Below are 70848 nucleotides of genomic sequence, written 5' to 3'. Positions count from 1 at the left end.
TAGTGTCTTTGTCTCCAGTAGCGAACATTCAGAATGAAAAGGCAGCACTGGCTCCTGCTAAAGATCTGCTTCTGTCTCATATACACAATGGCTGCACACTGTAAATGTGCAATAGACTGGTACAATAGTCTGACAGATCACCTTAAAATAGACTGCAGAGGTGTCAGTACAGGTTACATGAGATTATTGTAGGTTCCTGTGAGGACTCATTTCAGCCACTCTCGTTCGGAGTGTGTAGACGGTTGAAGGTTGATTTTCAAGAGCACAGAATTGTTCATTGTTCTGTCCTTGTGCATTAGGAATAATTTCATACCAGTGAGGGAGAATAATTACTCCACTCCACCCAGCTCATATTATAGAGTCGCTGCTAAATTTAAGGGTATTTAGGGAATGATATTTTCACTATGTAAATAATCTGTAGAATTAATTCTTAAAGAAAATGTAAGAGTTTAACCTTAAAGCTGCATCGTGTTATGTTGTTACCTGTAGTTGAATCAGTGCATTATTTTCTACCTTTGTAAGTGAAACAAATTCCTTCATTAAAGTCATTCTCTATTTAAAACCAGGGAACCACAGAACCCCAAGGCCAATAGTAAAAGAAACTGGGTTTATTTTGTATTCCACAGAAACACATCAGGACCACGAGTGCACATGCTAACAACAGAGCTGCACTGTGGCCATTGTGTCCGTCACTCTCTTATGTAACAGGATTTCAGCTTGCATAGGCACAATGGCCTCAAATGTCACAGCTTCTTCCTTTCCAGTTTCCTGCTCCACTGCATCTCTGTGACCTTGAGGTGAAAATGAACTGTTTCTAAAAGTGTTGACCCAGGATTAAATCATGTTGAACATGTTGACAGTTGTGAGGTCAGCCATCATTACTCACCTCTGCTGATGTTGTTTCGTTGCACAGGGCAGCTTGGACAACATCAGCATCATCCTGCTGTGCTTCCCTGGAGCCCCCCAGTTCTCAGCAGAGGCATTACACCAGGAGGCCGAGCTGGATGACATGCTGGAGTCCAGAGTAGCAGGTATGTGGGTATCACCAGTACGTATATGGGATACTGTGACTGATAGACTGTCAAAACAGGCATTTAAAGATTATGTTTGTGTCATGGTTAAATGTTTAAACTGTCTTTTTTTTCAGTTTTCTTGAGTTTTATGGTTTGTGATTATAGCCAACAAGATTAAACCCTTCAATGCCGCTCTTTTGCATATCTGCATTATTCCACAGTGTACGATATTTCCCAACTAATGTAAGATTTACTCCTGTTAGTGTAATGTTTGCTAAAATGCCTGGGAAACTATGTGACAGTTTTTAAAAGTGAAAAAGATGTTTAACCATTTTTAAGAAATGTGGTTGAGGCAGAGGGCCATAGAGAAAGTCAAAAATGATCTGAGGTGTTGGTTTTGGTCTTACCACAGCTGAACATTTGTTTACAATTGAAAAATAAAATAATGTCGGTCTTATGTAAGCTGCATGTAAACCTAAGAAAAATGCTTTTTGTTTTGATATCTGACAGAGATTTATGATGAGCTATCTGCAGGAGGGGATGAACCCGACCTGCTGTCTGTCCTCACGGTCCTTGCATCAAATGTCATCCCTGGATTACCCCCAGGTGGAGGCATACAAAGCAAGTAAGAGACACAAAACATGTGTTCAGATATACACATGTGCACACGCTGTATTGGGAAATTATACCATGTTACTTCTGTGTGTTTCAGAAGGAACTGCATTTTTTCTGCCTACTACCAACAGAGAGAAACGCACAAGCCCACGGTACCAAATGTGAGTAGCAGCTAAGAGGATGTGTTATCTCATTTACTGTGTACAGTAAATTCACCAATTTCCTGCATTTTATGTCTGTCCAGGACCCAGGAGGCTCCTAATATGTCAGCCGGATAATGTGTCCAAGAACCCGGGCAGTGGCTGTAACTAATGTCATATTATTAAAAGTGTTCTCTTTCTATGTGTAATTTGACAAAAAGGGAGATGATGAACAGACATGGACGTTTGTTTACATCATGCTAACAAGCAGCATCTTACAATAACAAATACAATGCAAAAAGAGATCTATTAAAGCTTAAATACATTTTATATTTATACAAGAGAGACATTTTATAAAAACTTACTCAGAGACACTGACCCTGCAACAAACCTCAGCCTCATGTTCAGTGAACAAAAAGTACAGATGACCATTTCGACTGAGAGCCTGTAAAACTGAATAACAACCAACTGTGAAATTGTACATTTTCACTGGCTAAAATACGTGTTAGTACATGTAGGGCCGTGTTCAAGAATAGACACTTTAGGAATAGATATAATAAAAGAATAAGCTGAAGGATTTCAGTTTGAAATGAGAAATTGAGGAATGTGCAGCTGGCATGCTCTGTTATATAGTTTTGTTTCAATAGGAAACGTGCTAACATTTGGACCACTGGTGGGAATGTACAAACATACCTGATTAAACATTTAATTATACTGATTAAGACATCCACTGATTAAGAAAAAATACACTTCACAGATAGTGTGAAATCTTTTTGAAGAGGTGTTTTTTAACATGTAAAATAGATTCACTTGGATTTGAACTGCTTATTTGTTAAAATCCTCTGCTAGATAATTATCATAAGAGTTATACAGTGTTTAGTTTGTGACCTCATCCAACAATTGGACAGCTAACCTAAAATCTATATTTACATACCAATCAAAATATATTTGACATCTATATATATTTTGCATTTCTTTGTATGTATTAGTCCCATTTGTCTGTACATTCATCACTACAGTGTATGTGAAATGTATTTTTTTTCCATAAGTTTGATGACGTGTACTGTGCTGCCTTATTCATCTTTTCCATAGTGAATAAAACAAACAGCACCGGATTTGATGTTTGTTTAAAGGATGGGTCAGTTTATCTTCATCAGCTCTGTTTTATTTCAGTGAGTCATTTTCTGTGTATAGACATCGTTTATTGACTGTTTTGACCCTAAATAAGAACATTTGACTGGCGACTTGTAGTATTTTTACCCACAATTACCCACAAAAACTACTTTGCTTATCATTTGGAAATTAGTAACAGTGAAGACAATTCATCAAACGGGACACTAAAGGAAAATGGGGGATTTTGTCTTATACGGTATCTAAGAAAAGCTATTCTCCTTATTCTTATTATCCAAATGAGCATCTGTTGCACAGATGATGCAGAATGACAGGAATGGATTAAAATGGGTTTTCTTGCATAGTAAAAGACCTCAAATCCTACCCGTGTTTAATGTTAATCGCTCTGTTAATGTGATCCTGCGATTATCTGTGCAGCCACTTAGTGACATAAGGATGTCCTCCACATCCATGTTTGATTAGACGTGCTCTATTGAAAAACCCTGGATCTCAGCAATGTTTCATGAATACTATGAATTTCAATGACATGCACTGATGAAATAGGATGGGCAACTTGTGAATAATCAAATAAATGAAAATGACTCTTTCTAAGTAATACTGTAGCGTGTTTGGGAGGCTCTGTATAAACACAAATCACGCTTTAATTGTTTATATATATATATAGCTAGTTTTCATGGTAGATCCTGCAATTGGTCCTGGTTGTTCACTAATACTGACCTCACCTCACACAGAGCCATATTTGTAGTGCAGGGAAACATGTGCAGCTCTCTTAAATCAGCAGTCCCTGTTTAAGTGGTCCTTCAGGGCTTCTTTCATCTGATTGCTTGTGTATGAGCCAATCACTTCAGGACATCAGACCCCACTTCACAGTGATGTTGAATTCTTTAAATTGGATTTGTCGGTTTGTCATCTTTTCTAGTGAGGGAAGAAAATGAATAATTATTTGTTGTCCAGAATCCGTGCTGCAGGTCTGCCATTATCTGCATAGACTATCACTGAAATTGTTGAGAGAGATACTGAACAGATGTTTAGAGGGAAATTATTCTGGCTGTGTTTGCTTTTGTCATCCCGAAAAGAACCAATTACTGACTGTCTTAAAATCACTTGTTAGCAAATACATTGGGTTTGGGCTTTAAAAAAATCTAAAGCAATATATATATATATATATATGTACAAGAATAACATGTTAGCTTGTTTTATAATGAGGTGCTACCTATCCACGCTGGTTTCTTGTAGGCGGTTATTCATAATTGCCAGAGCTCCCACACCACCCGAGAATCCATTTTGATGACCGTAGCTCTGCCGTGGGCCCTGATGGGCTGTTTCGCTCAATTGTTTTCTGCAGCAGTGCAAGTGAACTTTATTGGACACCATGAACTCATTGACAGAGATCATCTCTCCTGACAAACGACGGCCCACGTATACCCCATCAGCCACAACGCCTCCATCCGTCTCACTGTCACACACTGTTTCCCACCGAGCCGTCCGTGTAACGGTGTCTTCCCGTGGTCGAGATGGGCTTGTACGGTGTTGCGTTTTATACGCTTATGCCTGAGGGCGTGCAGGCAGGCGCCTCTGTTTCTGACTTTTGTTTTGGAGGCAGGGGCAACACAGTCCCCAGCAGCCAGGTGTAGAGCAAGAACAGAGCCGATGCTGCCCTGAGCAGACCAGCTTACCCAGAATCCAGTTGAAGAGTTTGCTTGATGACAATAGAAATAACATTGAAAAGTGAATAGATACAACATACTCCCATTAGGATGAAAAGGCAGTTTCCAAGCCGGTAGGCCTCTTGAGACTCATAATGCTGTCTTTGACTGCTCACCAGGTCCCCGAAGCCGATGGTGCTAAAGGCCACGAAGCAGAAGTAAGGGAGTCCACAATAGCTCCAGTTCTCCATGGAGCTGTACAGAGTGGAGGCACTGCATGCGATCACAATCGATGCCGCTCCTAGGATCAGCATGACATAATAGACCGATGGTTTCCACCCTTCCAGGCTGTCCTCTTCATCTGATCTCTCCTCCCTGCTCGACATCACCCCGACCCCTGCACACCTCAAGCGACGCTCATGACACCAGCGCATGATGTAAGCTAACATTGTGATAATCCTCTCCAGGAAGAGGTTGAAGAAGAGGATGGTGGCAGCACAACCAATGAGACCATAGAAGATTAAGAAATTTTTCCAGCTATAGTCGCTGGTGTGGTCATACCAAAGCCTGAGAGAGAAAGTAAACCAAAGTAAACACAATGGGCCAAAGGTTACAGACAGTGGAGTAGGTAATAACTCCTGAAAAAACATCTGAGAAACTTTAAAATGAAAACTTACCAATTGTGGAGACCACTGTGCCCACAAAGTAGAAAGCTCCAGAAAAGTCCCAGCGGGGCCTCAACGCGTCCACTCTGATCCCAGCTCCGTTCGCCTCCTCGTACTGCCTCAACAGAGTGTGCAGGGCACCCAGGTTGACCCTGTATCTCTGGGTGAAGTTTTCCAGCTGCTGTTTCCAGACATGACGTGCACGCAGCTCAAAAGGATGTTCCAGGGCTGAGAAGATGGCCGCCCCACATAATAAGTAGAGCAGGATGAGCCCAGCCAGCAGGCAGAAACGAGCATTGTCTTCATTCATGGGTGCCCTGGGACAGCAGCAGCCACCAGCAGCCCTCCTCTGAGCCATGAGCACAGCGGCAATGCGGATACACTACTGCAACAACATGCACAGACTGTGCACGTATTAACACAACAGAGGATTGAAAAACATCTCCTGGGGGAAATTAGTAAGCACTGCTTTGATCATATGGGAGAAAAATGATGCATCTGAGGAACAAACAAGACATTAATTACAATCTGTTTTACAACTAAAATTTTTTAACTTTACATGCTTTATGTTCACCTTTAATTAAAATGATTTCATTCACAAATGATAAGACATGCAACATGGAAAGTTTTGGTTAAGAAAATGCAACATGTTCTATATAACAAAACTAATTTTATTTTTAAAAAAGCAGTTTATGATGTGTAATCCACACCTGGTACCTGGGCTCACTGGCAGCAGCGTGTGGTCCCTGAGCGCCGTTGGTCTGCTGTGCTTCTTCCATGGATCTGATGAACAATGACCAGTGAGATAGATCCTCTTGAGTTTTCTCTTTTTTTTTTTGTGCAAACTGAGAGGCTGCCTGATGTTTCATCTGTCAAACACTGACATCATCATTCCCTTTCCCACCCCCTCTGTCTTCGAGCACAGCCTGATTGGTGCAATCACTTCTTTCCTTTAAAAGCACTATCCTTTTCTTCAAGACGTCTTCGAACTTCTGAGGAAAGAGGTTCAAGTAACACAAGGTTTGCTTAAAATAATCGGTCCTGTAATCACTCAGTCACATCAAACAAGGAATTTCAAGTCATCACTGAAATATACAACTAATTGTAACTTGGAAAAACCAGGATGCCAATGATCAAGGCGCTGAACTGAAAACTGCCCCAGTGGATTTTGATCCGTAGCCAGATTATAAGACTGTGGCTATACTGTTCAGCTCCCAGCCCCTCTGTCAGGCCCTTTTCTTGTTGTTGTAGACTGTGTGGGAGGATTTGTTGAGCATGACTTTTCATTTCTGTCTGTTCATTCCTTTAATCTTGTCTGGTGCTGCAGGTAAGGGCATGGGTTCCCTCTGCCTGCTGTCTGATGCCTGAATGATTGGAGCAGGCAGGTGTGGAAGACAGAGGGCACATCTGCCTTCATCTCGCGTGTCAGCCCTGCATCAGGTGTTGAACTTTAGTTTGATTCATATTGTGATCTGTTCAGGTTTGAAGTACTGCTTACCAATCACTTTTACATCATCTCTGAATGGCTGTAAAAGTCTGTGAGTAAGGTGGGTACGGAAAGTATTCAGACCCCTTTAAATGTTTCACTCTTTGTGTCATTGCAGCCATTTGCCAAAATCAAAAAAGTTCATGTTATTTCTCATTAATGTACACTCAGCACCCCATCTTGACAGAAAAAACATAAATGTAGAAATTTTGCAAATTTATTAAAAAAGAAAAACTGAAATATCACATGGTCATAAGTATTCAGACCCTTTGCAGTGACACTCATATTTAACTCACATGCTGTCCATTTCTTCTGATCCTCCTTGAGATGGTTCTGCTCCTTCATTGGAGTCCAGCTGTGTTTAATTAAACTGATTGGACTTGATTAGGAAAGGCACACACCTGTCTATATAAGACCTTACAGCTCACAGTGCATGTCAGAGCAAATGAGAATCATGAGGTCGAAGGAACCGCCCAAGGAGCTCAGAGACAGAATTGTGGCAAGGCACAGATCTGGCCAAGGTTACAAAAGAATTTCTGCAGCACTCAAGGTTCCTAAGAGCACAGTGGCCTCCATAATCCTCAAATGGAAAAAGTTTGGGACGACCAGAACTCTTCCTAGACCTGGCCGTCCAGCCAAACTGAGCAATCGTGGGAGAAGAGCCTTGGTGAGAGAGGTAAAGAAGAACCCAAAGATCACTGTGGCTGAGCTCCAGAGATGCAGTAGGGAGATGGGAGAAAGTTCCACAAAGTCAACTATCACTGCAGCCCTCCACCAGTCGGGGCTTTATGGCAGAGTGGCCCGACGGAAGCCTCTCCTCAGTGCAAGACACATGAAAGCCTGCATAGAGTTTGCCAAAAAACACATGAAGGACTCCCAGACCATGAGAAATAAGATTCTCTGGTCTGATGAGACCAAGATTGAACTTTTTGGCGTTAATTCTAAGCGGTATGTGTGGAGAAAACCAGGCACTGCTCATCACCTGCCCAATACAATCCCTACAGTGAAACATGGTGGTGGGAGCATCATGTTGTGGGGGTGTTTTTCAGCTGCAGGGACAGGACGACTGGTTGCAATTGAAGGAAAGATGAATGCGACCAAGTACAGAGATATCCTGGAAGAAAACCTCTTCCAGAGTGCTCAGGACCTCCAACTGGGCCGAAGGTTCACCTTTCAACAGGACAATGACCCTAAGCACACAGCTAAAATAACAAAGGAGTGGCTTCGGAACAACTCTGTGACTGTTCTTGACTGGCCCAGCCAGAGCCCTGACCTAAACCCAACTGAGCATCTCTGGAGAGACCTGAAAATGGCTGTTCACCAACGTTCACCATCCAACCTGACAGAACTGGAGAGGATCTGCAAGGAAGAATGGCAGAGGATCCCCAAATCCAGGTGTGAAACACTTGTTGCATCATTCCCAAGAAGACTCATGGCTGTACTAGCTCAAAAGGGTGCTTCTACTCAATACTGAGCACAGGGTCTGAATACTTATGACCATGTGATATTTCAGTTTTTCTTTTTTAATAAATTCGCAAAAATGTCTACATTTCTGCTTTTTTCTGTCAAGATGGGGTGCTGAGTGTACATTAATGAGAAATAAAATGAACTTTTTTGATTTTGGCAAATGGCTGCAATGACACAAAGAGTGAAAAATTTAAAGGGGTCTGAATACTTTCCGTACCCACTGTATATGCTGGCATTGAAAGTCATCCTACCTCTGCTCACTGTAGCTGTAGGATGTAGGGTACCAGCACAGGAAGACACTGTTTGATGTGTGGCATCGCAGTGGGGTGGTGGACAGCATGCTGAAGGACAGGCATCAGGAGGAGCTCCACAAGACCAAAGTCAACCATGTGAGTGACATCACACACTACTGACCTTGGGGTGGAATTTAAAGCCATAGTCTGTTTAATTTTACTCCAGACTAGGGCTGTGAAATTGTTTATTTTTTAATATTGTATGTTATGACCAGAGATCTCAGACAGATGATTGGATCACCTCCAACAGCAAATGGGGGAAGAACCTCAAATTTTATCTACCAACACTTTCTTAATGCCAGGTTTGAGCTGTTCTCAGCTGCTGCCAATAAGCCTTATTTTAATTCAATTCAATTTTATTTGTATAGCGCCAAATCACAATACAAATCATCTCAAGGCACTTTACAAAAACTAAAACTAAAAACCCAACAATTCCCTTATGAACAAGCACTTGGTGACAGTGGAGAGGAAAAACTCCCTTTAACGGAAGAAAAAACCTCCAGCAGAACCGGGCTCAGTTTGGGCGGCCATCTGCCTCGACCGGTTGGGGTGAGTGGATAGAGCAGAGAGAAAAGAACAGCAACAATAAACAACAAATAGACACTGCAGGTTGGTGGGACCAGTAACTGCACATCAGCGATATACAGCTCCAGGACCAGGGACACCTGCAGAAGGTACAGAGAGAACAGAGAGAGAGGGAGAGAGCACAAACTAGGGGAGAGAGAGAGCACAAGGTTAGTGACATTCAATGGTGGAATATACATGTGAGGGGGGAGGAGAGGAAGAGAGGGGAGGGGAAGGGAAAGAGGGGGGAGGGGGGTTAGGGTAGGGGAGCTCAGTGCACCGATGGTCCTCGGGCAGTCTAGACCTATAGCAGCATAACTAAGGGATGGTTCAGGGTTGCCTGAAGCCAGCCCTAACTATATGCTTTGTCAAAGAGGAAGGTTTTAAGTCTAGCCTTAAAAGTACAGAGAGTGTCTGCCTCCTGAACCCAGGCTGAGAGCTGGTTCCACAGGAGAGGAGCTTGATAGCTAAAGGCTCTGCCTCCCATTCTGCTTTTGAGAACTCTGGGAACCACAAGTAGGCCTGCACTCTGAGAGCGAAGTGGTCTATTGGGATAATATGGTACTATGAGGTCTTTAAGGTATGAAGGAGCTTGATTATGAAGGGATTTGTATGTGAGAAGAAGGATTTTAAATTCTATTCTATATTTTACAGGGAGCCAATGAAGAGAAGCTAATATAGGAGAAATATGATCTCTCTTGCTAGTTCCTGTCAGGACTCTGGCAGCGGCATTCTGGATTAATTGGAGGCTTTTTATGGAGATATTGGGACATCCAGATAGTAATGAGTTACAGTAATCGAGCCTTGAGGTAACAAATGCATGGACTAGTTTTTCTGTATCATTTTGAGACAGGATGTTCCTAATTTTGGAAATGTTGCACAGGTGAAAGAATGCAGTTCTAGAGATTTGTTTTATGTGTGAGTTAAAGGACATGTCCTGGTCAAAAATAACTCCAAGGTTTTTTACAGTAGTGCTGGAGGCCAGGGCTATGCCATCTAGAGTAGCTATAATTTTAGAAAAGTTATTTCTGAGATTTTTTGGCCCAAATATAATGACTTCTGTTTTCTCCAAGTTTAAAAGTAAAAAGTTACTGGTCATCCAGGCCTTGATGTCAGTTAGACAGGCTTGAAGTCTGGTTAACTGGTTTGTGTTAACAGGTTTAATTGATAGATATAACTGAGTGTCATCTGCATAGCAGTGGTAATTAATAGAGTGCTTCCTAATGACATATCCTAAAGGAAGCATGTACAGGGTGAACAGAATCGGTCCTAGCACGGAGCCTTGTGGAACTCCATAACTAACTTTTGTTCGTGTGGAAGGTTCATCATGAACATGAACAAACTGGAATCTGTCCGATAAATAGGATTGGAACCACTTTAACGCTGTTCCTCTGATACCAATCACATGCTCCAGTCTCTGTAATAAGATGTTGTGGTCAATGGTGTCGAATGCAGCACTAAGGTCTAGGAGGACAAGTATTGAAACAAGTCCATTATCTGAGGCTAAGAGAAGATCGTTGGTAACTTTCAACAGTGCTGTTTCTGTACTATGATGTGCTCTAAATCCTGATTGAAAATCTTCAAATAGTTCATTCCTGTGTAAGTGGTCTGATAGCTGCTTAGCAACAGCTTTATCTAGGATTTTAGAAATAAATGGCAGGTTGGATATTGGTCTATAATTAGCCAAGACTCCTGGATCAAGACTAGGCTTTTTGAGTAATGTTACGTCATTAATGACGGAAACGGAGAGGACCCAAAGGCAGATTCAAAAACAGAGTCAGTTTATTATAACACAAATTCACTGGAGGTTAATCCACACATAAAACTCTCCAGGTGCTCAGGACAGTCTTTCCTGAAAGTACAGGGCGACGAATGCCTGGATCAGACTGCGTGGCTCCCAGGCGACAGGGGAAGGCACACCCCAGGAACTGCTGACATGCAGGGACCTGGAGAAATAGAGAACAGGTAAGTTTTTGGCTGAGCTGATCCTTTCACTGAGTGAAGCTGGCGAGAGGCTACCGCGTGTAGATAACGGGAAGAACTGGCGACGCTGGAGAGGTGAACCGGAGCCTTTATTGACGATGGTGAGTAATTGGGACCAGGTGATGCTCATCAGCAGCAACTGTCTCTTGTGGCACACCTGCAGACAACACACCCTGAGGTAGAAAGGAGACAAGGTAATTAGGAGGACTGGTACTGCCGCCTCATGACAGTACCCCCTCCCTTACGGTCGCCCCTCGGCGACCCCCAGGCTTGTCAGGGTGTCTCCGATGGAAGTTTCTCACCATGGTGGAGTCAAAGATAGCCGAGCGTGACACCCAGGAACGCTCCTCTGGGCCGTAGCCCTCCCAGTCCACCAGATATTGATACCCCCGTCCTCGGCGGCGGACATCCAGTAACCGCCGCACCGTGTATGCGGGGGCATCATCGATGAGCCGGGGCGGCGGTGGTGGGTTGGCCGGGGGGTGCAATGGGCTCACTGATACTGGTTTCAGCTGGGACACATGGAATACTGGATGAATCCTCATGTGGGGCGGGAGGCGAAGCCGGACCGCTACGGGGTTGATGAGACGCTCGACAGGGAAGGGTCCGATATACCTGGGAGAGAGTTTACGAGATTCAGTCTTAAGTGGGATATTTCGAGTGGATAGCCATACCGACTGTCCCGGTTGGTAAGATGGGGCTGGGGACCTCAGACGGTCAGCCACTCGACGATTCTGCTCCGCCGTTCTCCGAAGAGCCATCCGTGTTAGTCTCCACACCCGGCGGCAGCGACGGAGATGGTGCTGGAGTGACGGGACTGCCACGTCCCGTTCCTGGGCATCAAACAACGGGGGCTGATAACCTAAGGAGGCTTCGAAGGGGGTTAGACCAGTAGCAGAACTTAGTTGTGAGTTGTGAGCATATTCCACCCAAGGCAGGTACTTACTCCAGTCGGTGGGACAAGAGGCAGTGACACAACGCAGAGCTGCTCCCAGGTCCTGGTTAACACGCTCAGTCTGTCCATTGGTTTGCGGGTGGAACCCCGAGGATAAGCTCACTGTCGCACCCAAGTCCTCACAAAAAACCCTCCAGACCCGGGAGGTAAACTGGGGACCTCGGTCGGACACTATGTCCCGCGGAATTCCGTGCAGCCGGAACACATGCTGGGTTAATAAGTGGGCAGTTTCTAGTGCAGTGGGGAGCTTGGGAAGGGGAATGAAATGTGCAAACTTAGAAAACCTGTCTATTATGGTTAGGATAATGGTGTTACCTTGAGAGGGGGGGAGCCCCGTAACGAAGTCGAGGGCGATGTGCGACCAAGGCCTCGAAGGTATCGGCAATGGTTGAAGTAGTCCAGGGGCCGGTCGGTGTGAAGCCTTGCCTCGGGCGCATATGGCACAAGCTGACACAAAGGCCCGGATATCCCGGTCTTGGGACGGCCACCAGAACCGTCGCTGTACCAGGTCTTTGGTGCGGGCGATTCCGGGGTGGCAGGCGAGCTTGGTTCCGTGGGCCCACTGGAGAACCTGCGATCGGACAGAGCTGGGTACAAAAAGTCTGTTACTTGGGCCAGTGCCCGGATCCGGCTCATTAATCTGAGCCTGTTGTACCTGGTTCTCGATCTCCCAGGTGACCGCTGCTATCACGCAGTTGGGGGGCAAGATGGAGGCGGGCTCGGGTTCCGACTCTGCGGGAGCAAACTGGCGGGAGAGAGCGTCCGGCTTGGTGTTGCGTGACCCCGGGCGGTAGGTGACCGTAAACTGAAATCGAGTAAAAAACAGAGCCCACCGTGCCTGCCGAGCGTTTAACCGTCTGGCAGACTGTAGGTAAGCTAGATTCTTATGGTCGGTCCACACTACAAAGGGATGTTCTGCACCCTCCAACCAGTGCCTCCACTCTTCTAGGGCTAATTTTATAGCAAGGAGTTCCTTATCGCCCACGTCGTAATTGCGCTCTGCCGGGGATAGCCGCTGGGAAAAGAAAGCACAGGGATGCAACTTGCCATCAGACTCAGCACGCTGGGATAGAACCGCCCCCACTCCTACGTTAGAAGCATCAACCTCTACGATGAACTGCCGCAGAGGGTCTGGTTGCAGGAGGACAGGGGCCGAGGTGAAGCGTGATTTTAGTTCAGAAAACGCTGCCTCTGCCTCTGGGAGCCAGATGAAAGGCACTTTGGGGGATGTGAGCCGGGTAAGGGGCTGGGCCACGCTGCTGAACCCACGGATAAAGCGGCGGTAAAAATTGGCAAACCCGAGGAACTGCTGTAACTTACGCCGAGTTGTGGGGCGTGGCCACTCAGCCACCGCACTGACCTTGCTGGGGTCTGCTAGTATTCTACCGCTCTCAACAATAAGACCGAGAAACGGAACGGATGGGCGGTGAAACTCACACTTCTCGGCCTTGACAAACAGCCGATTCTCCAACAGACGCTGCAGCACCAGTCTCACATGTTCCCGATGCTCATGCAGCGTCCGCGAGAAAATCAGGATGTCGTCAAGATAAACAAAAACTACTTTGTTCAGGAAATCTCGGAGGATGTCATTGATCATTGACTGGAAAACGGCTGGGGCGTTGGTGAGGCCGAATGGCATCACCAAATATTCAAAATGCCCTAAAGGGGTCTTGAAAGCCGTTTTCCATTCATCGCCCTCCCGGATCCGAATTAAATGATACGCACTATGGAGGTCGAGTTTGGTGAAAATAGTCGCTCCTTGCAGCAACTCGAAGGCGGATGACAGCAGGGGAAGCGGATAGCGATTTCGCACGGTGATAGCGTTAATTCCGCGGTAATCTATGCAGGGACGCAAGGTCCGATCCCTCTTTTCAACGAAGAAAAAACCGGACCCCACCGGGGACGACGAGGGCCGAATTATCCCTGACGCGAGGGACTCACCAATATACCGCTCCATCGCCTCCCTCTCCGGGCGCGACAGACTGTACAGCCTGCCAGAAGGAAGCGGAGCACCCGGGAGGAAATCGATGGGGCAATCGTAGGGTCGGTGTGGGGGTAACGATAAGGCCCTTTCCTTACTAAAGACCTGCGACAGGTCGTAGTAACACTCCGGCACGCCGGTTAAATCTATGGCCGTCTCAACAGGGTTACTCTGGGTAATAGTGGGGGTCAACGCCGCCCGGAGGCAAGTACCATGGCAGCGCTGACTCCACTCAGTGATCCTACCGGTAGCCCAGTTAATGTGAGGGTTGTGGTGTTGAAGCCACGGAAGACCTAGTACCAGGGCTGATCGCGGTGCTGGAATAATTTTAAATGTGATCTCCTCGCGGTGATTACCTGAGAGGATCAGGGTCAAGGGAACGGTAACATGTGTGACGTGGGCAAGGAGACGACCGTCTAGGGCGTTGGCTCTCAAAGGGGAGGGCAGGGGGCGTAAGGACACCCCTATCCGCTGCGCCAATTCTGCATCTAAAAAGTTGTCGTCCGCCCCCGAGTCGACCAGGACGGACACGGGAAATGTCCGCCGATCGACCAAGAGGACGGCCGACAAATTTACCCTGGGGCATACCGGGCGATCCGACACCCGACTCACCAGCACCCCCAGGCTTACTGATGAGGCGGCCGGTTTTTTGGCCGTTGTGGGCAATTTCTAAGCACGTGACCTGACTCACCACAGTATAGACACAAACCTCCCTGGAACCGCCTCCGCCGCTCTTCCGGGCTCAGACCAGCATGACCCAGCAGCATGGGTTCCTCCAGGTCCGAGGAGGTGGTAGTGGGGGTCGGAAAAGCCTTGGGAGCTGGCGGTCGTGCCGCGGATTCCTGGGCAGATGGCCCCGCGGGCAACCGTTCCCACTTGGCTCTCTCTCGTCGCCTCTCCCGGATGCGACCATCCAGGAGGATCACCTGGTCTATAAAAGATGGAAAATCGGGAGCTTGGTCCCTGCAAGTTAGTTCATCTTTGAGCTGTTCAGAAAGTCCACGTTTGAACAACTCCCGTAGGACTGGTCCTGCCCACCCCGTGCATGCTGCCACCGTCCTAAACTCGATGGCGTAATCCACCACGCTCCCATTTCCCTGGCGTATGGTGAGGAGCCGTGTAGCGGCGTCCCCGGCATAATCAGGTCGGTCAAACACTTGCCTGAAAGCCTCAAGAAACTGGAGTAGTGTCAGGTTAGTTAATGGCCTGGACGAGGATTCTGCCTCCGCCCAAGTGAGCGCCCTTCCCCGTAGCAGTCCGACTATAAAAGAAATTTTGGACTTATCTGTGGAGTAGGTCCGGGGTCGCGTCTCAAAGATGTTCGCGCACTGAAGAAGGAATCCTCCACAGGTTCCTGGGTTTCCGTGATATGGTTCGGGGTCCGCGACGTGCGGGTCGGGCTGATCCTGCGCCGGGCCAGGTGGCGGGCCCGTCTGTGGCGTGTCAACCGACACCACAGGAGCTGCGGGAGAGAGCTGCGTGGTTAGAATCCGTACCTGATCCATCAGCTGGGTCATGTGCGTAGCCATTTCCTGGTTCATCTTAACCAGGCTGCGTAGAGTATGATCGTGCTCTCCTAGCAAGGCCCCTTGCCGGGAGAGCGCCTCGTGCAGAGCGCTACTGCTCAGGTGTTTGCCGGGCTGGGAATCCGCTGGGTCCATTTGGCCAGTTCTTTCTGTTACGTCACTAATGACGGAAACGGAGAGGACCCAAAGGCAGATTCAAAAACAGAGTCAGTTTATTATAACACAAATTCACTGGAGGTTAATCCACACATAAAACTCTCCAGGTGCTCAGGACAGTCTTTCCTGAAAGTACAGGGCGACGAATGCCTGGATCAGACTGCGTGGCTCCCAGGCGACAGGGGAAGGCACACCCCAGGAACTGCTGACATGCAGGGACCTGGAGAAATAGAGAACAGGTAAGTTTTTGGCTGAGCTGATCCTTTCACTGAGTGAAGCTGGCGAGAGGCTACCGCGTGTAGATAACGGGAAGAACTGGCGACGCTGGAGAGGTGAACCGGAGCCTTTATTGACGATGGTGAGTAATTGGGACCAGGTGATGCTCATCAGCAGCAACTGTCTCTTGTGGCACACCTGCAGACAACACACCCTGAGGTAGAAAGGAGACAAGGTAATTAGGAGGACTGGTACTGCCGCCTCCTGACAAGTAAAGGTTTGATTACTGCAGTCTTAAAGGCCTGTGGTACGTAGCCTGATACTAGAGATAAATTTACCAAGTCTAATAAAGATGAGTTCATTAATGACAGGGTGCCTTTAACCAGTCTAGTCGGGATGGGGTCTAAGAGACACGTTGATGATTTCGATGAAGCAACTACTGATGTAAATTCAGAGAGATCTATGGGAGAGAAGCAGTCTAAACATAACTGAGGTCCTACAGATGATTCAAGAGCTACTGTAGTAGAAGATTCATTTATTGCAGGTATAGGAAGCATCTGCTGAATTTTATCTCTAATAGTTGTGATTTTATTTGTAAATAAACATAAATTCATCACTGCTGAGAGCTAAGGGAACACTGGGCTCAACAGAGCTGTGACTTTTTGGGGGGCCACAGAATCAAGCGTTTCATGCAGTGAGGTTACAGCGCTGTCAACAACATGATCAATTTGGTAGGGAGTGGGATTGAAGCAGCTGCCCTCCACTATGTTTATACTTGGCATAGATGTAAATAAAGATGGAATCATTTTCTTAAATTTATTAACAGCGTTGTCGGATAAACATCTGCTGTAGTGGAATTTTCTTCCAAACGCTGCATGATCCATCATTTTAAATTCGAAAGTTATTAAAGAATGATCTGACAAAACAGGATTTGGGGGAAAAACTATTAGATGTTCAATTTCGACACCATAGGTCAGAACAAGATCAAGGGTGTGATTGAAACAGTGGGTGGGTTTATTAACATTTTGAGTGAAACCAATTGAATCTAATATAGAATTAAATGCAGTGCTGAGGCTTTTATTTTCATCATCTACATGAATGTTAAAATCTCCCACTATAATAACTTTATCTGATCTAAGCACTAGATCAGACAGGAAGTCAGGGAATTCAGTTAAAAACTCTGAGTAAGGGACAGGTGGACGGTACACAATGACAAGTAGAACTGGTTTTTGTGTTTTCCAGTTTGGATGTGAGAGACTAAGAGTGAGGCTCTCAAATGAGTTATAACTGTTCTGAGGATGAAAGTTTAATAATAAGTTTGAGTGGAAGATTGTAGCTACTCCTCCACCTCGACCTGTGCTTCGAGGAACATGATAATTTTTATGACTGAGGGGGGTTGATTCATTCAGACTGACATATTCATCCTGCTGTAACCAGGTTTCAGTAAGATAAAGTAGGTCAATTTGGTGATCAGTTATCAAATCATTTACTAACAGAGATTTAGATGAAAGGGACCTAATATTTAATAATCCACATTTGACAGTTCTGTTTTTCTGTTCAATAAGAGGAGTGGTCTTAATTTTTATTAAGTTTTTATGAATAACTCCTCTTCTGTTAACTTCTAATTTATTTGATTTATATGTTCGAGGGGCAGACACAGTCTCTATGTGGTTTGAGGGGGGCGGCGGCTCTAAGGAAACTGCAGAGAGGCGTTTTAGACTGAGTCTCTGCGTCCCGGTCCCCACCCTGGATTGTCGGGCTTTAGGTCGGCTAATAAACTCGGTCAAATTCCTAGAGATGAGAGCTGCACCATTCAAAGTGGGATGGATGCCGTCTCTCGCTACCAGACCGGGTTTTCCCCAGAAAGTGGCCCAATTGTCTATGAAGCCCACATCGTTTGCTGGACACCACCTAGACAGCCAGCGACAGAACGACGACATGCGGCTAAACATGTCATCGATGGTCAGATTGGGGAGGGGTCCAGAGAAAACTACGGAGTCCGACATTAATTTAGAAAAGTTACACACCAACTCAACATTAATTTTAGTGACCTCCGATTGGCGTAATCGGGTGTCATTGCTGCCGACGTGAATAACAATTTTCCCATATTTCCGATTAGCCTTAGCCAGCAGCTTCAGATTTGACTCGATGTCGCCCGCTCTGGCGCCAGGAATACATTTGACTATGGTTGCTGGTGTCTCTATTTTCACGTTTCTGACTATGGAATCGCCAATTATCAGAGTCGGTTTCTCAGCGGGTGTGTCGCTGAGCGGGGAAAATCTATTAGAAACGTGAACAGGCAGGTGATGAGCCGTGGGCTTCTGCTTAGGAGTACGTTTCCGTCGGACCGTCGCCCAGGCTAATTCTCCGGGCTGCTCCGGAGCTGCCCTTGGACCGCTAACAGACCCTGAGCTCGGTGGCTCCACACCAGCTAACGGGGCTGGGCTAGCTGGCTTTTGTTCGAAGGTGCGGAGCCGCGCTTCCAAATCAGTGATCCTCGCCTCCAAGGCTAACAGAACCTTACACTTATTACAGGTATCATTATCGCTAAAGGAGGCAGAGGAATAACTAAACATGTGGCACACCGAGCAAGAAAGAGAGGGAGAGGGAGAGGCCATGTTAGCTAAGCTAACTAGCTAGCTAAGCTAACCGGTAGGCTAACGAGCGCTAAGTCAGGAAATAGCAATAAATACCGGTCAAAATAGAAAGGTACTTGACTAGTGTGGGAATGCAGACACACTTTGTGTGACTAGTATGCAGCTTACTGTGTAAAGTGTACTCCTGTATGTGTTGGACACGTGATAGGGTCACCGCTCTTTTAGTGTCTTTACTATGAGGGGAGACAAAAGGGAATAACAACACCATATAAGGTAATGGTCTAAATTCCTTTTGTGGAAAAGTACTGGTATGTGGGGCGGGGGCCACCAGCTATATCTATCCTATAGTTTTCCCCTATAGTCCAGATCTCTTCGTGTGTCCCATGAGGGTTGATCTCCAGAGCGCACTGTATAGTTAAAATAAAACCTTTAATCAGCTGAACCACTCCAGACGTCTTTGTGTACTTCCTCATCAAACGGACCTGGGTAAGTTATATGCGGACTTAACAATTTGGTGGCCCGTACGGGGATGAGGAAAATTGGACTGACTGCCTGAGGAACGCATTGACAATATACGTGGCGCCACAGACAGGTGAGCAGAAGCCTTTTCATGAATTCTGCATAATTGGCATATTCTAAAGTTATAATTGTCAATGTGTGAATCGGGATAGTTATAAATTTGGACGGTTTGGGGTGGTAGGTCGTCATTTCGTGTTGGATCGATTGACGAAAAAATAAAATAAAACCGTGTTGGATCGGTAATAATAGAAAAACCGTGTAGGATCGGTTAACTTTGAGTGTTTATTTCCCGGCCGTGGCGGACCCACTAGTTCTCGACGGGGAACTGGTAGAGCTGGGTTGCAAGACCCGGGGAACTGGGAAACCCCGAAATAATAAGTCATGTCGGATTGACTCATAAACAAAGGATGCTGTGTTACATAGGTTGTGTAGAATTTTTGTGCAATTGTGTGGATGTCGAGGAAGTCTGAGTGAAACTATGACCGTGTGAATCAAAGAGTGGGGGGTGTGGACAGTAAGTGTGTGTGTATGTGTGGAAAGCGCCAGAGATAGAGAGAGACAGGAAGTGTAGGGGCGCAAGGTTTGTGAAGACTGAGAGAGAAAGGCGGAAGTGAGAGAAGGTAAGGTAAGTAAGTCTCCGCCTACATTGGGTTCCCTCTACTGGAGGAAGAGGGAATTGTATTACAATTTATTTGGCTCCCTCTGCTGAAATAACTAGGGATTGCAAGAACAATTATACATAGAATATATAGGAATAACTATAGATAAAATAAAATATATAAATAAATAATAATAAGAATAAGAATAGATAAGGAAAATAAAATAAATACGTAATGAGAATAAACGATAATAAATAAATATAAAAGAACAATAAATAATAATAATAGTAAAAACATATAAAATAAAAATAGACATAGAAATTTGGAACACAGATTCGAATACAACAATGGAGAGATATCTAGACCAGCAGGTAAGTGATGAGGAATGGGGTCCACCTGAAAAATGGGTGAGCCTGGAAATTCAGGTGGCATCAACCCTGGCGGCAGGTCGGCTGAAGCAGGGGCAGAAGAATACAAAAGATGGAATGGAAGAACAATATAGGAAGAAGTTAATGGACTTGATTAAGGAAAAAGGAAGAAACCCACAGGATCGAGCTGCCCTGATCCCATGGATATGGGAGAAGGCACATGGACACGAGAAACGGGCCAAGGAAGCAGGAATGGAAGGAGAAAAAGCTTCCATTTTTCGTAAAGGTAAGTTCAGACAGAGAAAACAGGAAGAGGAGGCAGAGGCCAGTACCTGGATTAATATAGCCCTGCTGTGGCAGAGTACCCAGCATCTACATAAGGATAAGACATGGAAGGCCAAAGAGGGAGCTGACGAGAAATTGCCACCACCTTATTTCGTAAGTAGTCTATCGGCACCCTCGGTTCCTACCCTATATCCAGTGATAGAGATTAAAAAAGGAGAACTGCAAGTGCCTGATCTGCCTCAGCCTAGTCCACAGGCACCATCACAAAAATCAGGCTATAAAGAGTATATCGATTGGGAAGCTTTGAAGTTAACTCCCTCTGGAAGTGGACGAAGCTCCCCGGATCACGCGGTAGAACCTGTTCCTTTTGCAGACAGAGCACATAGAGAGGGAGGTTCCAGGAACGTTCATATTCGAACACCTCCTGAGACAAAGGTAAGTACGGATAGGTGGACGGACCCACAGATATTGGACCGGGAAGTTTTGCTGAAGTTCACCCCACAAAGACAACCAAAGACGGGACAGATAGTACTCTGGGCGGAAGGAACATGGCGTCCAGAGATAAAGGAGGCTGATCAAGATGAAATGAACAGTTCAGCTGGGAAGGTGATGGGTAAGCTAGAGGATTCAGGGTCTAGGGAGAATTACTGCCAAAAGCTCAGATCATGGGGACCCCCTAAGGGTCCCCCACCTCCCCCGATCAGTCCATCCAATCCATGGAGGGCAGTGAGGACGAAAAGGACCGACTGGAGGACGGGGAGGCAAACCAACATCATTCTTTTCAAGCACCCTTGTTGGCCTCGGAAGGAAGAGTGAAGTATCGGCCGTACGGGCTCGGGGATGTGCAGGCATTGGTGGATCAACTTCCCCCAGTGGCAGAGGGAGGAGGTTTGTGGCTTGGCAAGTTGGACAAGTTGACAGCAGGGCAGAGATTGGCTTTGGGAGACTTTAGGGCAGTTATTCAGAGGTGCCTGACCAGTATAGATGCACGAGACCTGGAGAGGGCAGCAGGGACTTTGTGCCGGCAGGATGAGGAGCCATTTGCGCAATGGGCTGGTGATCTGAGTAGGGTGATTAGAGAAAAATATCCATTACCCACTTCATCCGCCGTGCCCAAATTGGCATGGAACTCAAAAGAAAATCCAAGGACCTTTTTGGATCAGACTAAGGAATTGTGGGTGCGTCATACTGGGTGTCATCCTGGCAAACCAGGGCCCCAGAGGGAGTGGTATAGACAGGCGGTATTGGAGGGAGTACCGGAGAAGGTAAAAACTGCTATGTGTGACAATCCTGATTTACAGGGGGCCGACTCTGTAGTGTGGGAGAGACATCTGGTGCACCATCTGACTCGTGTTCAGCAACAATTGCAGAAGGAAGACGACCAGAATAAGGGCCTCCAAACTCAGCTTTTAAAAATACAGCTGTCAGAGGCCCGGCAAAGGGTGAATTCAGAAAAAAAGAAGGAGAAAAACGAGGAACCAAAGAAGTTGATGTGGCAATGGGGAATGGATGCTCCGGAATCCCCGGACCTGTTTCCCATACCGCCCTGGGAGCCGAATCGCCGTTTACCGGTGAATAGGGGGGGCTACAGGGGAGCTCCGAGGGGGGGAAATGGATGGAGAGGACGCGGGGGACGAGGGGGCCCACCTCGTGGGACTTCAAATGTATGTTTTCTATGTGGGGACACAGAACATTGGGTAAAAGACTGTCCTCACAGAGGTTATTTCGCCCGAGGAAGAGCCCGGGGGGACAGGGTGCCGGTTCGTATCGTGGACGAGGTGGCCCTCCATCTTACAATATGCCAGTGATGGATTGGGGATCTCCCGTGAATTGGGAGGATTCCTATCAAGAATGATACACCCCATCGATATACATGCAACCACTTTGAGAGTTTTTTTTTTAATCCTATATGCTGCTGTGTTTCTGCTTGAGTAGGTTTGTGATGTTCTCAAAAAGTGGCTTAATGTTAATTGTTAAAAAGTGGGATTTGGCCAGGTACGGTCTCACCTGCTGCTTTTTGTACAACAGAGGAGAGAGAGAAAACAGCAATCACAGCTGTAAAACAAGGACAGCAGAGAAAACGTGATTCACCACCATGAAAATAATCGGTTAATACAATAGGATGTGTTGTAACTCATACTGACACTATTACAGTACTAGGAGGTTTTGCATGTACAATGAATAGCACAGTACATTTGGATGTTCTTCAGGATGAGGTAGGAGTGGACAGATGGGAGCACAAAGCATGTGACTTTGGCACCACAGACCACACAAGGGTGCCAGGAGGGAGCCCTGTTAGAGTAAATGTGAGAAGTAAGAATGGAACCAGTTCAACTCACCAGTTATCACCAGAGTCAGCCCGTTGGTCAGGACGCCCACGTAGCTCAACAGGTACAGCAGCACAACAAACTGAGACAAGGAGAAGAGAAGGTATGTGACTTGTTGATTACTACCTGTATTGTGAAAAGGTTGACACTACTAACAGATAATTGTCCACTGGCTTTTACATGTATTCAGGGATTGTTTTGTTTGCCGGTGCTCTAAACCCATTGTGATAGTAGCATGCAGTCCTGTCTGCCAGAGTGTCTCTTCTGCTACTCAGAGAAAGGTCAAAGCTCGTCAAATCCTCCACATAGGGGAATATTGCATTAAAAAAAACAGAAAAACATCAGTACTGTCTTGTTTTTCTACCATTTTCTACAGCTCTGCTTTTAGGTTTCAGCTTTGAGTGTTTATGAATCAGTTGGTGTGCATGCATTAATTTGGCTCACATGGTATCAGTGATTATTTATCATCATGCTCAGACCTTAATGGAGTCAAATATGCTGTCGATGAAAATGAGGCGTTTGAACTCTGTGATGGCAAAAGCGATCAGTAGCACCACTTCCTCTACCAGCATCACCGTTTCCTTATCTGTCAGTGAGCCGTCATAGTTCAAGTATGACCTCACAACAGGCACAAAAAGACACAATTAGAAAAACCAGGTTATATACAGTTACCACAGACTCCACATTTGGCTGAAGGTCTAACAGAATTGAAAGTTTTAACCCAGAGAGAGCAATGCCACAGTGTATGTGGGATAGAAAACCTAACTTATGTCAATCAACAGACTCACTGGAAGGGGTGCACCCCAGGGTTCCAACGCAGCACCTCCAGCAGTTTATAGTAGAGACGGAGGGGGAAGGTGACACACATGACACCCAGACAGATGTGGGAGAGCACGGTAATGGCACTGAGCTGGAACAGGCTAGCCAGACCGATCACCAAGCCTGTGAACACCACACCGGTCTTCCTCATGTTCCGCCAATACAACAGATCCACAACTGCAAAACAAAGTGATCATTTCAAGGCTTTGCAGTGCATCATCTGCTTAGCAAGCAGCTGTTTTATACTGTAACCACCTGGAAAGGTGACACACACCATCCCGTCTGTGCCAGAGAAGCTTTAGTTATATGAGATCAAATGTTATCTATTTAAAACATATATTTTTACTTTTAGAGCTGGAATCCGATGTTTGAACTATATAGGAGGAGGTAAATAGCTAAATATGGCAGGTACCTGCAGTACTTGATTTGGATTAAACATGTTGCATATTTGAAAAAAAAAACAGTGTATTCTAAATAATAATATCTGGAATCAGAAGAATTAAACAAATGCCAAAGAAAAATAACAGAAACAATGCAGAGTACATCCTGGAGAGGAACAATCAGATTCAGTCATCAATAACTGTCATATAGTACAAAGTCAATATACAGTTAATGGGACTAACCTATAAAAAAATACCTTATAAAAGTCATGGAAATTCTATTTTTTTCTCCTTCTTGCCAAACAGGAAGTTATTTTAGGTGAAAATATTTCTCAAAATGAAAATGCTATTTTTCATAATGGCCGCTGCAAATTTCTGAATGAATAATAAATCAATAATTAATTATACTGAGTTATATTATGACATTAGATCTTCAAACACCAAAACATCAGACGCGCCCCCCAACTGCAGTGTTAATGTCAAGATAATTATCTTATTAAAACAAATCCTCAGGAATCTTACACATAAATGTTCACACACAGAGACACACATAACAGCAACTTGTCTTTCAAAAGTCAATTTACAAGCAACAGTGTCATGTTTTCACACTCACACACACACACACACACAATGAAACTAACAGCCCTGCTCTTATAATCATGTTTCCAGAGAAATAGATAGGTGAACACTTATTTAATGGCAAAGTCTGAAAAATCGCCCTGTCAAGACGAGACATATCAATCTTTTTTTTCTTATGGGACAACTTGGACCATCTAGAATGAAATAAACAACATTCAATCAGCAATAGGGTCTCATTTAGCTGAGTCCCATTTGTCCATCTGTCCACCAAATGAAAGACGTGCTAGACCTAGTGTTTGACTTGCCATCCTGTCTGTATTCACACCTTCCCAGCATACAGGAAAAAATAAATTGTCTCCTCCACCTGACAGCTGGACTCTGACCAGTTCTCTGTCTGCACTGATTCTCTTTACTTAAAGCTGTCACCATTTATTTCCTTACGTTTGGTGGCCATTTCAGCTGTGATCCTGCTTGCTCTCTTCTCTTCCTTGTGCTTCCACTGCTGGATTGCACCCCAGGCTTTTTTTGGCCACTCCGGCTCCGTCAGCAATATAAGGCCTGCCTGGCCTAATTTTATCCTGTATTGGATACCCCCTGTTTGGATTCACACACACACACACTCAAATTGGGAACCTGAGACATCAGCATGTACATGTCCCTTAGCTTTCAGGGACTCTCATGGATCCAGTTGGTGGCTGACCTGCACCCAGAGACCTTCACATTCAGCCAGGAACAACCTTTAATGCAAAATGTATCAACAAACAGGAGCAATGAAAACAATGAAACACAACCGATGAGAGCAGGCTGCTGTCTCCACCAGTCATTCATTGCACTGTTCACAACAAACTAACAAATTTATAATAAATCACGAATCATAATGAGAAACACAGTATGCTCTAATGGGAAAAAGGTTGAGATGCTTCACTTATCACATTTTACATCCACGCAGGAATGACAGGTAGGTATTTTCTGTGCAGTGTCAATGATCCAAGAATTATGTAACCTTTCATTTCATTTTCTTACCAGTGTCTCAGACAACTACTTTATCGTCATTGTTTCTCTTGTGTGATCAGGGACCATCCTTTCCTGGCTGGTCACAGCAGCACGCCTGGCAGAGTCTCCACCCCAAAAGTAGGATGAGAATCACAGAAAGAGGCAATGTCATCCTGGCTGACTCCACAGGTTTGAGCAGTTGTTCAGGGAATTGTGCCAAATAAATCCTCTATAAGCCGTGTTGTGAGTACATGCATAACCACGCAAAACCAAAATGACTTTTTTTTTTTTCAGAACAAAATGTAAAAATGAAAACATGCTGGGATTTTTGTCCTTTTATCTCAATTGTATTTTTAAATATTGTCTCTGAAAATATAAACCATACAAAATTTCAGATTAAGTCTCATATGATATTGTTTCCTTTGCTGTTGCCTTGAAAATAATAAAACACTGACCATTTTACTACAGTGATTAATAGGCACATCCAGTCTGCAACAAATTCTTCTTTATTGCCATATTAAGAACCAGAAAAAAAATTATTTGTTAAAAAATTATCAAAGACCCAAGAGACACGTGCAGATAAATTTAGAAAGATTTTTTTTTTTTTTTGCAATATTGCCAAAGCATTTCAAAATTAAAGGAAGAATGCAGCTCTTATTTCTGATTTCTGGTTTAAAACTGTCTGTGCAACAGGATGAAACCCTGTGGATGTGATCATCATGTGAAAGTGATATATTTGTTTAGGTGGATCTGTGTGCATGATGAAAATAAGCCCTCTTTTTCCTGTGTCTCTTCTTCCCACCATAAGTCATTCACTTTGTGCTAAATGTCCTGATAGTCCTGTAATCCACAGAAGCCCATAATCCCAACCGATCAAAGGTTAAGATTACCAAACATGTGGGAGTGGCTGAGCTGCAGTTAGGAGGACGCTGACAGAGAATGGGCTCAGTCATGACAGTGGGGATGCAAGCCGTGCAGGGATTGGTGCACACAAATAACCAGCCAATCACAGTTGAGGCAGGGAAAATAACAAGGCAAGGGGAGAGCTGGTGAAAGATGGAAGAGCTATGAAAAAGCCAGGGAGAAGGTGAAATCACAGCAGCACAGAGGAGCGACCAAACCAGAAGGAGAGGTAGGATGAGTGGAGCAGAAAACACTGATCAGTGAGGTCTCCGGAGAGAGAGAAAGGAGAGAGGAGAGAAAGGAGATGAGCCGGGAGAAGAGGGTGAGCAGCCAGCACAGAGAACATCCATCAGCTCAGGCAGCCATGCTCTGAGCCCTGGAGCAGCAGTGTTACACAGACACCACATAGGCCCATCATCAGGCCGGGCTCAGCCCTCCATCCCAGCAACAAACACCGGGGCAGGGACTCAAGCAAATTACCCAAAAATCAGCTGTGTATCTGAACTATGAGGACAGCCAGGAAGGGAAGTGTGGAGATGCCTGCGTTTGTGCGGCAGCTGGTAAAAGAGACAGAGAAGAGGGTCAGCTCTTTCTTCAAGGGGGGTCGAGGAGGAGCAGCAGAAGGAAAGCAGCCTGGGGAGAAGGAGGAGGCCATCCCTAGCCCCTACCTTGACCGTCCGGTCCTGGACAAGCTGACAGAGGAGGGCTGTGCCCGCTGGGGAATCACTTATGCCCTGGGAAGCATGCAGGGCTGGAGGGCCAACATGGAGGACTTCCACAACTGTGCGCCACAGTTGGGTGGACAGCTGGCTGACTGGAGCTTCTTTGCTGTGTTCGATGGTCACGCGGGCAGTACGGTGGCACAGTACTGCTCCCAGCACCTTCTGGGTCACATCTTAGGTGAGAGATATGGATTAAAAACACATCACTGAACTCAGTATAGCAAAATCACGGTGTCTTAATACAAATTGCTGATTTATTGCAATGATGCTCAGTTGTTGAGGAGAAAAGTTCCGTACATAAAACATCTAAATTGTGACTGATCACTTCTCGTTGTATTTTGCAAATATCTCTTTTATTCGATGTTATGATTTTATACTGTCTCATGTGATGCTTGTGTCACAAACTGTATTTCTGTGAACACACAGGTGGAATAGAACCAGAGGACAATCCTGAAAAGGTGAAAGAAGCCATCATAGAGGGCTTCCTGCAAACAGACAAGCACTTGCACTCTGTGGCACGTCGAGAAGGCTGGGAGAGGGGCGGCACCACTGTGGTGGCCACTCTCATCTCACCATATTATATCTACTTTGCTAACTGTGGTGATTCAAGGGCCATACTGTGCCGGTCTGGCCAGGTTTGCTACTCCACCGAGGACCACAAACCTTACAGTCCTTTGAGAAAGAGCGTATTGAGAGTGCAGGTTGCGCTTAAACCCTCCAACGGATCAATGGTTCCTTGGCTGTGTCCCGTGCTCTCGGGGACTTCAGCTACAAGGGGGCAGAGAACCGACACCCCAGCCAGCAATATGGTGTCACCAGAGCCAGGGTGTGCGGTGTTAGATCGCTCTCTAGCAGACGAGTTCCTGGTGCTTGCCTGTGATGGGGTGTGGGACATCATCAGCAATGAGGACCTGTGCGCCTTCATCCACAACCGACTGCGTGTCTGCACTGACCTGAGGGATGTCTGCACTCAGGTCATTGACCTCTGTCTCTATAAGGTCAGAGTCACAGGTTCTTATCTATTGCAAAGTGATCTGCATTTCTGTATGTTCATCAGTTTGAATGGGAAATCCTTATTACTGATTTTAAACACCATTTCAACTTCAACTGAGTTACATAATATTTAATGGGCTGTGGATTTTAGTTAATCCCTTCAACTGTGACTGCGTTGGTTTGGCTTGATATGCTGCATGAATCATCCCATTTTTTCAGAAGGAGCTCAGTGTTTTTAAGGTTACTCAGGGACAGATAATAGTGCACACAGCTGATATGACTATGTATGACTGTGACTATAACTCACCGACCTTTCTCATGTTTAACTTTTCTGTCCAACAGATTTGATTATACTTATATATTTGAAAACCATCCATCCATCATCTATACCCACTTATTCCTTAACCAGGGTCACAGGGACCTGCTGGAGCCTATCCCAGCTCTCTTTGGGTGAAAGGCAGGGGTCCACCCTGGACAGGTCACCAGTCCATCTCAGGGCCACATAGAGACACACAACCTCACACACTCACACTCACTCCTATGGGCAATTTAGAGTCACCAATCAACCTGACATACATGTTTTGGACTGTGGGAGGAAACCAGAGTACCTGGAGAAAACCCACACAAGCACGGGGAGAACATGCAAACTCCACATAGAAAGACCCCTGCTGGGTTTTGATGCAGGAAACTTCTTGCTGTGAGGCAACGGTGCTAACCACTCAGCCACCGTACTGCCCTTAATGAAAACCATTATATACAATGATGATTGCAGCTTTCTGCTTTAATCTATACCAGATGGTTTAACATTGTTGTAATTTGTTGTGGGACCCTGTTGTTTGAACGGACGGTGCTCCACGGGGTTCAAAACTTCCTTAGTGGGCATCTGTGTAATAAAAATAAAAATGAGTTGTTGATAAAATAATCCCCCATTTAAAAGTTTAAGTTATTAAAATCTGTACAGAGGTGTGAATCTTGGCCTTTGAATGCATTATAGCTATTAGCAATGATATAATAAGGCTATAAGGAATTAAGAAGCATAGACGACCTATAGATTCAAGCCAAACTGGCACTGAACATGACATGCACTATTCTAGCCTGCCCCCCCCCCTCCATCCCCCTTAAAGCTGTAACAATTTATTTTGTGACTTATTAGGGGGCAGCAGAAACACGCTGCAAACACAACATAGAACATTATCACCTTTGAGTTTATACTGTGAACTGTTACGTTTCTGTTTACTAGCATACAAGCAGCTCTTTTCACATACAAGGTATAATTGTTATTGTGATTCATTGTGATTATAGGCACACATACACCATACAGAGGCAAAGATCTAAAAGTGAGCCAGACAGTAGTGTCTTTGTCTCCAGTAGCGAACATTCAGAATGAAAAGGCAGCACTGGCTCCTGCTAAAGATCTGCTTCTGTCTCATATACACAATGGCTGCACACTGTAAATGTGCAATAGACTGGTACAATAGTCTGACAGATCACCTTAAAATAGACTGCAGAGGTGTCAGTACAGGTTACATGAGATTATTGTAGGTTCCTGTGAGGACTCATTTCAGCCACTCTCGTTCGGAGTGTGTAGACGGTTGAAGGTTGATTTTCAAGAGCACAGAATTGTTCATTGTTCTGTCCTTGTGCATTAGGAATAATTTCATACCAGTGAGGGAGAATAATTACTCCACTCCACCCAGCTCATATTATAGAGTCGCTGCTAAATTTAAGGGTATTTAGGGAATGATATTTTCACTATGTAAATAATCTGTAGAATTAATTCTTAAAGAAAATGTAAGAGTTTAACCTTAAAAGCTGCATCGTGTTATGTTGTTACCTGTAGTTGAATCAGTGCATTATTTTCTACCTTTGTAAGTGAAACAAATTCCTTCATTAAAGTCATTCTCTATTTAAAACCAGGGAACCACAGAACCCCAAGGCCAATAGTAAAAGAAACTGGGTTTATTTTGTATTTCCACAGAAACACATCAGGACCACGAGTGCACATGCTAACAACAGAGCTGCACTCTGGCCATTGTGTCCGTCACTCTCTTATGTAACAGGATTTCAGCTTGCATAGGCACAATGGCCTCAAAATGTCACAGCTTCTTCCTTTCCAGTTTCCTGCTCCACTGCATCTCTGTGACCTTGAGGTGAAAATGAACTGTTTCTAAAAGTGTTGACCCAGGATTAAATCATGTTGAACATGTTGACAGTTGTGAGGTCAGCCATCATTACTCACCTCTGCTGATGTTGTTTCGTTGCACAGGGCAGCTTGGACAACATCAGCATCATCCTGCTGTGCTTCCCTGGAGCCCCCCAGTTCTCAGCAGAGGCATTACACCAGGAGGCCGAGCTGGATGACATGCTGGAGTCCAGAGTAGCAGGTATGTGGGTATCACCAGTACGTATATGGGATACTGTGACTGATAGACTGTCAAAACAGGCATTTAAAGATTATGTTTGTGTCATGGTTAAATGTTTAAACTGTCTTTTTTTCAGTTTTCTTGAGTTTTATGGTTTGTGATTATAGCCAACAAGATTAAACCCTTCAATGCCGCTCTTTTGCATATCTGCATTATTCCACAGTGTACGATATTTCCCAACTAATGTAAGATTTACTCCTGTTAGTGTAATGTTTGCTAAAATGCCTGGGAAACTATGTGACAGTTTTTAAAAGTGAAAAAGATGTTTAACCATTTTTAAGAAATGTGGTTGAGGCAGAGGGCCATAGAGAAAGTCAAAAATGATCTGAGGTGTTGGTTTTGGTCTTACCACAGCTGAACATTTGTTTACAATTGAAAAAATAAAATAATGTCGGTCTTATGTAAGCTGCATGTAAACCTAAGAAAAATGCTTTTTGTTTTGATATCTGACAGAGATTTATGATGAGCTATCTGCAGGAGGGGATGAACCCGACCTGCTGTCTGTCCTCACGGTCCTTGCATCAAATGTCATCCCTGGATTACCCCCAGGTGGAGGCATACAAAGCAAGTAAGAGACACAAAACATGTGTTCAGATATACACATGTGCACACGCTGTATTGGGAAATTATACCATGTTACTTCTGTGTGTTTCAGAAGGAACTGCATTTTTTCTGCCTACTACCAACAGAGAGAAACGCACAAGCCCACGGTACCAAATGTGAGTAGCAGCTAAGAGGATGTGTTATCTCATTTACTGTGTACAGTAAATTCACCAATTTCCTGCATTTTATGTCTGTCCAGGACCCAGGAGGCTCCTAATATGTCAGCCGGATAATGTGTCCAAGAACCCGGGCAGTGGCTGTAACTAATGTCATATTATTAAAAGTGTTCTCTTTCTATGTGTAATTTGACAAAAAGGGAGATGATGAACAGACATGGACGTTTGTTTACATCATGCTAACAAGCAGCATCTTACAATAACAAATACAATGCAAAAAGAGATCTATTAAAGCTTAAATACATTTTATATTTATACAAGAGAGACATTTTATAAAACTTACTCAGAGACACTGACCCTGCAACAAACCTCAGCCTCATGTTCAGTGAACAAAAAGTACAGATGACCATTTCGACTGAGAGCCTGTAAAACTGAATAACAACCAACTGTGAAATTGTACATTTTCACTGGCTAAAATACGTGTTAGTACATGTAGGGCCGTGTTCAAGAATAGACACTTTAGGAATAGATATAATAAAAGAATAAGCTGAAGGATTTCAGTTTGAAATGAGAAATTGAGGAATGTGCAGCTGGCATGCTCTGTTATATAGTTTTGTTTCAATAGGAAACGTGCTAACATTTGGACCACTGGTGGGAATGTACAAACATACCTGATTAAACATTTAATTATACTGATTAAGACATCCACTGATTAAGAAAAAATACACTTCACAGATAGTGTGAAATCTTTTTGAAGAGGTGTTTTTTAACATGTAAAATAGATTCACTTGGATTTGAACTGCTTATTTGTTAAAATCCTCTGCTAGATAATTATCATAAGAGTTATACAGTGTTTAGTTTGTGACCTCATCCAACAATTGGACAGCTAACCTAAAATCTATATTTACATACCAATCAAAATATATTTGACATCTATATATATTTTGCATTTCTTTGTATGTATTAGTCCCATTTGTCTGTACATTCATCACTACAGTGTATGTGAAATGTATTTTTTTTCCATAAGTTTGATGACGTGTACTGTGCTGCCTTATTCATCTTTTCCATAGTGAATAAAACAAACAGCACCGGATTTGATGTTTGTTTAAAGGATGGGTCAGTTTATCTTCATCAGCTCTGTTTTATTTCAGTGAGTCATTTTCTGTGTATAGACATCGTTTATTGACTGTTTTGACCCTAAATAAAGAACATTTGACTGGCGACTTGTAGTATTTTTACCCACAATTACCCACAAAAACTACTTTGCTTATCATTTGGAAATTAGTAACAGTGAAGACAATTCATCAAACGGGACACTAAAGGAAAATGGGGGATTTTGTCTTATACGGTATCTAAGAAAAGCTATTCTCCTTATTCTTATTATCCAAATGAGCATCTGTTGCACAGATGATGCAGAATGACAAGGAATGGATTAAAATGGGTTTTCTTGCATAGTAAAAGACCTCAAATCCTACCGTGTTTAATGTTAATCGCTCTGTTAATGTGATCCTGCGATTATCTGTGCAGCACTTAGTGACATAAGGATGTCCTCCACATCCCATGTTTGATTAGACGTGCTCTATTGAAAAACCCTGGATCTCAGCAATGTTTCATGAATACTATGAATTTCAATGACATGCACTGATGAAATAGGATGGGCAACTTGTGAATAATCAAATAAATGAAAATGACTCTTTCTAAGTAATACTGTAGCGTGTTTGGGAGGCTCTGTATAAACACAAATCACGCTTTAATTGTTTTATATATATATATAGCTAGTTTTCATGGTAGATCCTGCAATTGGTCTGGTTGTTCACTAATACTGACCTCACCTCACACAGAGCCATATTTGTAGTGCAGGGAAACATGTGCAGCTCTCTTAAATCAGCAGTCCCTGTTTAAGTGGTCCTTCAGGGCTTCTTTCATCTGATTGCTTGTGTATGAGCCAATCACTTCAGGACATCAGACCCCACTTCACAGTGATGTTGAATTCTTTAAATTGGATTTGTCGGTTTTGTCATCTTTCTAGTGAGGGAAGAAAATGAATAATTATTTGTTGTCCAGAATCCGTGCTGCAGGTCTGCCATTATCTGCATAGACTATCACTGAAATTGTTGAGAGAGATACTGAACAGATGTTTAGAGGGAAATTATTCTGGCTGTGTTTGCTTTTGTCATCCCGAAAAGAACCAATTACTGACTGTCTTAAAATCACTTGTTAAGCAAATACATTGGGTTTGGGCTTTAAAAAAATCTAAAGCAATATATATATATATATATATGTACAAGAATAACATGTTAGCTTGTTTTATAATGAGGTGCTACCTATCCACGCTGGTTTCTTGTAGGCGGTTATTCATAATTGCCAGAGCTCCCACACCACCCGAGAATCCATTTTGATGACCGTAGCTCTGCCGTGGGCCCTGATGGGCTGTTTCGCTCAATTGTTTCTGCAGCAGTGCAAGTGACACTTTATTGGACACCATGAACTCATTGACAGAGATCATCTCTCCTGACAAACGACGGCCCACGTATACCCCATCAGCCACAACGCCTCCATCCGTCTCACTGTCACACACTGTTTCCACCGAGCCGTCCGTGTAACGGTGTCTTCCCGTGGTCGAGATGGGCTGTACGGTGTTGCGTTTTATACGCTTATGCCTGAGGCGTGCAGGCAGGCGCCTCTGTTTCTGACTTTTGTTTTGGAGGCAGGGGCAACACAGTCCCCAGCAGCCAGGTGTAGAGCAAGAACAGAGCCGATGCTGCCCTGAGCAGACCAGCTTACCCAGAATCCAGTTGAGAGTTTGCTTGATGACAATAGAAATAACATTGAAAAGTGAATAGATACAACATACTCCCATTAGGATGAAAAGGCAGTTTCCAAGCCGGTAGGCCTCTTGAGACTCATAATGCTGTCTTTGACTGCTCACCAGGTCCCCGAAGCCGATGGTGCTAAAGGCCACGAAGCAGAAGTAAAGGGAGTCCACATAGCTCCAGTTCTCCATGGAGCTGTACAGAGTGGAGGCACTGCATGCGATCACAATCGATGCCGCTCCTAGGATCAGCATGACATAATAGACCGATGGTTTCCACCCTTCCAGGCTGTCCTCTTCATCTGATCTCTCCTCCCTGCTCGACATCACCCCGACCCCTGCACACCTCAAGCGACGCTCATGACACCAGCGCATGATGTAAGCTAACATTGTGATAATCCTCTCCAGGAAGAGGTTGAAGAAGAGGATGGTGGCAGCACAACCAATGAGACCATAGAAGATTAAGAATATTTTTCCAGCTATAGTCGCTGGTGTGGTCATACCAAAGCCTGGAGAGGAAAGTAAACCAAAGTAAACACAATGGGCCAAAGGTTACAGACAGTGGAGTAGGTAATAACTCCTGAAAAAACATCTGAGAAACTTTAAAATGAAAACTTACCAATTGTGGAGACCACTGTGCCCACAAAGTAGAAAGCTCCAGAAAAGTCCCAGCGGGGCCTCAACGCGTCCACTCTGATCCCAGCTCCGTTCGCCTCCTCGTACTGCCTCAACAGAGTGTGCAGGGCACCCAGGTTGACCCTGTATCTCTGGGTGAAGTTTTCCAGCTGCTGTTTCCAGACATGACGTGCACGCAGCTCAAAAGGATGTTCCAGGGCTGAGAAGATGGCCGCCCCACATAATAAGTAGAGCAGGATGAGCCCAGCCAGCAGGCAGAAACGAGCATTGTCTTCATTCATGGGTGCCCTGGGACAGCAGCAGCCACCAGCAGCCCTCCTCTGAGCCATGAGCACAGCGGCAATGCGGATACACTACTGCAACAACATGCACAGACTGTGCACGTATTAACACAACAGAGGATTGAAAAACATCTCCTGGGGGAAATTAGTAAGCACTGCTTTGATCATATGGGAGAAAAATGATGCATCTGAGGAACAAACAAGACATTAATTACAATCTGTTTTACAACTAAAATTTTTTAACTTTACATGCTTTATGTTCACCTTTAATTAAAATGATTTCATTCACAAATGATAAGACATGCAACATGGAAAGTTTTGGTTAAGAAAATGCAACATGTTCTATATAACAAAACTAATTTTATTTTTAAAAAAGCAGTTTATGATGTGTAATCCACACCTGGTACCTGGGCTCACTGGCAGCAGCGTGTGGTCCCTGAGCGCCGTTGGTCTGCTGTGCTTCTTCCATGGATCTGATGAACAATGACCAGTGAGATAGATCCTCTTGAGTTTTCTCTTTTTTTTTTGTGCAAACTGAGAGGCTGCCTGATGTTTCATCTGTCAAACACTGACATCATCATTCCCTTTCCCACCCCCTCTGTCTTCGAGCACAGCCTGATTGGTGCAATCACTTCTTTCCTTTAAAAGCACTATCCTTTTCTTCAAGACGTCTTCGAACTTCTGAGGAAAGAGGTTCAAGTAACACAAGGTTTGCTTAAAATAATCGGTCCTGTAATCACTCAGTCACATCAAACAAGGAATTTCAAGTCATCACTGAAATATACAACTAATTGTAACTTGGAAAAACCAGGATGCCAATGATCAAGGCGCTGAACTGAAAACTGCCCCAGTGGATTTTGATCCGTAGCCAGATTATAAGACTGTGGCTATACTGTTCAGCTCCCAGCCCCTCTGTCAGGCCCTTTTCTTGTTGTTGTAGACTGTGTGGGAGGATTTGTTGAGCATGACTTTTCATTTCTGTCTGTTCATTCCTTTAATCTTGTCTGGTGCTGCAGGTAAGGGCATGGGTTCCCTCTGCCTGCTGTCTGATGCCTGAATGATTGGAGCAGGCAGGTGTGGAAGACAGAGGGCACATCTGCCTTCATCTCGCGTGTCAGCCCTGCATCAGGTGTTGAACTTTAGTTTGATTCATATTGTGATCTGTTCAGGTTTGAAGTACTGCTTACCAATCACTTTTACATCATCTCTGAATGGCTGTAAAAGTCTGTGAGTACAGTGGGTACGGAAAGTATTCAGACCCTTTTAAATTTTTCACTGTTTGTGTCATTGCAGCCATTTGCCAAAATCAAAAAAGTTCATTTTATTTCTCATTAATGTACACTCAGCACCCCATCTTGACAGAAAAAAACAGAAATGTAGAAATTTTTGCAAATTTATTAAAAAAGAAAAACTGAAATATCACATGGTCATAAGTATTCAGACCCTTTGCAGTGACACTCATATTTAACTCACATGCTGTCCATTTCTTCTGATCCTCCTTGAGATGGTTCTGCTCCTTCATTGGAGTCCAGCTGTGTTTAATTAAACTGATTGGACTTGATTAGGAAAGGCACACACCTGTCTATATAAGACCTTACAGCTCACAGTGCATGTCAGAGCAAATGAGAATCATGAGGTCGAAGGAACTGCCCAAGGAGCTCAGAGACAGAATTGTGGCAAGGCACAGATCTGGCCAAGGTTACAAAAGAATTTCTGCAGCACTCAAGGTTCCTAAGAGCACAGTGGCCTCCATAATCCTCAAATGGAAAAAGTTTGGGACGACCAGAACTCTTCCTAGACCTGGCCGTCCAGCCAAACTGAGCAATCGTGGGAGAAGAGCCTTGGTGAGAGAGGTAAAGAAGAACCCAAAGATCACTGTGGCTGAGCTCCAGAGATGCTGTAGGGAGATGGGAGAAAGTTCCACAAAGTCAACAATCACTGCAGCCCTCCACCAGTCAGGGCTTTATGGCAAAGTGGCGCAACGGAAGCCTCTCCTCAGTGCAAGACACATGAAAGCCTGCATAGAGTTTGCCAAAAAACACATGAAGGACTCCCAGACTATGAGAAATAAGATTCTCTGGTCTGATGAGACCAAGATTGAACTTTTTGGCGTTAATTCTAAGCGGTATGTGTGGAGAAAACCAGGCACTGCTCATCACCTGCCCAATACAATCCCTACAGTGAAACATGGTGGTGGGAGCATCATGTTGTGGGGGTGTTTTTCAGCTGCAGGGACAGGACGACTGGTTGCAACTGAAGGAAAGATGAATGCGTCCAAGTACAGAGATATCCTGGAAGAAAACCTCTTCCAGAGTGCTCAGGACCACAGACTGGGCCGAAGGTTCACCTTTCAACAGGACAATGACCCTAAGCACACAGCTAAACTAACAAAGGAGTGGCTTCGGAACAACTCTGTGACCGTTCTTGACTGGCCCAGCCAGAGCCCTGACCTAAACCCAATTGAGCATCTCTGGAGAGACCTGAAAATGGCTGTCCACCAACGTTCACCATCCAACCTGACAGAACTGGAGAGGATCTGCAAGGAAGAATGGCAGAGGATCCCCAAATCCAGGTGTGAAAAACTTGTTGCATCATTCCCAAGAAGACTCATGGCTGTGCTAGGTCAAAAGGGTGTTTCTACTCAATACTGAGCACAGGGTCTGAATACTTATGACCATGTGATATTTCAGTTTTTCTTTTTTAATAAATTTGCAAAAATTTCTACATTTCTGGTTTTTTCTGTCAAGATGGGGTGCTGAGTGTACATTAATGAGAAATAAAATGAACTTTTTTGATTTTGGCAAATGGCTGCAATGACACAAAGAGTGAAAAATTTAAAGGGGTCTGAATACTTTCCGTACACACTGTATGTGCATCAGTACATCTTGATAGCGGCACATCTGTACACCAATTAATTACTTTTTAATTAGAATTATTATACAATTGGTTTAACAATAACTAATTACATTTTTAGATGATGTGCTTCATTCTATGCTTTATGTAACAGAACAAAATGTCTGCATACAGTCCAAGATTTAAGCCTCCCATTAACACAATTATACATTTTGATTTTCTTTTACAAGTGCTCCCAGCCAACATTAATATGCTCGTTGCTATAAATATGTACTTTAAGCTCAATTTTATCTGAAGTCAATCTGCAATATTCTGTCTGATTTGTTTTTTTTGAATTTATCAATTCTCACATATAAAGACAAGCAAATCACAATTTTGATTTTCTGTGATACACGACAGAAAAAAGTCAAAAAAGTCAAGAAGTCACCAACCATCACCAACCATTATGCCTCAGAGACGAATGAAAACAACTTGTTTTTATTAGGTTTCCAAATCAAATTCTAATTTAAACTATAATGTATAACAAAACAAAGCATTTCAATCCTATTAAATAACAATAATAATAAAGACCAAAACAAATCAATTAAATGCAGAGAATATCAGTCCACATTTTAGGACTCTATATTATATTTAGCACCATTTTAATGACAGTGTGACATTTAAAGTGATCATCTCTAGACTGAGAGACTGGACATATTTTTATCTAGTAATTGCTAGCACCGATGTGTTTCCTGGAAAAATGAGGAAGTTATCTGAAGAGAGAAGAGCTGACATCTCCTGCTGAAGCCAGATACTGAAGCTTTTGCTCCAGTCCAGGGCAGATGAGAGTAGGTCTAATCATGAGCAACAGTGGATTTACTGTACATGGCTCAGGTTGAACAGGGAGCCCATAAATCAACATTAATCTTTCAACCAGGTGATTTTCTAAAAAAAATATCAGTTTTGAAACATATTGACATAATAACTGGTATATAATAACCGGACAGCCAGTTATAAATTAGTTTTTACAATATATGTTATTATTGTAATCAACCACATTGTCACATCTCCATTTTTTCAGACCCCATAGCAACATTTTCATTACTACATTTTTTCAATGGAAGTTCATTGCCATAATCATGATAACCAAACCATTTCAGCGGCCAGTCCATCTGCTGTCATTCACTTCTTTTAGAGCTGCATTCAGACCAATGGCAGCATGTTGGCTTGTACATCAGTGAGGTTGTCCAGGCCCCACACGTAGCCATCTTCTCGAAGGCCCACTGCCCAGGGAATGCAGTGGTCCGAGGTGAGGTGTGGTGGCAAAGCCTATCAATCAATCAAGCAGGAGTCAATCATCCTGACTCCTGCTCTCCATGTCCAGTCAAGCACAAACAGCAAAGAACTGCCCACAACCTGCAGGGATAGAGCTTTTAAGAAAAATAACACACACTAGATCATCAGCCTACATCAGTCAGCAAAGACTCTGCACAAAAACACATTTTTCAAACTATTGCAGATCTCTTTCAAACATCTACAACACTGCTCAACAAAACTATCACACAACTAATAATTTCATATGAAGACTTGATACAAATTGCAAGGCATGATAGGACATTGTCACAGTTTCTGACATTTACAAAGTTTTGTGTTGAGTATTGATACTAATGTTAATATCTATAATCTACTATCAATAATCTATAATGTATTATCTATGATATATATTCAGTAATCTAGATTCTATTTTTAACTCAACACCGTCCCATTCTCCTGCAGTACAGTTATGCAGTGTCTCCTCATCACCTGCAGGGGGCAGCGATGGGAACGAGGAGCGCTGAGCCCCCGCCAGATGTAGGACGAGGAAGAAGCAGCAGGCAGCACAGCAAAGCGCGAAGAAGAATTTAACGGTTCCCGGTTATTGAACCGCTCCGGTTTCCACGGTGCCGGTGTTCCCCAGTGTTTCAGACCGACTGTACTACCGGTCCGCTGGCTACTAGTTTCATTTACTGCACCTAGTTAGTCGCGCTATGTTTTCCCAGTACGCAGCTATGTGCTGACAACCTAACCTCATTAATTAAGGATCAATACTGCAACCACAGGTAACGTTAAAGTGTTCTTTGTTGTTTCATTGTTATAGTTAGTTTAACGGGTTAATTAGTTAGCTGGTTGGTTAGTTAGCTACCTGTCAGTCAACTTAACATAACTAGCGGTACGTTAAGTTGCGTGCCCCATCGCTAACGGTGTCTGTGCTAACGTAGCTAGCTAATCGCAGCTAACGTCGGTCGGACCGGGGGGTCACTCTCGCTACCTGCCCCCTGACATGACGTTAGGCTTCAGCCCGAGCTCTAACGTCATGGTCCAGACGCCCACCGTCATGTGGCTGAGTGTTATTTCTGTAAACTAACTAACCAGCTAAACAAAACAGACTCACTGTAACGTTATTGTTTGGTGGGCGTCAGCAACGGGAGAAAGTGAAGTCAAGCGCGAAATCTCCCAACAGCGTTAACGCAGCAGAAATGGAAAACAGCTAATAAAAGACGACTTATAAGACTTGTGCGTCTTAGCTATGATGTGACCCACCAACCTGAACTTTTTACGGTGAAAAGTATTACGTCTTTTGAAACGGTCACCTCCCTATCGCCCCCTGTGGTTTGTATTGATGAAGTCAGGCGGTGTGTGGTGAGCAGGATGAAATAGGAAACGGAGACATAATCACAGTAAAATAATGCAGTTAACAGTTAAAATAATGCTGGTCAATGTAAGTGGCAGCGCTCCCGTCTTTAGATAACAGGTTTTTCTTATAGACTCTTTGATGTCCAAGGGAATGCAGATTTGCAAAAATCAGAGCAAATAGAGTATAACATCACTCTCCATAAACAAAATAGGACATGCATGTGAGGAGCACCCTTACTACTTTACTGCTAAAGCTACAAAATGTGACATGTGTCAGTTAATGTCTGATTTTCACAATTATAGTTGTCCCCATTCAGATTTCCCTTGTGAAACCTATTTCAACCAAAGGGAATCTGGTTCAGATTTCTGCAAATTTACCAAGATGTTTAATCTTAGTAATATCAGAGTTGTGACCTGTCTTTAGATCTTATAGTTTGATTTTGCTTCTTGCTACATTTTGATTTTTGCTGATGGTTTGTTTATTGCATCATGTGTATGTAAGTTTATGAGATGGCGACCATGTGGCACTAACTGTTTTAAACGGTAATTAAATTAACAAATCCAATTGCTTCAAAAAATATATAATTTTCTGCATAGACCCAGAGCAATGGAGGAAGGCTCTGAGGTGATGAAGGATATTGTATTTCGAGGGGTGGAGTTTGCTGTGAAGGCAGAAATGGACAAGGGTTTGCTGATAGTCGAAATCTCTGACTCGATGACAGCAGATCAGTGGAGAGGGGAATTTGATCCAGCATGTAAGTAGCATACATCATATCATATCATAAATTAAATATTATCCTGGGCACAAATAGTCCTTTTCATACTATTTACATGTTTGTTTTCAGACATTGAGGACCTCACTCGCAAAACTGGCAACTTCAAGCAGTTTCCCATTTTCTGTAGCATGCTGGAGTCAGCTGTTAGAAAGGTATGTTTGAAGGTTCACTCACTGAGAATGGAAACAAATGTAGAGAGGGCTCAAATGCAGACAGAGGCTTTAGAAAAATGTGAACAGACACAGATTTGCTCGAGGCTGTGAGAGCTGAGATGAGACTCATTTATTCGAGTCCAGTGTTTCCACTTGAGCGAAAAATGCACAGTTATTCCAAGCAATCTTATTCCCTCTCTCTTTTTTTTATTAGTGTACAAGAACGGGGCCAAAGGGAGAGGGCCTGGAGGAAAATAAGAGTAACTGGGAATTTTGGCTACATTTAGAAATTGCTCTCAAGTGAACCGTTGTATATATGCAAAGACAGTACATGCACATGCAAACTTGTGTGTGCGTTTGTGTGCTCTTCCCATAAAAATCACTAATGTCTGTCATCTCATTTGTTGCTGAAGCAAAAGTGACACATGGATCACAAAAAGACTTAAGGAGTCAAGTTTGTGCAAAGTGTTGTCCATAAACATACCTTAATATCAAAATAGAGGCATGATTATCCTAAGAAATGAATGCATTTTTGGTCACTTAAAAGAGTAACTGTAAATGAAGTTTTTAAAACGATTTTATTATTGTAAATGAAATGGTCAGCAGTCATGAAAAAACTGATAAACATAAAATCAGGAGGTGTCCATCATAACATCTAAAATCTTTGGTCCCCCCCCCCCCTTCTGATTTTGCATGGTTAACTTTTTTTTCTTGCTGTTTTGGCAGACAAGTGATTCTGTTACCCTTGACCTCCTGACCTATGCCGACCTGGAGCTGCTACGTAACAGAAAAGCAGGAGTGGTTAGTCGTCCTCGTGGCCATCAGCAGTCTTCTGCTCTCACAGCCAAAAGATATCTTATCCTCATCTACACTGTGGAGTTTGACAGGTTAGTGTGTCTGTGTGATGAACTGACATGATAACATCATACATTTGGGTTGGAGTATGTATCTTTTGGACACAGATTTGATTTTTGAGTAGTGTGGTTGTTGGAAAAGCTGTCTTTGTTGGCTGTTTTATATTTGTAGGATACACTACCCTTTGCCCCTGCCCTATGTGGGTAAGCCTGACCCAGCTGCCCTGCAAAAAGAAGTCAGAGCCCTCAGAGCTGAGCTCAGCGCTCTCACCTCTCACAGAGTTGACAAATCTGCAGACGTAGAAGTACAGCGGCTACGGGCAGAGTAGGTTGCATTCAGTATTCTGTACTGACTGTGACCAGTATGAAGGGGTGTGGGACCTTTTCTGATGCCTCCTACTGTTTTCAAGGCTGGCTTTAGTGAAAGAAGAGAAGGAGGCCTTGGCCAGTGTCCTGGAGCGACTGCAAATCAGTGCAAGTGGTTCCACTCCTGGACGAGAGGACTGGAGGGTCAGAGATGTGGTGAGGACGCTGGAGGAGCAGCTTGTCAAGGAGAGAGCCAAAAGTCAACGCTCAGCAAGCAAAAGATGCCAGGAGCAGCGACTCCTAATAGAGCAGGTAGAGCTTTTCTGTATTTCATAGTAGTCTTATGTAAAATGTTTATTTTGGTTTCTTTGTTACTCAGCTGATATGAACTTTTTCACCTTGTCCTGGCTAGTTAGAGGAGCTCAGAGCATCAGAGCGTGCTCTCCGTGTTCGTGTGAAGAGTCTCACCAGTGAACTGGCACTACTACGGAGAGGGTTAGACAATCTAAGCGTGTACTATATCTTTACTTTCTCATTCTTTCATTTATTCACTTATAATGTGGTTTAAATCACTGATGTCTAAATCTTATTAATATACTTTGCACACACCTCTTGTTCTCTGCCTGCAGCAGGGTGACTCCTACATCCAGTCGCATCAGCTCTCGAGTTGATGGGGAGATCTACCGGTCTCTCTCCAGAGAGAGGAGGTCCGGGTATGGGACAGTAAGGGCTCGCTCAGGATCCAGAGAACGGATAGGGGACAGAGGGCAGAGGTCAGAAGAAAGGGGAAGACGAGCGGATTCCTCTGGACCACGTGCTCACATACCAAGGCCATCACCCTCTCCCACTGGTACTGGCTGTGATGTTTTTGTCACTTACATTTACATGCTTTTGCCTCATTTGTTAAATCAAAACCATTAAAGATGCTTTTTCTAAATCAAAATGCTTTTAAGAGAAATTGTCAATGTTATTCTTGCCGACCACAATAAATTTGACTGCAAGTTTTATTTCCCCCTACTCCTATAGGTGCACGGGTACAGCGCTTTGACCCAACTGCCTACATCCAGGACAGACAGCGCAGACAGAAAGAGTCAGAGCTCAAAAAGTCAGTTTGTTATTTTACTGTCCACATCTTCTGACGGTACAATGGTATTTAATGCTGGAGACGACTGGGTCAATAATTTCAACCCTGTTTTTTGTGTCAGACAGAGGAAGGTGCGGCGGGACATGCTGACATCCCCTATTGTCCCTGAGAGGGGGCGTTCACGTTCCAGAGAGGCGTATCCTCAGATGGCCCGGCCCGGCAGCAGAGACAGGAGTTTATCTCTGGAGAGGAGAGGGAGCAGGAACTCTTCTGAAAGCTCTTTAGTGGATATGGATGAAATGGCCAAACCTCTGTTCAGGTGATGGAAATATCTGCACAGGTTTTGTGTTGTCACTCTTGTTCTAGTTGGTTATTTTAACTTCACTTTTCCTGCGTTTACAGAGGAAGAAAACAGACTTACAATGGGCCCAGTGCGGTGAGTGAAATGGTAAATAATGTAATTGTTTTTTGCTGCACTATCATCTGTATATGTAAAGAAAAAGGATTATTCTTTATTTCTTTTACTGTTAACACATTCCATAAAAATGCACAAAACAGACAGTTTCACACAAACTTCCAAGCTCGATGGCTCACAGCCTCAACCCCTTTGTTCCTTCTGAGGAATCTTTAAAAAGACCCAATAAGATCCTTGAACATCTGGGCACTGTAGTTCTTGGCTAAATTTGTTTAAGGAGACAGTCGTGCATTTGTTGTGGGATTTTGAGCTGTGGGTCAATACTCATTTGGTGCACTGGTGCCTGAGAGATTGATTCAAAAAGCAACTCCAAAGTGTGAAGAGTATGGTTCACTGGTTTTATTTTTAATCGTTAATAGAGCTCTATGGTGCAGACAGATGCAATACTGGCTACACAGGCAGTGTTTATTAGGAAGTCATTGTTGGTTTCGGCCTTTTGATGGGATTTTTTTGACAACATGCAAATACCTTGGACCATATCTTTTAATGTGCGTTAAATCTGTTTTTAGTCAAGAGGACGCCTTTTAACCAGGAAGCCATTATGCAGCACTCCAACACAAAGAATGAAAGACAAAGGTGATTCATGAACATCTCTTACATTTTCACTCCAATAAAATGATTTTAACTGGGGAAAAACATGTACCCGCCACCCGAGCTCTAATTTCCATTTTCTCTGTCTGTTTCCAGAGAGCTCCGTGGATACAGGCGCTGAGCTTTCGGAGATTGATGCCAGACTGCAGGCACTTCAGGAATACATGAGGGACCTTGATACAGGACGCTAACTCAGCCTGGAGCTCAAACCATCTCTGTTTACTGTGCACAGACTAAGCACAAAGTCAGGAAACTACAGCTGTCACTGTGAAGGACTACTTTTTGTGGACTGAAATTATTATTTTTTTTAATATGTCATTTTTTAATAATTAACTTAAAGATAACTGTAGTGTTATCCTGTCTTTTACACCTCACCAGACCAACCAAATTAAGTTACATTGATGTTAAATCTGGCAGTACCTCAGTGCGTCAATAATTTATTTTCATATTTTACTCACTAGTTATATTCTTTCACTCTTCAAAATATATTTGAAGGACAGTGTGAGTTCTTTTCTCTTCAGATTTTATTCATTTTCTTTAGGAAAGCATTTCAGCATGTGCAGGTAAGGTGCACATTTTCTATGTGCATAATCTCTACCTTTCAAAACACATTTAAGTCGTCCATTTTTAAAATATATTGGGTGTGAATGTGATTGTGTGATAGTAGATTAACGTGTCAACCACTGAACCTGCGATGTCCTGTCCCTTCCACCTGATGCATGCTGGGATACACTGCAGCTCATATACACAATAGCTAAGTAGATGAGTGACTGCATGCTGCCACACAATTTGGTGGTTAAACGTCATACCTGCCAAAGTTTTCATTTTCCACTTGTTTTATATTTATGTGCTGTACCTTAAACTCAACATTACCTGTTGATCCACTTAGTGCATTAAAATGTAACATTTTCTAAGGTTTGAACCTAAGTCATTTCCCTTTTGAGGTTATATTCCAAACTAAAATTTAATCTTGAATATTTGTTTTTTGACAGACTGCGTTTTGGACCTTGTGTACACAAATCCACCCTGCTTATCATAATGATCATGCAAACATATGAACCTCTGGCACGTTTTTTAATGATTTTAACCTGTTTGTACAAACTCCAATTCCACAGTCTATGGCCTCTTATGCCACCTTTAATTTCTACCAAAGGCATCCTCTGTAAAGATACTGTCCAGTTTTGTTCTCTCTGCTTTCCTTTGCAGTAGTGTCAGCTGAAGTGCAGCCTTTGAAGGGAAACCTTGAAGGCTTTCTACTACAGCAGCTGGCTGGGTTTCATTAATTAACAAATAAACTTCTGAGCATGAAGCCGCCTTCTCAGGGGAACCACTCAGTGTCTGAACAGCTGCTCTCTTTCTTCTGGGACACGCAACAGAGAGACACAGTCACCTTATGTCGGTTTATGTATCATGAGGAAAGTTAACCAGGATTAACCAACATGAAACTGGTGAGCTGCTGCATTAAAAATGCATAAAGTTTTATATGAAGTTCTTGAAGATAAGTACAGATTAAATATGTTCCCATTATATTTTCATATTTCTCTGTTTGCAACTGAACATTACCATCTGTTATTGGCCAAATCCGGTTTATGGTTAAATAGAAATAGAAATAATGCTACAAGAACTTACTTTGTTAATTTATTATAGAATTACAACAGGTAGCGTGCAGCAAAAATGTTAAGGTTTTCTAAAGAAAAGGAGCAAGGTTTAATATAAAAGCATATATATATATAATCAATATAATAAACATCCAATAACAAACCAAACTCTGCTTTATCTACAAAATCTACTTTTCGGTATGAAGCAGCTGAAGAATTCTCAGTTCTTCAGTCATTAAAATACGTTTGCACAGCTACATAGCCCATGTGAGTTAAAGTGCTCAAAATGTTCTACATCTGTCTGCACCTGAATAATAATCTGACACTAGAGACTAAAAAGCAGTTTTACATGGTGCTGTTAGGAGCTCAGTGTGCTTAAAGCGTATATTAAGTTCAGCAGTCATTAGAAAAGGTCCCTTTACTGTGATAAAGAACAAAAGGCTGTGCTTTCTTTTCCCACCACAACATGGTCCCACAGGTTCAAATCCGCCCAGGCTGGGTCACACTACTCACAGTTGCCTGCATCTCCTGGTTTCTTCGACTGTTCAGTATGGACTGGATGCAGAGGGTGAGCTATGAAGAATACGATTGAGACATAAGAGCCGCTATTTGTACCTGTATCTACAGACGTGCACTCACGTGTGTAAAAGGGACTTACCGACTGTTGCTGTCCAAGAACTTCCTGATAAGAGGCCTTCCTGCGATCCTGCTCCTTCTCATCACACAATTTCCAAATCTGAGCCTTGACCTTGACCTCGTCTTCGGACAGGTGAGGGTACTGTTGATTCTGTAACATAAATGAATTAATGTTTACACTCGTAAGGTATAAAGAATATTCTGAACTGGTCTTATCTGTAACGTGGTTGATATTGTGAGCAATTTGCCTCCTGTTATGTGCCAAGTAATGTGCTGTGTTGCATTTTGTCAACAACTGAAAGAATAGGCCTCACTCATGTCTCACATGCTCATCGATACATTACATCAAATTCTGCCTAGTGTGTCAGCGAACTGCCGCTGGTCATAGTAACACCTTCAAAGTTGTAACACTAAAGGCAAATTCAACCAGAAAGCTTTATTTTGTGACAAATGTTTTTGTCTTATGTCCAGAGGAGTAAAATATTTTAGGTTTGACCAGGTGTTTATGTATCATGTGCAGGTTCATGAGAACAGTTTGCTTGTTTCATTTATATTCCAGAAATATGAATCTGATTTGTCTGTTAGTGCCACACTGAATTCTTTCCCCCATTGCCGGAGGCAGAGTTGGGCAACTTGATGATATATACTGTGAGACGATAAAAAGAAATGTCAGCCTCACCTTTTAGCATCAATGAGCAGGACTGCTTTATGGCACTACTGATTTTTTTTTTTTTTAACAATTTTTCTTCAAACAATATCCTAATTTGCTAGATTGTGCAAAAACTGATCTTCCTGTGCATTTTGCCCATTAACTTGTAACCAGTTTAGTTTCCACAAATTCTACTTTTCAAAACATGTATTAATATTAAATTACAAATGCCGTCACGTGATAGAGGCAGTTACTTTCACCATTTATTGATCTGCCTGTGTTACTCTACAGTAAGCTATTGTTTTTATAAATTGTTAGACAATAGAAAAAATATCCATCAAAACTTCCTGTTCTTTATCACAAAAGTCAACGTGACAAAAAAAGGCGATAATGATTTCACTACAGAATGATTGAATATGCAGTAACACTACCTGGATGCCTGCAGCAGTGCTTCAACAGTGAAAGGTGAAACGCCTGCACAGCTATAAATCACACATACACTCAGGGCACCTTCGTAATGTGATTGAGGGAATATTGAAATGCAGAATATAAAATCCTTTTATTATTATGAATAAACTGAATTTATGAGCTGACGTTCAGCTTAATTTATATGACTTTTACATATATTAATTTACCACATGACCTTGGGACCTCAGGGTGACTCACCACTCGTAAGATATAGTCGTCCATAGAGTGAGACCTCATCTTCTGCAGTAACATGAAGGCCATCGCTACGTTCGTTCTGGTGGTGTTGAGCAATTCCTGCAAAGGCATTTCTATGTTAAAGCACAAACATCACAAGCAGCAATTCTGAGTAAAGATTCAACAAAACCATTCATACCAGTAGCTCTTCATTGCTCTTCCTAGCCAAGGTGTCCTGGCTCAAGTTGACTGAAGGGGTGGACATGATTGACTGAGGAAAAGACATTTGACATACAATTATAATATAAATCACTGAGTATAATGTCCAAGGCATGAAGAGAGCCCTACATGCTGCTGCTCATGATATTTTATGCTTTGCTGCATGCAGCTCTGTACCTCAGCCTCGTACTCAGCCCAGGCAGCTTTGCGTTCTGCCTCACTGAGCTCCTCCTCTTGTTTATGGTCCAGCAGAGATTCGTGCTCATGGTACGACACTATCTGGTCCTTACAGGTTTGTAGTAACTGTGCCAGGATTTTATCCTGAGAAACACACAAAAAAGGTCATTCCAAACTGGTTCTCTTCATGTTTGTGAGACAGCCTGAAAATAATGACAGTGACGTCACCTTTGGCAAAACGGAGGTGGGTCTTTTGCTTTTCTTAGAGTTTGGATCATCCAGCAGGTCTGGCTCAAATGTATAAAGTTCTGTCAGTTCAAAAAGGGTGAAGTGCCTCTCGATCTGCTGCTGATCCACCACCCGATAGGACAAAGACTGCTTGGTCACCTGACGATCATAGATCTTCTCCTCCATGGTGCCCTGAAGATGAAAATAACAGAAGGGGCTAAACACTGAGCAAAAATATAGCAACTCCAGGAAGTCCATGTCCAACATCTTATTTTCCCTGCAAAAAAGGAACGCAATTTTAAAAGTCATCATTCTTAAACTTAATAAATAAGATAAATAATGCAGCCCAAGAAATGTGTTTGCCCTGCAACACACACACAATACGACCATGAAGCTTCTTAGGCAGGGAACTTACCTGAGCCAAGAAGCGGTACACAAACACCTGTTTGAGCTGACCGAAGCGGTACACCCTGTATATGCTCTGCAGGTCATATGAGGGATTCCACGAGGCATCGAAGATGATGACCCTGTTGGCAGCCACAAGGTTGATGCCGAGAGAGCCGGCTCTCGTTGAGATGAGGAACAGTCGGCCGCTAAAGTAAAGATAGATCCAATGTGTGTCAAACATTCAGACCTCATATTCTTCCAGTTTTCTCAGTGTAAAAGGTGTTAAACTGATAATCTGTACCGGATGTTGGCAGCATTGTTGAACTCATCAGTCCATTTCTTCCTGAATGAAGCAGTGGTGGAGCCATCAAGACGATAGTAATCAATATTTTTGATCCAGCTGCCTTCTGTTAGAAGGACAAAGCACAAAAATTGACAATAAAGCATCAATGAGTCAGTCATTTCATTAATGTCTTTGCCATAAACTCAATGATACCTTTGAATGATGACGGGTCTCTGGCACGGTGAGAAGCCTCAAGGAAGTCCTCAATTAGGTCTAATGAGATCAAGGACTGACTGAAAACAAGCCTTAAAATGCAAACAAGGAATTTGGTCAGATGTCAGAACCAGTCAACATCTGTGTTTGAATTTGCCTCAGATCAGACAAGAAACATACACTTTGTCCTCCAGGTCTTCAGCCATTCTGAGAATCTCAAACAGCAGCACCATCTTCCCTGAGTGCTCCAGGATTTTGGCATCGTGTTCAGACAGCAGGTTCTTGTACCAGTATTTATCTGGATTCTGAGGCTTTGAGCTGATGGTTTCCTTCTCTCCTACACAGAATATAACACAGGACACTCTACAGTATATTAGTGTGCAAGCTACATGGACGGAGGGTTAGTGGCACATGGTGTTTTAATACCTTCCGCTGCTGCTTCACATTTAGACACATCAGCAGTCGCCATCGTAGTGATGTTGGGGTTATTGCCTTCAGCCTCACTCTGTCCACTGTTCCACACAAAAGAATAACATTTTATTTTATAAAATCGAGTTGAGAACTGCAGTTTACAGCAGGTACACAGTAGTGTGTCACACTAATATTATTCCAAAGCTGATGCTTTTTCCCCCACTCATCACTACAACATCTCATTTATCAGTTCAATGCCCTTTGACACACTGTTCACTTTGACTGGACTTGAGAAGTTGCACATCTTCACCAGATTTCACTAACTGGACATTAAAAGCTCCCAAAGTCAGACTGCTGTTATAAGTAAATACAAATACTGACGCTTTACTGGCAAATACATGAAGTGGTACAATTAATAATCAGTGTGCTAGTCACATAAACACAATAAAGATAACCACACGCTGAGCTTTTGTTATTTTAATATAACCAATGTTTTGACCACAACTGGCCGTTCTCAAGCCAAGAAGAATACTACACATCAAAGGATACATGATGAAGACTTTCACTTTCAGGCGTGTCCATAACAAAGCAGAAGCAGAGGGACATTTCATTTGACATGTATATATTCTACACAAATATTCATAAGAAATAATGCTCACCAACAGCTCAAAGAACAAACTACAAGCAGCAAAAGTGCGTCTGACATAATCCCAGTGTTTCAATGGTGGACGTTTATATGAAATGAACAACAAATGAACTAAAGCAGAGTGGGATGATGAACATGGTGGGCCTTACCTCTCAACTACAGGGCTTTCCTCATTTCTCAGAACAGCTGCAGCTTTAGTTTGATCATTCTTTTCTGAATATCCCTGTTAGAAAAATGTCTTTCAGTGTTAATATTCTCAATATGTACACAATATATCAGCCTAATCAGGATTCAACATGTGTTCAGGGTACCTTGTTTCCTCTCCTGAGGGAGCTGAGATGAAGGCACCAGGGATGAGTCCAAATTCTACTGAGAACCTGAAAATCCTTGAACAGGTTTGCTCCAGCTCTGACTTTTCCTGTGTGAGTCACTGAACCCACACCTGGAAAAAAAAATCAAAGAAGCTGCTTCAGATGTTCGAATCCCAATATTTACAGAAACATTTTTGGTCACAATTTCCAGGACTTGACACTGACTATTCAGCAACATCCGTTTGTCCCTGACTGATGAAGATTGTACCTCAGCCTCTGACAATTTAGTGAGTTCATTAATAGTTGTAATGTGAGAAAATATCACACCAGGCTTATCTGCAGGAGACCACTACCTTTTCGAATTACAAAATACAATAACACCATTTGTCCTGACAATAATTCAGGACAGGAACACATCGTTACCATCCACTACTGCGAAGACGTGAGGACTAATTCTTACCAGCTACATGGTCAAGGAAGTAGCGGTACAGCTTATACTGAAGGGGGGAGATCCTCACTGCCAGCACATACTCGTGTTTGGGAGGTAGAAACTGAGTCAGTGCAGAATAATCTCTTCTCTGGGGAAAAAAAAAAAAACATGAACACAGTGTTGTGAGAGTTAGAAAATAAAAAAACAAAGTATATATGAACATACACAGGCAGCATGTAACTGGCAGTATTTTTATTTTACCTGCACACATCCAGCCAACACAGCATGAAGCACATGTGCTCGCTTCTTCATGATTCGGACATCTTTTGGCGTGGAGTCAGCACACTGGCCGTTCTCGATGGGATTGATAAAGCGGTTTCTGAATTCGCTCAGTGAGCCCAGAAGATTCTTCTTGATGAAACTGACCATACAGTGATCTGTGAGGAAAAATATTCTCTATTAATATGAACAGTTTCATTTCAAAATCAAACATCTGTCAAATCAATGTGTCTACATTTAATTTCCTCACTTATATCTAAAAGTAAAGCACATATAGACCTGCAGTTTTGAGCAATCGGTGCGGGTCTCATAACTCGTTCCCTGGATTATATTCAAGTTACATTAAAGTGTGACCTCATATATTTATTATGACATAGTGGTGCAGACTTACACTCATTCAGGTTGTTTTGCAGTGGGGTTCCAGTCAGCACCACTCTTCGTCGGGTCCTGATGGCATTCAGAGCTTTGGAGACGTTTGAGAAATCATTGCGCAGGATGTGCCCCTCATCACAAACTACGAAGTCTGGACCTAGAAACACAGTCCAACACAGGAGAGCAAACGGTTACATGTCACACGATCACATTTAATGTACAAACGCATAAACCTGGAAACACTTGTGTATTATTATGTTACTGTACCTGGATGCACCAGGATGCTCTTTAACTCTTTCTTCCACCCCTCATCACTGATTTTCTGGCCTACTGACAGGATGCGGTACATGTCATAGCCCATTATCGCAACACCTCCCTCTCTCTGCCACCTCTGCAGAGCTTGGAGTCGTGCTGGCAGATGCTTTAATGTAGCCATTTCTGTAACCTGCAACATATTGTAATAACCGCATGTGACACAGAAGGACAAATAGTGTCTCTTACTCTAGTATTGCCCATTTATTGTTTAACACATTTTTATTGCTTTACATACCTTGACTTTATCCTCTCCCATGTTGTTTTGCCATTTCTTGAACTCACCTACCCAATTGAGGATAGTGTTGAGTGGACACACGACCAGGGCTGTTCTGAATTTCAGGTTTGCTGACAGCAGCACTGTGTGGAGGAATGCTACCACCTGCAGGACAAGTAAGCACTGACTACTGACCACAGTCAACACAATTAAACCACCCAAAATGATGAAAATGTTACAAAATATGTAGCAAGTAAAAAAAAAATGGTCCACTCGTGCAGCCAGAGCAAAAAACAAACTGTGTCTGCTTCAGGATGCAGCTTGTGATTGTGTGAAACCAGCAAGACAAAACCAGAAAGACAAACCAAAGCAAACACGAATATTCTAGGTGCATGTGTGTATGTGATCACCTGCAGGGTCTTCCCCAGGCCCATGCAGTGTGCCAGTATACAGCCTGATCCAGGAGAAGAGTTGGCCTTCTTCACAGACTCACAACAACTGTCCCAAATAAACTGGACACCTGTTAGAGAATAAACACCTGTGGACTCAGTTTTGAATGCAGTCGCATTGATTAATAGCATGAATAGCTCATAATGGTTTACATTTTCTGGATTGATCTGTAACCAGTGAATGTTCCTGGAGATATTTGTGTTCAGATTTTTTTTTTGTACTTTGTGTAACAGCAAAGCAAAATCTTCCCTCAGTGTAAGAGAAAAGCGAGCACAAACTAACCGTCCACCTGATGCGGCTTCAGTCTCGTCACCAGGTTCCTGTGCACCTGAACAAGAGGCTCCTTGGTCTCCTCGTCCTGATCCAAGACCAGCTTGGTGGTGATGGGACACACCACCTGAGACAGCTCATCCTCTATAACAATCACCTGGAAAACAATGAGAGTCCAGTTTTATCTTTTTGCTCTTCACCTTAGAAAACCCCCAGACTGATAACATATTCTAAGAATCGCTACTGCAACAAGACTTTTGGGTATTATTGTTCAACAGGGTTATAGCGTTTATATGAGTACATCCTGCTACAGAGTTTAACTATTTAACAGTAGTTATAGTCCAGTGACCATCGACACAGTGTAGTTTATTGGACTGTTCAGCCTGCTGTGAATGCAGTACCTCTCTCCTGTCCTCCATCTGCTGCTCCCTATTTGCCAAGCGTTTGCACCTCTCCTCCTCCTCTCTCAGTGCCTCCTGAGTCTCAGCACGGAGATTCTCAACTTCAATGATTTTGCGGATCTTTTTGCGTCCTTTGGGAGTGCCTTTACTGTCGCTGAGCTCCTCTTTTTCATCCTCCTCTTTAGCACTCTGTTCAATACATAATACAAACCAACAAGCAATATGCTCATTAGAGCATTTTATGATATTAGAGATGAGCAGAAAAGTACAGGACTCATAACCTCAGTATAGCATCAGCAGCTACCTTTTCACTGCTGGAATCAGACAGCCAAATGCAGGGCACTTGTTTCTTCTGACTGTTACTATGGGATGCTTGCTTAACTTTGGAGCTAAAAGGAAGAGACAAAGAAATCCAGTGACTTTAGTACCTGCACTAAGGCATTCAGATGTAATGTCACAGAGAGCAATCTGCAGGTTATCTGCAAGTAACATGGAGTTAAAAGTCTAATGTAAAAATGCAATTAAATATTGATCTGTGCTTGCCCATTAATTTCTTGATAGTGCAGAAACATGCACCGAACTTGCTGAGTCAGGATCCAGCAGGGGAGGGCATGAACATCTGTGTTGTACTAGGGCCAGCAATGAATACTACACCAGAATTTATATCAGAAACAGGATCAGAACTGAACCTGAACTGTGCTGGCCTCAATAAAAACAGAATTATAGAACCTTATAAAATATTATAACATTATCATTTAGCTGTATTACTGGATATCATACTATATATCATGCAGATGAATGTGGTTTACCTTTTGAGCTTTCCTTCACTGTCCTCATCCTCTGACTGACTCAGCTCCTCACTCATTCCCAGGTCTTCTGATATTGACTCAATAGTCTCACCATCACTTTCACTATCAGCTTGACAAAAATCAGATTGTTAGATCAAAGGTGTATATTCCCAGTCCAGAGAGTTCACTTTCTATTGTTTGAGGTGTTCTTACAGTTCGGGTGTTTGCTTCTGGCTCTTCGCTTTTTCTCCTGCTTCTCTGTTTCACCCTCTGCAACATCCTTGTCACTTGATGTTCCTGCATCTAAGGTGAGTTTGTGGCGGAGAAGATGGTGCCTGGAGTTACGCCATTCACTCATGGCGGTATCAGATGAGTTTGAAGTCAAGTCTTCCCCTAGAGCAAAGATATATTGTGTCATTATTTCTTCCCCTTTATAATACACAAAAAAAGTAGCTGGCAATTGAGTTACTTTCTATTGACAAATGTACAGAAAAATCTGATCTTGTTCAATAGCACTAAAACCAGAAGACTTGTACTTTTAAAAAGACGCATTAAATTTGTGCATTACTTACCATTTTGATCTGTTTTATCATCATCGTTGCCTTGTCTGTCGACTTTGTCACCCTCTGACTCAGACTCATCCCCATGTGTTTCCTCATTTGAAGAGATTTCATCACTCGAGGAATAGTTGGCTCTGATTTGGGCCAACAGCATTTTCTTAGCGATTCTTTCAAGAGTAGAAAAGAAGGAAAAGGTACCTGAAGTTCATTTCATGATCAACATTGTCTTCAGCTGGATATTAATATTTTTAAGGAAAATCACAGTGTAATATCAGACTTTGAGATTCTAATCACTATGTATGTATGCTTGTTAGATGCCAATCATCATGAGGTGCTTGCCCTACAAAGCTATGAATTCGAAATCTGATCAAATATTCCCACACTACGTGCCAACACTGATGCCAATTTAAAGTTCTGTTGGCAAGATACATCAATTAATCTGCCACTACACAGGAAGGCATGCAAATAAGATAATGAGACAAAGTTGTTTTTAAGAGTAATAATTTATTACAACATACAAGCTTTCTTCAGAGAAAAAAAAAACACATATTTGTAGTTTATTAACGCAAGGAAACGAGAAGGGATGCTTCAGCTTTTTCTAAAAATGTTTTTTTGCTCCCTCAAGTCCAACAGACATTTGTCTTTTTTTTTTTTAATGTAAATATAAAAACAACATTGATCTGTACCATGGCAGCTCACAGTTAAAGAGCTACAGGCTTGCTGAACACACTCCTCTGGTACATCCACACAATTAATATTGTCTTTAAAGAAAACATGTGGGACACAAAACAGCAGATATCTAACAAAGTCTGTACATAAATATTGCCTCAAAGTAAAATGTAATTTCATTTTTTAAACCATGTCATGCTCAACTGGAGAATAAAGTTTCCAAAGTGAGGAAATTATGAACATAATCTGATACAGTTCATGGCAAACATTTACATTTTAAAAGGGGAAGAAAATGTATTTGTTTAAATAGTCTTTATTCTGTACAGTCAGAACCCTTCTACCTCTCAACGTCTATTTCCCATCATGGAGCGGATCTGTAATGACCCGCCATCGTAACAGAGACCTGAACAGCTAGCTTAAGCTCGTCTACTCTGGTCAAACTGCCATTTTCTCGGTCATTAACTCCAGCATCCAATGCGAGTTTGTTGTATTACAATCTTTGCAGGCACCACCGGGCAACAACAGTAACATACATCGGAGCACTAGATCTCATTTTACAGGTTTCAAACGGGGAAAAAAGGACGAAATAGAGGAAGCAGAAAATAACTGGTAAAATGAATATACTGTCACATGCGAATTGCCATGTTTTAGTCCACTAACTACAAACAGTGCACCTTACATTTCTGCTGACCATTTTTCTGACGAAAAAGATATCACTACAGCTAAATACTGACAAGAAGAAAAAAATAAAATAATTATAATTTAAAAAAAAAAAAAAGGAGCTGGCACCAAAAGGAAGCTACAATATCCCATATTTGCATTCACTGTTGCACTGTTAGAAAATCCGACCTGAAAAAAGAGCATGAGAAACAAACATGGATGTCATTAAAATTTTCACTTAGATCACAGAGGAAATTTGTATTAACACATGAAAGCATTGACCTGGCTTGTTATTTGGAAGAGAAAAAAAACCGGCTTATTCTCTGCTGGTTCAAATGTGAAGCAGGGTTTAAGTGTCTGCGAATTCACCAGGCAGGTTTAAATAATGGTCAGCAGTAATGTATAGTCTGTGTTAGCGGAGTAAAACAAAATTATTGTGATGGTGTTCGGATGAACACTGCTGACAGTGAGGCAAATTTACTATAGCACAAATAGAAGTGAGATAGAAGTGAAGCTGAGGCGGCTGATTGCTCACACACAACACTGATCCAGGTTCTCTTGGCTTTCAGACAGTAAAGGCCATTCAATTTGACAGCTGCATCTTGTGCAGTGCCTGGTATACATCACATGACCCACAATTTTGACACCAAATGTCTGCAAAGACTCGGCAATTGTTCCCCAGAGCTTCTCATTTTTACTGGGGTGATGTCAGAAATCTGAGACGGACATCTCGAAAGATAAAACTCTGTGCATGGCTTGATGCTACTATTGGCACAGTAGTGGAAAAATATGTCTACGCTGCTTTAAGATGACTTCTATGACTGCACCAACGTCAACGTCACAAAGTAACGCTCTATCTTAAGTCAACAAGTATGAAATGCTTTAGTTATCCATTGAATCATACTGCTGTATGCAAAAAAAAAAAAAACATGTTCTCAAACTCCAGAGCTTTGACCAGGTGCATCTGTCATTTCAAATATCACAATAAAAAAAAATACAGACCCGGCCTAAAGTCAGTACTGCATAATCAGGTAAAGACTAACAGTAAGATGATAACATTGGACAGAATGAAAGCTCTGCACATCATAGCCCAAGTGTTTACAGTTGGACTAATATCACCTTGGCATTGAGATGTTTTTGGCAAGTGTTTACTTGATGCTCTTGGCATAGTCTGTGCAACCAGTAACGCCCTGAATGTGTCAGATGCCTGTTCACATGCTCCGACATAATTCAGTGGTACCAATGAGCACTCAAGGCAACTAGTGAGCGTCAATCTGCTGTAAAGGCTGCTTGAATTAAATCAGGTACGTCTGTGGTCACATCAGGGACCATCCGAGCTGATAATTGTAGTTTCGGGACCTTCAGCAATAAAAAGCCAAAAAAAACCAATATTATCCACGTCACTAGAGGCTTGGCTGTTCATGTTAACTGGCATGAACCAAAAAATGCCAACTACAGCAACTGGCTGTTAATGTTGCTGTCTAACGTTGCAGAAAATCCAAACACCAATGGGAAAAAATCTTTCACGACTATGGTGTTTAGGGATGATGGTTGTTGGAGGCTTTAGGGGTTTTAATACCAGAACACCAAAAAAAGATTTTTTTTTAGGCTTTTAAGTTTTCAAGCTTGTGGTTTTCTGTGTATCAGTCTGTAAGAATAGCCCTTAAAAGTACAAACGACACCATCATTATAATCTTTTTTCTAAAAGTTGTTATTTGACTCTAAAAAAAAAAAAAAATCAACACAGGCATCAAATACAGGACCATCTGTCCGCAGCTTTAAGTCATGTGTGGACGCTGCAAGATAAAGTCGTGGCACGGTTAAACTGGTGGTGAAATGTGATGTGAGCTTCACCAAAGTCACACTATGTCTAAGGTGATAAAACACACTAATCCTTTATGTCTATATAGAACACATCTATTAAACATAAAAAGTGATAGTGGGAAATGTAATGGCAGCAGTGTTTTAATAACTGATTGAACCACCTTTAGCAGCAATAACCTCAACAAGGCACTTCTTGTAGCTTTGGATCAGACTTGCACATTTTAGACAGAATTGCTTCAGCTCAACCATATTCTTAGAACATCTGCTGTGAATGTCTCTTGAGGTCAGTCCACAGTATCTCTATAGGGTTAAAGTCTGTGCTTTGACTGGGACACTCCTAAAGGCAGGTTTTGTGTCTCTGCAGTGGATTTACCTCTATGTCTAGGGTCACTGTTCTGCTGCATCACTCAGTTTCCTCTGAGATTCAGGTTATTGATGACCACTAACAATCTCTTGATCGCTTTTTTGTGAGACAGGGCTCAGCTCAGCTGATGCTGCTTGTGAATAGACACACAAAAACACAGTGTTTTTATAGGCTTAGGTAGTTCTAAACCACAACTCTATTCTCCTCCAGATTGCCAACACTCCAGTGGATGTTTAGTGACATCAGAAGCCATTACTTTATCTACCATTTTGTATGTTTAATGGGTGTGCTGAATGAAGAAACCAAAGATCTTGACTGTGTTTTATCAACTCAGAAATATTGTGTTTGTTATTTGTGACAGATCAGATTTCATGATCAGTCAGAAAACCAGGAACCTGCACAGTGCCATTACCTTATCCTGCAACTATATACTATAGTGTGCGACCTGAATTTAAGAGAAGCAGCCAAATACAACTTTTGCGCCTAAAAGAACTTAGATGCAGAGTAAAATGAATTTGAAGTGTATTTACAGAGCCGTGTACTTTGCATGAGAAAATTTATTCAGCAATCTTTTGGCATCATAAATAAGGCAAAATGAAACTGTCACTCCATAACTGTGACCGATTTAATGTTGAATCAAAGTGATGTTCAAGTATTAAAAGTTGTACACACCCTTACAACTTTGAAAGTCTTGCCTTTTGAAAGTGAACACAAAATAATAGCTAGCAATTAAGTCGTCTATAAAACTCCATAAGGAAACACTTCACTGTTTATTTTTGTTTCTGAAATGTAAATGTATGCAGATAAACTGGTAGGCAAGTTTCAAACTTTATACTTCACCGCTCAAAGAAGGACAACAGTTGCCTGTGCATTGTGTAATAACACGGAAACGTAAGCTGAAGCTCAAAATGTTCTAAATATCAATACGGTCACTGAAAACACATCTGTATTACATTAGCAGGCTGAGCCAAAAGCAAAAAAAGGTTGATTCATTGTTAAAATGTATGCTCATCCCTTTTTAGGAGCAAAGTGGGTCAACTGGCAAGTCTCCTCATCGTATAGGCTTATCAAACCAGGGAGAATACAAGTATGGTGTAAGAAATACAAAATTTTATTTAAACGCCATTAAAATGTGTAACATGTATACTGAGGAAAGCAAGTATGTCGCTTGTATCCTTTTCTAAACGAGGTTCAGTCCCGTGCTCTAAAATGTGTATTTGATTGCTGAGGCTTTACTGCAGCTACGTTTTGGTCGCGTTTGAATAGACTGCAATTGAGTCTTTATGACATGGGTGTTTTGAGATTTTGTACAGAGGTCAGGGTTCGCAGTGGCAGTCTTTCTTCCACACCTAGGGTGTTTTACAAACTCTACGTCTGGGCTGTTTGAACCATACCTATTTTCTGGATCATCATCATCTTCTGCTGCCCACGAGGGCCCAGATTGCTCCTCATCTCCTACGAAAACAAAAATAAGCAACATACAGCAACATGCTTTATTCAGGAAGACAGTGTTTAAGAACACAAAAGGAGAAACTACCTTGTATTTACTAGCGCACAACAAGACATCTGTATGCAGACTGCTATGGCACAGTATAACCTCTGTGCTACTTAAGTAGAACATGACAGACAAATACCTGAGACACCTGAGGCCATGATAGAGGTTCATGTTTTTTCTACTGTCAGTCTTTCCAGCTTTACTTCACAGGCAACTTTACAGTCTCAATTCCCTTCGCTAACACCAAAGCACTCTTTTGTCTTTACTGTTCAAATTTTAATAAAAAATAATGTATTAGACTTCTTGTGGTGGAAGAGGGAAAGTAATAGTTGCTTCCTAAAAACCACTTTTGCATTCCTGAAGTTAATAAAACTGGTTTAAACCAACAGTAACAGATTTTTGGACAGTGGGGGCAGAATAAACAACTTCCAAATATGATCAACATCAGCATTTATTCACTCGAGTTTGGACTTTACCTGCGGCTGAGGCACATATTTGTCTTTTTAACTGCTAAATGCTCCAAAGTATTCACCAGCTGGGTGCCAACTGTGTCTGTCTGCTGTACTGTAGTGCACTGTGGAGTTTTTTCTTTATTTTTGCTGAAAGTAGCTGCCTGCTTCAGCCAAAAACAAGCTATGGAGGCGGTTAGACTGAACTACAGCTGCAGATTCTGGGTTATTGTTTGTTCATTCATCACTACAGGTGATCAATTTCACATTACGGGTTCACATTGCTGTTTGTTGTAGAAAAACACTGGTTACAGCTACACCTCCTTGTTGTGAAAATACATCTGATCAACTTGCTTCATTTCAGTTTCTTGACAATAGCCATTGACCCCATAGAAGAAATCTAATCACTCACCCGAAGACTGATGGAATGTTGTTGCCCCAAGTAAGGCCACACCGTCAGTGATGGGCTTCATCTTTTGATCACTTGCATCACTGCCAGAGTCGTCGTCGTCGTCATGCTCATCTTTGCTCGATGAGGACGACGACACCATTGTTTCCTGAGAGGATTTAGTCTTGGACTTTCCAGCTTGTAACATTCCCTCCTTTCTAGCCACGCCCTTCTCCTCTCTTTTGACGAGATGAGGTTTTCCTATTGACCTCAGTGTGTTCGAGTGTTGTATTTTCATATCCATGTCCTCTTCTTCATCACTTGAGGAATCTGTTCCACTTTCCCTTCGAACTTTGACTCTACTGTCACTAGAGTCAGAGTCAGGGGAGCGGCCAAGCCTCTTGCGTTTGCGGCGCATCTTCTCCTGCGACATTGGTGTGTTCTTTGTGAGCCAAAAGAGACATTTCTTTGCCACTTTAGGTGATGCTTTTCCACCGTCCTCATCACTGTGTGGTTCATCAGAGCTTTGTGTCATTGCTGCTCGCTGAAGCAGAGCTGCAGGGACTTCATCTGAGTCAGAGTCATCTCCTGCTCTGTTTAGATTTTGTTCTTCTGTGTTTTTGGCTGGTGCAGCGCTGGGGGTTTCCTCAGAGTCGCTGTCACTGTCTGCTGCTGAAAGAGACTTTTTGGCATTGACGTCACTTGGTCGACGCAAAGGTGTCGTCTTTACACGAGGAGACCGTCTCTTGCCTTGTTCTTCTTCTAGGTATATAGATGCACTAGAGTTGTCTTTGCTCAACTTGCTGTTAACCTTTGCGCATGTCTCTTTATCTTCTGATACATCTTTTTCCTCAGACTTTTTAACCTTAATGTGGATGTCCATCTTCGGGGAATGAGAAGCAAGCTCATGCTCCATAGGTACAGGTGTAAGTTTTACTATGAGTTTCTTTGTCATGTTCACCGCACTTTCAGAGAGCTTCAGCCCAATGTTTTGTGCCCTCTGTCTGACTTCATGTGAATCTGAATCCACAACCTCCCCAGGGAAGTAACGTGCACTGCGCCCTTCTGTGAAGCCCTTGGAGTCAGAATCATCCTCATCCAAATGTTCACCTGCCAATTTCCGCAAGTCTCTCAAGCATCTTTCGTCAGAGATATCCACCTCTGTGTCTGCTTCTGTTATAGACTGCGTATCAAAGTCGTCACTAAGGAGCTTCTCCCAACAACCCAATACATCCAAGTCACTGAATTCTTCTTTGATGCTGTCCTCGAGTGCCGCTAGTGATTTTCGCAGGCCTTTGACTACTGACAAAAAAGACTTCAGGTACAGATGGCGAATGGCCGGTGTTTGTTTGTTTGTTGTTACAGTGTGTATAAAATTGACAAATGTTTGATTTAAAGAGTTTGCAGAGTCCACTAAATGTTTGGCTTTTTTGGTAATGTCCTTAGAAATCTGCAATGTGTTATAGTTGAACACCACATTACCATCCATACCAGTGTGATCCCATTTATCTAAAGGAATGTTTTGTGACGGGTGCGACAACTTGTCGAAAAGTCCCGCCTTCTCCGGTTCTGCACGATTCCTCTTGCGCTGCTGATGCCGCAGACCCTCCATGTTCTCAAGGACATTGTTACAGGCCATCACCAGGTCGTAAAGGGGCTCGGTGTTACACACATAGCAGTACCATTTGCTTTCCAAGATTCCAGACAGCTCCTTCCTTCCCAAATTTCTCAGGATACACTTTTTGCAGAAGGCATTACTACAAAAGTCACAACAGATCAAGTTGCCTCCTTCAGCACACCATCTGCATGAGGAAAAAGTAAGAGACCGACCATTAACTAAAACTTTAACACAAAGTAAACTAAATAGATTGTTTCTACTCAGATTTGAATTAAACAACAAATTGTACCTGCACTGCTCATCCATTCCATCTCCATCTTTACTGATGTCGTCACTTAAGTAATACTTGTAGCACAACTGACAACACAAAAATCTAACAATCAGCTTGGACAAAAAATATGCAGTGGTTGTTTTTATATATACACACAACTATTGTCTTGTATATTGTATGAAAATTCCATGCAAAATGATCAAACATGTTAAATACTATGTAAATGCTTACATAGATACCTAATGGCTTTTATTAAGTATTAACTCCAAACAGCACATTTCTTGAAATCAGGAAGTTTGATCATATATTTGGGTTCAACAGACCTAACTGGGGAAATTTTACATTGGTATATGAAAAGACAATGAGTGGCTAAAGTGCACACTGCCTTCAGTTTTCAGGTAGATTTCCTTGAATTTTCTACACTTTTTGCATTGTGTTTATATTTTGCTCTTATGCCCAATGACAATTTTAAAACCGACTGTTTTAACTAAGGAGCTGAAAGCACCTTAAACTTAAAAAAAGACTGTTGTTTATTAGCATCATAAATGATGGATTACTGGGGAGGATAACACTTAAGTGTTAGAGAGACAGTACATTTAAAAAATAGAAACCATAAAGAGAGTAGGTTTGGCTGAACTATTTCATACTGATGAATGTTTCATGTTTACAGGAGCCAGCCAGTCTGCACTTTAAGAAGAAAGACAGAAGGTGGTGAATCCATGTGTGAGCCAAATTATGGAACTGCCCCACAGAAAATGAATGGATTTTCTGATAAATCAATAAGCGGACTTACCTTGCAAATAAGTACTTTCAGGACTGGATGTCGATAGAAGGAATCTCTCTGGAAGTGGTTAACTTGTCGGCCACATGCTGTGCAACTGACAATTCCCACGTGTTCAACTCCTGAAAGCAAATTAGAGTAACAAGGTTTGATGGCTAGCCTGCAAAGATCTGAGACTACCCTGTTTAATCTATATTTAAATCTAACTGCTGGTAAGATGCCGCTGAGCAGGACCACTGGTAAATGGTCTTATACTTGTATAGCACTTTTCTACACTCAAGTGCACTCAAAGCACTTTTACACTATTTGCCCATTCACCCACTCACACCCACAATCACTCACACACTCATAAACTGATGGAACAGCTACTGGGAGCAACTTGGGGTTCAGTGTCTTCCCCAAGGTCACTTCAATATGTGGACTAGTGAAGCCAAGGATCAAACCACCAATCCTCTGGCTCGTGGTCGACCTGCTCTAACTCCTGAGCCACAGTTGCCCCATTGGAATAAAAACACTATAACCCATACACAGGGTATCTGCAGGTTTCTAAGAGCTAGATTTAAGACTTTTTAAGACCTTTTTAATACCACGCTGAATGAAATTTAAGACCAATTTTGTAGAAATAAAACATCCCACAATACAACCAATTCCCATAACACACTGTTTATTGATATAAACTGTTTACACACCGTTTGATTTATTGAGTAAAACAAAAATAAAATGCCAGGTGTTTTCCGACAGGTTTCTGCAGCCGCTTTGTCTTATTCACACCGCATGTGGGTCTCCAAAGCTTTCATACCCATTGTTCCGAGTTTTACATTTTTTTGCACAGCCTGCACCGGACCTCGAACACGTTGCCAGTAACAGGACTTAACCACGGCGCAAAATTAGGGTTTTGTAACCAATTGTCATTAAATTTACATTTACCCATGGCAAAAGACTAATGCTGAAACTTTCCCGCAGTTCACGCAGCTGCCAGAAAGCATGTGTTAAATAAACTCCCTCAAACGCGTATTTTAGTTGGTTCCGTCTATTTCGTTCTGCGTAACAAATACGCAAAAGGTTTTCAAATTGATTTCAAAAAATCATAAAATCTTCATTATGGGGTCGGTTAGATTTCATTTTAAGACCTTTGAAACGCGAATTTAAGACATTTTAATGCTAATTAAGGCCTTAGTTTTATAATATGGAATTTAAGACTTTTTAAGGATCCGCGGACACCCTGCATACACAATAGAAGTGAAGCACTTGGAGCAGCTTTATTTCATAGTCAGCATTTTAGTGATCTATCTAACAAGACAACAATAAGAAAGAAATGGTTGCCTGAATAATTGAGCAGTGATGTGCCATTTTTAGACAAGCCAGCCAGTATTGACTGACCTCCACGTCTTCTTGAGAACTCTTTCCGCAGCGTGCTGGAATTCCGACTGCGAAACTCAGGACCCCTGAAGTCATCTCTTCCATTATCAACAGGTTCAGGCCTGACCAATACGGTACCTGTGTAAACAAAATGTACTTCCAATAAATCTCAAATATTACATTAACAAATACATAATTATGACATAAAAGTGTTTTGACAGATGCTAAAAGAGAAAAACACCACATCTAAATTACGCTCAATTATGTCAACATACATGTATTTTTTTCATCTTGCAATTAGAAAGAAGGACATACAGAACAGGTACTAAAAACTAAAGAAACAATAGACATGTTCTAGCCTAAAGCAGCCCTGCCAAAATCTCCACTGACACACAAATGTTTATGTAATACTATATAATACAGTGGGTATCAATTAATAAGTGACATTATTTATTAAACACTTAAAGTGTGCAGTCCAGGTTGTAAGGCAGAGCAAACAATCCCTTACAGTGTCAAAGCAGCAGTGGGATAACAGTGGGAAGCTTTTATACCTACCTTTAGGCAATCTGGTGACATCAAGGTGTCCATTTGTGTTGACTGGTAAATTCAAGTCCTCACTTGCATTTGAGTCTCCAGATTCATCCAGTCCAGAATGCTTTACGACAACAGATGGTTTTCTGTAATGTCAGTGAATAAGAAAATGGTATGGTTTCAAAATCATGTAACATTAGAAACCAAGAACATAAAGCTGGTATAAGCTAATGCTATTAGAAAAATGCTTTCACTTGGTTAAGACTTTTGGATCAAGATTTCTCTAGTTTTGTGTCATCACAGACATGCTGCAGCCCTAATTAGAAAGTTTCATAAGTACAAAGTCACTGTGACTATATTTCCAGTACTTACTCCACTACAACCCATCTCCAATGAGCATTAGAGATGGGTTGTAGTGGAAGTATCGAAGTATCGCTCCAATCAATCTGACTCTAAAAGCAAACCTGAACATCTTGGGGTAAACTGTGTGTGGGCTGTACAATTACTGAGACTAAATGAAACAAAGTGATGACTGTGTGATTCTGTGATTCACATTAACTATACCTTCAGGGTATAAATGAAAGGCCAACTCACCTCCTTGAATATTTGGTATCCACTCCTGCCTGCAAAGAAATACAGTTGGCTAGTTTAGTTGATAATGACAGAAATCAATTGCAGTTTTTAGAGCTATTGCAGCCAAGTCCTGATGAGAAGTGCTCACTCATTTGATACGCAAACTATTTCAACCTGGGAGATAAGACACGAATAAAGCCCTGGGATAGAAGTATATCACTTTTATATAAAACTGAATCAATAGGAGATAAACATAACCACACACACAGTACAGGGACTTAAGACTGTTCAGAAAATGTAACTACTCATTAAGTAGTTTGGAAAGTCCATGAGAGACTCAGGTAACAGCAATTCTCAGGTGTAGATCTTCTGCTTTTATATTTAAACAATGGGCTGCAGCTTCAAAAGATAATAATGAAAATCACTCCTATAGAAATGGGAATAAAAATCTATCCAGCGGTCAGGGCTGTGTCCGTTTAACATCCTAAGTTTCAGGATGTGAAACGTAGAGGTCTCAACACGGGATATACAAAAACACCAAAAACCTTCTGTTACCTCTGTCACATTATGACCAGTTGAGTTTCCCACAGAACGCCTGTTCAGCAGACCTGTGAACAGAAGATCAAAAAATGTGGTAAAATGTGAAAACATGACAAGAATTTGTCTGTTAGAGCTACATGATAAGAGTAAGCAAAAAGTGTACCATCGGCAGCCTCTGAGTCTAGTGTGCCATCATTGTCCTCAACAGTAGAGTGAGCCAAGTACTCGTGCAGCTTGTTGACCAGGACATCGAGCTTGCTGTTAGTGGTGCTGCAGTCAAGAAATAGGCACATGGTTGTGTGAACTATACAATGAAAAACGGCTGGTTTGTTAATTTGTTGTTAAAATCCTTATTAGTAATAGGGGCTGGTATTATTAAGTGACTTTGGTGGAATCAACCATCTTCTGGGATAAACATCAACTCGAAACCTTCATCTTAACTTTTTCCATCCAATAAAGTAGTAGAGACCACTGTACCTTGGAATATGGAAAGAAAATATTATGTTCAGTCTTCATCAAATTTCAGAATATTGATGGAATTTCTCTGTGAGAAAAGCATCAGAAAAGCATTTGTTTTTTGCCCCCAGGTTGATTTTAACAACTCTTTGCTTGCAACAGAAACAGTTTGTTGGAACATCACTGGAAAACATTCAACCTGGTGGAACATCTTAATAACTTTGTTTCAGCTAACAGTTCTTTATGATAAAAAGGACAAAAAGGACAAAAACGACAAGTACAAGGACAATGTATGAGAAAGATAACTGGAAGGCTTCATGTGATTATATGAAACCCTTTGCCAGCTAGTCATCTAGTTATCTAACTGCATAACCTTACAACATAAATATTATACAATAAAGAGCAATGTAAAAAATAACATTATAGTTATTACCATTTATTAGAGAATCATGACAGAATATGGACAGCACATTTCTTGTTACGATTCTGCTAAAACAGAGATACTTGGCATTATAAACTCCACAATGAGTGTGATTGGGTGCAATATAGCAATTGTTTTTCATGTTTTTATTTAGTACAAGGGTATCATCACTAACAGGGGAATCCTTTTCTTGTAGAGTGACTTTTACCCACCTGTAATCGCATAATATTTGAGGTGTTCATCTGTGGTGCGTTTAATTCGCCTCTAAATTTTTCTTTTTTTTTGTGACATTTATTCATGTTGCTCCTGGTGTGTAGAGGCCTTAGGCCATGTATTCTCAAGCTATTTTCCCGTTAGATTCATAAGTGAAATAATGTGAAATGGATGCAGCCTCAAAGTCAATGTCCAGTCACTTTAGTGAAAACTGATCTTTTGGCCTCTTATATTTGGGAGAGAAGTGAGTCAGGTGTCAAACAATCTGTCACTGCAGGGAGCATGCCTGTGGCATTAATGCATGAGCACATGAAGAGAAATCTGACATCTTCTGACCTTATGGATGAAGGTGAGTTAGGAGCACGCCAAATCAGCAACATCAACAAACTAAAGTCATGACCAAGTGAGGGATGTCAGCATGGGTAGTACTGACAGACACATGTTCACACTGAGTACAAGGCTTATTCTTAATTTTAATCAAGAAGTGTTCAGGCAAACAGTCACACATTCAGAGGAAAAGTATAAAAACACATATTGATGTTCTGATGTAACTTTAATCAGTGATATAGTTTGGATATCTACGGATTTCTACAATAACACGTTACAATCCAGTTTCTTCATTTTATAATAAACCTGAAGAACGTGCCTTAGCTGTGCGCAACCACAAACACCACTGACAATAACGCAAACCAACAGCACCATAAACAACCTCAAGTATGACCACAAAGGACTTTAATTCAAACGTTTGATGAAAAACAGAAATTACTGCAGGGCGTTTGAATTAGTCTTAGCTAATTAGCTGCACCAGACAGTAACTAGCACCTTGGAGGCCTCGCTGTATTTTGAGTTAGGTTAAGTTCAGGTCGCCCTAAACATGTGTGGTTTGGTCCAGCAACAGCTACAATAACTTCGCTAACATTTCTCAAACTCGGCAGCTAACTGACTAAGCTGGACTTGTTATTGCCTGTGTCATCGCTGTAGTTAGCTGTTAGCTGCTACAGCTAGCTCCCTGCTGAGCTAGCTCGTCATTTTCCTCGCTGTTAAACAAACACCTTTCAGCCGCCGGTCTCTACCTGAGCATCGCTGCAGACTTATCACAAAGCAGGGGGGCACCCGAGGTCCTTCAGGTCCTTATCGTCTCATGATGCACAATAACCTGTAAAAACAAAAAAATGGCGCACAACCTGCGCTCCCATCACAAACACCACCGTGGGGGAAAAGAGGTAAATCTGACTGCGAAGGCGATCTTTCTTCTTCCCGTGTTTTTAAGGCGCTTGACCGACACTGTTCATCTATCGCGCATTGCCGCCACCTGCTGTCCCGGAGAACAGGTCAGCCAGGAGTTAGGACTTGATCAGGGGTGCCCAATCCTGGTCCTCGAGGGCCACTGTCCTGCTTGTTTTCCAGCTAACCTCAGATGAGGGTGGAAGTGAGGGAAGACAAACTGAAATGGTATCCCCCAGCGTCTGATTGGCTGAACACACCTGATCCGGGGTCAGGGTGATGGTCATGGTAAGATTCAGGTTGAGGGCTAACTATAAACCTAATTCTGGAAAAAGGTGACAACTTCTGGCCAGAATCCTTGTCTTGTCTGCAGCCAGGTCTCTCTCAGTTTGCCCTCCCTTCCATCATTCAAAAATTGTCACAACAGGTTATTTGTCTAAATAATTCTCAAGTATGTGGTGTCAGTATGATTATCCTACTTGGAATCTTTCCAGTCTCTAAATATCAGTCATGTTTTTCATACCACAACAGGGCCAACAAGGAAAAGGCGTGGGGTTGTGATTTTCTGTGAGCTCTCATGTCTGGTGAATTTCCCTGTAAAATTGTTACTACAATCAGAAGGTGTGTTACCTCACACTCTGGCCAAATCGTTTCCAGAAGTAGCATTATGAACTTACTGGTCAAGGTTAATAACTGCCAGCTAATATTTCCAAGGTCAGCAGTTTGGCATCTCATCTGCAGCTAGGTAGTCTTGGTCCTGCTGGGCCCTACTTGCTCTAATGTCATGTATACACAGATAATGATCATTTCACAAAATCAAGGTGGGTGCTGTTTTTGTTTATACTATATTTGAAAAAATACTCTTGTATAATTGTAATTTTTATAAGATGCCACCATTGTTCATAACAAACCACATAACCAGTCAGCTGGTAAATACAATGTATGTTTTTGTGCAAAGCAGCCATTTTCTGCAAATATATAAAATATATAAGTACTTTAGCCATCACATAACTTTTACCTCCACTAGTGTTTGAAGTGATTTTTAAAGTCAGATGGACTGTGTGAAGGAACATAATATTGAATATAATAAATTCTGAATTGCTACTCTGTAATTGTCTTAAATGGTATAAACGTGTGTGAAAAACACAGGAATAAGAAAAATGTGTTTCTTTATTTGTTTTGACTGCCTTCAACCATTGAGCATCATCAGCACTATCAACATTTCCATTGTGTATGCCACCATAGTTTAAGTATTCTGATCTCTGCTTACTTTCCTGGAACCGTAACTGTAAATCATGTAAGGCATGAATTACTGAGTTACTGAGCCACTAATCATTGTCACCACAGTTATTTCTTTTAAAGTGTTTAAGCTGTTTTACTCATATAATTTGACAGTGCATAATCAAAAATGCAAAACCCTTTGGGTAAATCCCTCTCTACATCACACCATACATCCTCAATTGTTACATAATAAAGATAGGAGCTTCTCTCTTTAGAGAATTAAAAAACCACAATCATATGTCCTCACTGAGGGAGACAGCGATCCAGTGGACTAAGACACAGGACAAATGCTGAAAAGAAAAAAAAACAGAACACACACAATCATATGCCCACTGGTCTGGAATATAATTTTCCATGTGGTCAATGTCCCCTAGAAAGCTCTATACATAAGTGAATTGGTGCTAAGTTAAAAAGCAAAAGGTAGTCACACCAAATACTGATTGGCAAATGGTAATCCTGTACAATCAGGACTACTGTAAGCTCATACATTCACCAAGGTGCCAAGGCAGAGCAGGGTAAGGAGTTGAGGTGAGGGATAACTGTAACCCTAATTCTGGAAAAAGGTGACAACTTCCGGCCGAGGTTGGCAGTGCCAGAATCCTTGTCTTGTCTGCAGCCAGGTCTCTCCTGATTTACCCTCCCTTCCCAGCACCCGTGACCCGATTCAAGCATTGTCACCACTGATTATTTGTCTAAATAATTGTCAAGTGTGTGGTG

At 42.4% G+C, this 70848-nt stretch overlaps 4 protein-coding genes, 1 long non-coding RNA gene and 3 pseudogenes across 10 annotated transcripts in view; 3 read left to right on the top strand and 5 right to left on the bottom strand.

Moving 5' to 3' along the window:
* ppm1nb (protein phosphatase, Mg2+/Mn2+ dependent, 1Nb (putative)) overlaps positions 1-2027 on the top strand; it is a 5194-nt gene extending 3167 nt beyond the window's left edge. Inside the window, exons 3-6 of the mRNA XM_026328381.1 lie at positions 914-1031; positions 1524-1638; positions 1726-1789; positions 1873-2027. Of these exons, the coding sequence (XP_026184166.1) occupies positions 914-1031; positions 1524-1638; positions 1726-1789; positions 1873-1890 (315 nt within the window). The 3' untranslated portion in view covers positions 1891-2027. The remainder of the gene's footprint in view (positions 1-913; positions 1032-1523; positions 1639-1725; positions 1790-1872) is intronic.
* Positions 2028-4108: 2081 nt separating this feature from the next.
* On the bottom strand, positions 4109-6046 carry LOC113143297 (potassium channel subfamily K member 13-like; annotated as a pseudogene).
* A 4738-nt stretch (positions 6047-10784) lies between these two features.
* On the bottom strand, positions 10785-11219 carry LOC113143643 (uncharacterized). The gene is made up of 2 exons (XR_003297063.1): positions 11040-11219; positions 10785-10966 (listed from the first exon to the last, which is right to left on the bottom strand). It is a non-coding gene; the product is annotated as an uncharacterized LOC113143643 (long non-coding RNA).
* Positions 11220-15732: 4513 nt separating this feature from the next.
* LOC113143061 (reticulon-1-A-like) lies at positions 15733-24821 on the bottom strand (annotated as a pseudogene).
* A 1288-nt stretch (positions 24822-26109) lies between these two features.
* LOC113142957 (protein phosphatase 1A-like) lies at positions 26110-31765 on the top strand (annotated as a pseudogene).
* Positions 31766-33383: 1618 nt separating this feature from the next.
* Positions 33384-35973, bottom strand: LOC113143219 (potassium channel subfamily K member 13-like). Its single transcript, XM_026328724.1, has 3 exons — positions 35200-35973; positions 34495-34980; positions 33384-34384 (listed from the first exon to the last, which is right to left on the bottom strand). Exons 2-3 carry the CDS (start codon positions 34838-34840, stop codon positions 33384-33386), a joined length of 1347 nt encoding a protein of 448 aa, XP_026184509.1. The 5' UTR covers positions 34841-34980; positions 35200-35973.
* Positions 35974-39497: 3524 nt separating this feature from the next.
* ccdc61 (coiled-coil domain containing 61) lies at positions 39498-47202 on the top strand. 6 transcript variants are annotated; one of them, XM_026327569.2, is made up of 14 exons: positions 39498-39723; positions 40895-41052; positions 41143-41225; positions 41952-42112; positions 42252-42404; positions 42490-42697; positions 42798-42898; positions 43018-43235; positions 43412-43490; positions 43591-43788; positions 43872-43917; positions 44454-44520; positions 44632-45983; positions 46612-47202. In XM_026327569.2, the coding sequence occupies exons 2-13, from the start codon at positions 40905-40907 to the stop codon at positions 44724-44726; spliced, it is 1557 nt and encodes a 518-aa protein (XP_026183354.1). In that variant the 5' UTR covers positions 39498-39723; positions 40895-40904; the 3' UTR covers positions 44727-45983; positions 46612-47202. The 6 variants fall into 6 exon arrangements, with proteins under 6 accessions (XP_026183354.1, XP_026183355.1, XP_026183353.1 ...); XM_026327570.2 differs by having other exon boundaries at positions 43015-43235; positions 43872-43905; XM_026327568.2 differs by having other exon boundaries at positions 43015-43235.
* LOC113142533 (transcriptional regulator ATRX-like) lies at positions 46161-68854 on the bottom strand. Its single transcript, XM_026327567.1, has 35 exons — positions 68700-68854; positions 66700-66806; positions 66552-66604; positions 66018-66046; positions 65448-65569; positions 64914-65030; positions 63546-63655; positions 62771-62838; positions 60888-62665; positions 59926-59986; positions 55027-55181; positions 54668-54847; positions 54476-54584; positions 53971-54055; positions 53667-53855; positions 53278-53422; positions 52956-53065; positions 52567-52710; positions 52284-52461; positions 52036-52173; positions 51627-51802; positions 51396-51513; positions 50936-51066; positions 50774-50847; positions 49994-50079; positions 49748-49904; positions 49568-49659; positions 49373-49478; positions 49100-49277; positions 48685-48876; positions 48457-48600; positions 48260-48331; positions 48085-48180; positions 46792-46920; positions 46161-46706 (listed from the first exon to the last, which is right to left on the bottom strand). The coding sequence occupies exons 1-35, from the start codon at positions 68705-68707 to the stop codon at positions 46614-46616; spliced, it is 5730 nt and encodes a 1909-aa protein (XP_026183352.1). The 5' UTR covers positions 68708-68854; the 3' UTR covers positions 46161-46613.
* Between the last annotated feature and the right edge of the window lie 1994 nt (positions 68855-70848).

The sequence above is a fragment of the Mastacembelus armatus genome, chromosome 14 (assembly GCF_900324485.2).
Source record: "Mastacembelus armatus chromosome 14, fMasArm1.2, whole genome shotgun sequence".
Lineage (NCBI taxonomy): Eukaryota > Metazoa > Chordata > Actinopteri > Synbranchiformes > Mastacembelidae > Mastacembelus > Mastacembelus armatus.
Note: the sequence above shows the minus strand (reverse complement) of the source record. Positions and strands in the feature narration are given on the sequence as shown.

Bases quoted from the DNA above. Each gene is read 5' to 3' on its own strand.
- LOC113142533 (XM_026327567.1), bottom strand. The intron at 53,856-53,970 runs GTAGCTGCTGAT...TGTATTGAACAG, and splicing joins CTGATTCCAGCAGTGAAAAG to AGTGCTAAAGAGGAGGATGA. The intron at 48,332-48,456 runs GTACAGAGCTGC...TCTTTTCCTCAG, and splicing joins GGGCTGAGTACGAGGCTGAG to TCAATCATGTCCACCCCTTC.
- LOC113143219 (XM_026328724.1), bottom strand. From the start codon at position 34,840: ATGGCTCAGAGGAGGGCTGCTGGTGGCTGCTGCTGTCCCAGGGCACCC. The intron at 34,385-34,494 runs GTAAGTTTTCAT...TTTCCTCTCCAG, and splicing joins CACAGTGGTCTCCACAATTG to GCTTTGGTATGACCACACCA.
- ccdc61 (XM_026327568.2), top strand. From the start codon at position 40,905: ATGGAGGAAGGCTCTGAGGTGATGAAGGATATTGTATTTCGAGGGGTG. The intron at 41,053-41,142 runs GTAAGTAGCATA...GTTTGTTTTCAG, and splicing joins AGGGGAATTTGATCCAGCAT to ACATTGAGGACCTCACTCGC. The intron at 43,491-43,590 runs GTCAGTTTGTTA...TTTTTGTGTCAG, and splicing joins AAAGAGTCAGAGCTCAAAAA to ACAGAGGAAGGTGCGGCGGG.